The sequence below is a fragment of the Sus scrofa genome, unplaced genomic scaffold, assembly GCF_000003025.6.
Source record: "Sus scrofa isolate TJ Tabasco breed Duroc unplaced genomic scaffold, Sscrofa11.1 Contig1263, whole genome shotgun sequence".
Lineage (NCBI taxonomy): Eukaryota > Metazoa > Chordata > Mammalia > Artiodactyla > Suidae > Sus > Sus scrofa.
This window is the reverse complement of record NW_018084850.1, coordinates 66,941-139,029: the sequence shown is the minus strand read 5'-3', so window position 1 is coordinate 139,029 and position 72,089 is coordinate 66,941. Positions and strand designations below refer to the sequence as shown.

The 72,089-nt window shown below is 40.4% G+C and overlaps 4 protein-coding genes across 4 annotated transcripts; 1 reads left to right on the top strand and 3 right to left on the bottom strand.

Annotated features, from left to right (window-relative positions):
* The first annotated feature begins 15,786 nt into the window (after positions 1–15,786).
* Positions 15,787–16,815, top strand: LOC110258115 (olfactory receptor 14J1-like). The gene has a single exon (XM_021081271.1). It carries the CDS (start codon positions 15,851–15,853, stop codon positions 16,811–16,813), a length of 963 nt encoding a protein of 320 aa, XP_020936930.1. The 5' UTR covers positions 15,787–15,850; the 3' UTR covers positions 16,814–16,815.
* Positions 16,816–40,151: 23,336 nt separating this feature from the next.
* LOC110258113 (olfactory receptor 5V1-like) lies at positions 40,152–41,454 on the bottom strand. The gene has a single exon (XM_021081269.1). The coding sequence runs from the start codon at positions 41,223–41,225 to the stop codon at positions 40,272–40,274; it is 954 nt and encodes a 317-aa protein (XP_020936928.1). The 5' UTR covers positions 41,226–41,454; the 3' UTR covers positions 40,152–40,271.
* Positions 41,455–56,471: 15,017 nt separating this feature from the next.
* Positions 56,472–60,679, bottom strand: LOC110258112 (olfactory receptor 5V1-like). Its single transcript, XM_021081266.1, has one exon. The coding sequence runs from the start codon at positions 59,691–59,693 to the stop codon at positions 58,737–58,739; it is 957 nt and encodes a 318-aa protein (XP_020936925.1). The 5' UTR covers positions 59,694–60,679; the 3' UTR covers positions 56,472–58,736.
* Positions 60,680–64,786: 4,107 nt separating this feature from the next.
* LOC110258114 (olfactory receptor 12D3-like) lies at positions 64,787–68,733 on the bottom strand. Its single transcript, XM_021081270.1, has 2 exons — positions 68,635–68,733; positions 64,787–67,223 (listed from the first exon to the last, which is right to left on the bottom strand). The coding sequence occupies exon 2, from the start codon at positions 67,076–67,078 to the stop codon at positions 66,140–66,142; it is 939 nt and encodes a 312-aa protein (XP_020936929.1). The 5' UTR covers positions 67,079–67,223; positions 68,635–68,733; the 3' UTR covers positions 64,787–66,139.
* Positions 68,734–72,089: the final 3,356 nt, after the last annotated feature.

Here is a 72,089-nt window from a genome sequence, read left to right as displayed (position 1 = left end):
TAAGTAAATATGCTACTATATTTTGTTTGTTCATTCATAGGTTCATGGGCACTTGTGCTGTTTGCAGTTTGGAGTTGTAAGTAAAGCTTTTAAAAATATTTGTTTACAAGTCTCTTTGGGGTCTTATTTGTATTAGCGTTATTGTGTTCATTTGTTACTATTGTGTAAGTAGTATTTTATTACAATTGTATTGAATTTCTTATATTTTCATTTTCACTCACACAATGATTTTAAGAGCCAACATGTTGTAATGTTTTTAATCTAGCCCACTGTTTATAACCATTGCATGGTTTTCAATGATACATCCTCAATATTTTGCATGTTCACCCTCCCATTGACAGTGTGGTATTTAAAATAAAAATTGGGTATCATTCTATGAATATAGTTTCACATTTTTTTTCTACGGTTTCAATGAACCTTGGGCATTTTAGCATATCCAAATAAATTAAATCACTAAAATTCATGAAAGGATTCAGGAAACCTAGTTGGCTTGTATTGCTCAAACCCAGCACATTCCAGAAACGGCCTGTATTCAGCCTTGATGGGATACTGGGAGACTTAGCTCTAGTCTTTCGGAATATCCTGTCTGGTAAGAGCTGTTTGTGGTTTTTTTTAAATGCCTGCGGCCTTGGGCCACATTCCATCAGGTTTGATCAGGTAGTCTATGCCAACAAGGTGACTTACAGTGAACACCTACTTTGACACTAGAGGGCTGGAGTCTGAGTAGCTGAGGTCAGCCACACACACAGGTGCTGCATGCCCACATGACTGACCTCCAGTAAAAACTCTGAGCATCAATGCTCAGGTGCTTCTGGGTTAACAATGCTTTGTACATGTCACACATCTTTGCTGGAAAAATTAATCACATCTATGTGACTCCACTGAAAGAGGACATCTGGACACCTGGAAGCTTGTGCCTAGTTTTTCCTGAACTTCCCCAATGAGCCTTTTTCCTTTGCTGATTTTTGTTTGTTTGGGGGGGGGGCTTTTGGCTACATCCACTGCATGGGGAAGTTCCTTGGCTTGGGATCTAACCCACGCCAGAGCAGCAATCCTAGCTGCTGCAGTGACAACACCGAATCCTTACCCTACTGCACCATAAGAGAACTCCATCCTTTGCTGTTTTTAATATGAGGAATTTTCAGTACAACTCCATTTTGATTGAAAAAAGGAAAGGAATATATGAGTAAAATACTATAAAAATAGTGCAGTTAGGAGGTCCCATTGGAAGGGCCTAATGAATAGGAACTTGTGGGTCTATTCATTATTTCCTTCTTTTTCCCAGCTTTCTGAGGTACTGTTGACAAATAAAATTGTAATATATTTAAAGTATATAACATGATTTGCTATACATATACATTGTGAAAGGAGCTCCACATTCTTAACTCATTCGTCCCTTTTTATAGTTACCTTTATTTATTTACTGGTTAAGAATGCATAATATCTCATCTCTTAGCAAAATTCAATTTCACGATAGAGTATTATCAACTATAGTCCCTATGCTATACATTAGATCCTCAGAAATTATTCACTTTATAAATGAAAGTTGGTATTCTCTCTCTCCTTGCCCCATCCCAACTGGTAATAATTATTCTACTCTCCCTTCCTGAGTTTGATTGTTTTTTTAGATTCACATATAAATGACACCATGCAGTATTTGTGTTTATCTGTCTGGATTATTTCACTTTAGCATAACAACCTCCAGATTCATCATTATTGTTGCAAATAGCAGAATTTCCTTTCTTTTTTTAAGGCTGAATTTTATATATATAGCCAAGCTAAATATATATACACACACACATAAACATATATATATATTTAGCTTGGCTTATCATATATGACCTTTATTATGTTGAGGTACCTTCTTTCTATGCCTAGTCTCTTGAGAGTTTTTCTTATAATAAAAAGATGTTAATTTTGTCAGATGATTTTTCTGAATTGAGTTGATCATATGATTTTTATCCTTCATTCTGTATACACTGTGTATCACATTGATTAATTTGTCTTGAAACATCCAAGCATCCCAGGAATAAATGCCACTTGATCATCCTGTATATTCTTTTCAATGTGCTATTGAATTTTGTTGCCAATATTATACTGAGGATTTTGTATCTATATTCATCAGGGATATTGGCTGTAAGTTGCTTTTCTTGTAGTGTACTTGTCTGGCTTTGGTATCTGGGTATAGCTGATCTTATAAAATGAGTTTGAAAGTGTTCCCTTGTCCTCTATGTCCTCTATTTTTGGGAAACATTTGAGAAGAGTTAATATTAATTCTTTAGTTTTTTAGTAGAATTCACCATTGAAACCATTTGGTTCTTGACTTTGTTGGGAGGTTTTAAATTAGTAAACGAAAAGTATTTTAAGTAGAATGCTATGCAGCCTTTAAAATATAGTATAGGGAGTTCCTGTCATGGCTCAGTGGTTAACAAATCCTACTAGGAATCATGAGGTTGTGGGTTCGATCCCTGGCCTTGCTCAGTGGGTTAAGGATCCGGCGTTGCCATGAGCTGCGGTGTAGGTCGCAGACGTGGCTCGAATCCTGTGTTGCTGTGGCTCTGGCTACAGCTCCGATTGGACTCCTAGCCTGGGAACCTCCGTATGTGCGGGAGCGGCCCAAGAAATGGCAAAAAAAAAAAAAAGACAAAAAAATAAAAAATAAAAAAAATAAAATATAGTATATATTTTACTGAACCCTCTTTAGAGGTTCAGAGGAAATCTCTGCTATATAAATTTAATAACTTTGTGGTCATATTATTATTACTAAAAGTTTATTAATAGTGTATATAAAAGATGGTAAGAGAACTCAGAAGTTACAAAACAATGTTGTGGGTTTACATTCATTTCAAAGTACTTATAAAGTAGTTGCAAAGATTTAAATAATAAATTCTAGTGGTCTGACCCTCTTTATTAAATTCTGTTACTGTTGCTAAATTTGTTTTAGGATTTTTTTTTTTTTTTTTTTTTTTTTGGCTATGCCTGAGGCATATGGAAGTTCCAGGCCAGGGATGGAACCCACACCACAGCAGTGACCTGAGCAATGACAACACCAGATCCTTAACTTGCTGCACCACAAGAGAACTCCTAGGATCTTTTAGAAGATAGTTTTATGTTTTAAAGGTCATAATGGATGACCAAAACAGCTGTTTCAAATCTGAGAGGCAATGCAGAGATCTCAATTTATAACACAAAAATAACCATCAACTCGACTTCCAGTTTTTGAAGACACCTGACATTAAAAGATTCATTTCTTTTAATGTTTAAAATCTTGTTTGCCTTTCTGGAATACAGGATTTAGCTCTCACAGTAGTTCTCCAAATGTGGCACTCAGATCAGCAGCATCACCTGAGAGCTGGTTAGGCATTCGTATTCAGGATGTCACCTCAGTCCTCCTGAATCCGAGTTACTGAGTGTGGGGCATTGGTAGCTATGCTAAAGTTGGAGAACCACTGAGCGAGGGACACAAAACTCAGAGTTTACTGAACCACTTCCCCTCTGTGTGAAAACTTCAAAGGCTCCAAGTTGCAGGTGACAGAGAGACAGAGAAAATGAAATATTTTTACCATTCAGTTCAGGCTTCCATTATCAAAGAGGCAAAAACAAAACAACACCCACCACCACCACCAAAAAAAAAAAAAACAAAACCTCTGGGTTCTCACGGGAAACAACATTTAAAAAGATGTCATTATAGGTGAGAAAGGTGAGAATTTCATGATCAGTTTTGACAACTACACACACACCAGAGCAGCTGTGGTAAGTTTTCCAATCTTGAATGAGGAACAAGAAAATCTTATGTAAACTGACAGAACGTTATGTTCTTCAAATTGAGTTTGAAAAAGCAAGACTATTCATTCAATGAGGAAAATAAACAGATTGACAAAGACCATGTATTTAATTCCTGTTAATATATTACAAAATGAGTAATTTAAGGAAAACCAGTAAATTGGGAAGGGTAGTAATTTTTTTTAATTTTTTTTTGGGGGGGGTTTTGGCTTCTCTAGGGCCGCTCCCACAGCATATGGAGGTTCCCAGGCTAGGGGTCTAATCGGAGCTGTAGCCGCCGGACTATGCCAGAGCCACAGCAACTTGGGATCTGAGCCGCATCTGCAACCTACACCACTGCTCACGGCAACGCCGGATCCTTAACCCACTGAGCAAGGCCAAGGATCGAACCCGCAACGTCACGGTTCCTAGTCGGATTTGTTAACCACTGAGCCACGACGGGAATTCCACAGGAAGGGTTAATGTTTTATGTGTTTATGTAAATATTCAGTAAAGTAACTATACTGCAACATGGTTCTTCAGAGAGTCTCCAATGTCACTGTGAAAGACAAGGCCTTGCAGAGATAAACCTTCAGTATAATTTTGGCTTTTTCCTCCCAGTGTTTCCTCATGTCTTTCATAAATACTTATAGATTCAGATGTAAGGCTATGGTATGAATTACAAAGGAAAATTTTGGTATTCAGACCCAATTCTGTTACTTAAGTATTTTTCTGAATCTTTTTTTTTTCTTTTAAAAATAGATATTAAAATGCTTAGGCCTGCCCTAAAAAGCAAAATTAAAAAAAAAAAAATTAAAAAAAAAAAAAAGCTTAGGCCTGGAGTTTTCTGGTGGCACAGCAGGTTAAGGATCTGGCATTGCTGCTGCTGCAGTGTGGGTTCTGTCCCTGGCCTGGGAACTTTCACATGCCATAGGCACAGCCAAAAAAAAAAAAAAAAACCTTAGTCCACAGCAGATTTTTTAAAAATCCACCAAATTGTGTGGATTAAATGAGGCATATTTTATGACAAACTCTATCATGGTGTCTATCTCATGAAAATCCTCAAAATTGTTGTTTTTAAATTTCCCTGTTAATAATTTCTGGTGTATGGGAATTCCCATGGTGGTGCAGCAGAAACAAATCCGACTAGTATCAATGCGGATGTGGGTTCAATCCCTGGCCTTGCTCAGTGGTGGGGAATCCGGTGTTGCCGTGAGAGACGCTGCTCAGATCCCGCGTTGCTGTGGCTTGGCTCTGGCCAGCATCGGTAGCTGTGGTTCGACCCCTAGCCTGGAACTTCCATATACTGTAAGTGCGGCCCTAAAAAAAATTTACTGGTATAATTTTGTCACCTTAAAACATTTAATGTACCAAAATCAAAATTAATTGTGAACAATAATGTGGTTTATTATTTTATCAGTTTAAGGAAAAGGGGGACAAAAAACAAAACACAGAAAGGGAGAAATTACGTTGAAATTATATCCTTAATCTTTATTAACTTCCTATTTTTTATTAGCTGTGCGAGGCTTTAATAAAAATGTATTAAGTTGGGGATATTCTAGGTAGATTAACCTCAAGATTCACATTCACAGAGAAAGAGAAAGGGGGCTTTTAAATTTGGTAGACAAAACAAAATTTAAAAATTTTAAATTTAATATGGATTTTTATTATAAACCTAAAACTCCTGACCCCTGCCAGACAGTACAGTGTGGAAGGGCGAGGAGGCAAATGTCAAGATTATTCTTCATGGAAGGGACAAGAGGGAGATAGAATAACCCTGAACTGTGAACAGGAGATGGACATTAGAGAAGAGAAAAAAATAAAGAGAATGAGGGAGGCCACTGAACGGCCTAACAAAAGCCTCTCAGACTGAGAGGTGGGGAGGGGGCGTTGATCTAAAGATTTAAGATTCTTCCAGATATCAGTTCTAAGAACCTGAGTTAATGAGAGCCACAAAAACTCTGGTGAAATTTCACATGGTTTAGAATAAAGCCCAAAGAGACGGTCTCACTCGGCAGTTTTTTCCCAGTTGTTGCCCAGAACTCACAGAGGAAGGAAAAAAATGCAGGAATATGAGACACTCCTAAGTGACCCATCAGCCCTCATATACTGATGTACATTTTAACAAAGAGAGAACTTTTATTTATTTCCACCCCGCAAAGCCCCAAACACGGGATGGGATGATGAACTCAAACTTGACTTCTCTCTTCTCTGAATTGTAGGTCACTTTATACCTCTTCAGATTCCCTTTCTGAAGTTTAGATTGGCTATTGGAATGTTTTCCTTCCACATTTAAAACCACCTCAGAGCAATCACACTGACTCCTCTTCTTTGCAAGTGCCTTTGTATGTAGTAAAAGGTGAATAAACATTTAATGATTTTAAATATTTCAAAGAGAAATTTGTTACATACTAGGAGAAGCTCTATAAAATCATAGTAAACAGTATGTTTGAGTGAAGTAGAAGTATCCCCTTCATAAATTTTTTTGCCCTTGATTTCAATGAGATGTTTATTGAATAAAATCTTAACAGGAAAGGCAATAACGCTACATAATTTGGCCCTTGGCTCCATAATTACAGGGGCTTTCCCTATAACGGAATTGTTGGTTAGGAAAGAACCTTAGGTATCACCCATCTAACCATATTTCCTCCAAAAGGCCACTCAATCTTCTAAAATACAACAATGTACTATACACAAATAAAATCCATCCAGTTTTAAGAAACCTCTAACCAAGAGCTGATCACTGAGTTTTTGCTTTTTTTCTTTCTTTCCTTTTTTTTTTTTTTTTTTTTTAACGGAAGTACCCAGGCCAGGGATCAAATCTAAGCTGCATTTGTGACCTACATCCAGCTTTGGCAAGGCTGGATCCTTAACCCACTACACCACAGCAGGAACGCCCCTGACTTTCTGTTCTTGACTTAAAGCAAAGCAATTGGTTTCACTTGTGGAAATGGAATAGCGTTTTTTAGTGGTGCAAATGCATCTGTTTTTCTATGACAGGACCAGTGATGTAACCACACTTTGCACCTAGCTGTAACTACTGGTTTACTAGTGTTTCTGAAAGTGCTATGAACACAAGAAACATACATATATTTGTCTTTGGATTCCCACCATCTAGGGCACAACTGATGAATAACAGGTGCTTAAAAATAAATTGTGGAAAGAAGCAGCGATGAATAAATGAATAATTTATTTTTTTTTTTTTTTTTTTTTTTTTAAATTAAATTTTATTTTCCCACTGTACAGCAAGGGGGTCAGGTTATCCTTACATGTATAAATTACAATTACAGTTTTTCCCCCACCATTTCTTCTGTTGCAACATGAGTATCTAGACATAGTTCTCAATGCTATTCAGCGGGATCTCCTTGTAAATCTATTCTACGTTGTGACTGATAAGCCCAAGCTCCCGATCCCTCCCACTCCCTCCCCCTCCCATCAGGCAACCACAAGTCTCTTCTCCAAGTCCATGATTGATTTTCTTTTCTGAGGAGATGTTCATTTGTGCTGGATATTAGATTCCAGTTATAAGTGATGTCATATGGTATTTGTCTTTGTCTTTCTGGCTCATTTCACTCAGTATGAGATTCTCTAGTTCCATCCATGTTGCTGCAAATGGCATGATGTCATCCTTTTTTATGGCTGAGTAGTATTCCATCGTGTATATATACCACATCTTCCGAATCCAATCCTCTGTCGATGGACATTTGGATTGTTTCCATGTCCTGGCTATTGTGAATAGTGCTGCAATGAACATGCGGGTGCATGTGTCTCTTTTAAGTAGAGCTTTGTCCGGATAGATGCCCAAGAGTGGGATTGCAGGGTCATATGGAAGTTCTATGTATAGATTTCTAAGGTATCTCCAAACTGTTCTCCATAGTGGCTGTACCAGTTTACATTCCCACCAACAGTGCAGGAGGGTTCCCTTTTCTCCACAGCCCCTCCAGCACTTGTTATTTGTGGATTTATTAATGATGGCCATTCTGACTGGTGTGAGGTGGTATCTCATGGTAGTTTTGATTTGCATTTCTCTTATAATCAGCGATGTTGAGCATTTTTTCATGTGTTTGTTGGCCATCTGTATATCTTCCTTGGAGAAATGTCTATTCAGGTCTTTTGCCCATTTTTCCATTGATTGATTGGTTTTTTTGCTGTTGAGTTGTATAAGTTGCTTGTATATTCTAGAGATTAAGCCCTTGTCAGTTGCATCATTTGAAACTATTTTCTCCCATTCTGTAAGTTGTCTTTTTGTTTTCTTTTTGGTTTCCTTTGCTGTGCAAAAGCTTTTCAGTTTGATGAGGTCCCATGGGTTTATTTTTGCTCTAGTTTCTATTGCTTTGGGAGACTGACCTGAGAAAATATTCATGATGTTGATGTCAGAGAGTGTTTTGCCTATGTTTTCTTCTAGGAGTTTGATGGTGTCCTGTCGTATATTTAAGTCTTTCAGCCATTTGGAGTTTATTTTTGTGCATGGTGTGAGGGTGTGTTCTAGTTTCATTGCTTTGCATACAGCTGTCCAGGTTTCCCAGCAATGCTTGCTGAATAGACTTTCCTTTTCCCATTTGATGTTCTTGCCTCCCTTGTCAAAGATTAATTGACCATAGGTGTCAGGGTTAATTTCCAGATTCTCTATTCTGTTCCATTGGTCTGTCTGTCTGTTTTGATACCAGTACCACACTGTTTTGATGACTGTGGCTTTGTAGTATTTCTTGAAGTCTGGGAGAGTGATGCCTCCTGCTTGGTTTTTGTTTCTCAGGATTGCTTTGGCGATTCTGGGTCTTTTGTTGTTCCATATAAATGTTTGGATTGTTTGTTCTAGTTCTGTGAAAAATGTCATGGGTAATTTGATAGGGATTGCATTGAATCTGTAGATTGCTTTGGGTAGGATGGCCATTTTCACAATATTGATTTTTCCAATCCATGAACATGGAATATCTTTCCATTTTTTTACATCTTCTTTGATTTCTTTGATTAAGGTTTTATAGTTCTCGGCATATAGGTCCTTTACCTCTTTGGTTAGGTGTATTCCGAGGTATTTGATTTTGTGAGGTACAATTTTAAAAGGTATCGTATTTTTGTATTCCTTTTCTAATGCTTCATTGCTGGTATACAGAAATGCAACTGACTTCTGAATGTTAATCTTATATCCTGCCACTTTGCTGAATTTATTAATCAGTTCAAGGAGTTTTGGGGTTGAGTCCTTAGGGTTTTCTAGGTATAGAATCATGTCATCTGCATACAGTGACAGTTTGATCTCTTCTCTTCCTATATGGATGCCTTTGATTTCTTTTGTTTGTCTAATTGCTGTGGCTAAGACTTCCAAAACTATGTTGAAGAGCAGTGGTGAGAGTGGGCATCCCTGTCTTGTTCCAGATTTGAGTGAGAAGGCTTTCAGTTTTTCCCCATTGAGGATTATATTTGCTATGGGTTTATCATAAATGGCTTTGATTATATTCAGGAATGTTCCCTCTATACCCACTTTGGCGAGGGTCTTGATCATGAATGGATGTTGAACTTTGTCAAATGCTTTTTCTGCATCTATTGAGATGATCATATGATTTTTGACTTTTTTTTTGTTAATGTGGTGTATGATGTTGATTGATTTGCGTATGTTGAACCATCCTTGTGAACCTGGGATGAACCCAACCTGGTCATGGTGTATAATTTTTTTGATATGTTGTTGGATTCGGTTGGCTAAGATTTTGTTGAGAAGTTTTGCATCTATATTCATCAATGATATTGGGCGATAGTTTTCTTTTTTGGTGGTATCTCTGCCTGGTTTTGGAATGAGGGTGATGGTGGCCTCATAGAATGTCTTTGGGAGTATTCCTTCTTCTTCAACCTTTTGAAAGAGTTTAAGGAGGATGGGCACCAATTCCTCTTTATATGTTTGATAGAATTCACCTGTGAAGCCATCTGGTCCTGGGCTTTTATTTGTAGGGAGTGATTTTATGACCTCTTCAATTTCATTTCTAGTGATTGGTCTGTTCAGTTGGTCTGTTTCTGCTTGATTCAGTTTTGGCAGGCTGTAAGATTCTAGAAAATTGTCCATTTCTTCCAGATTGTCAAACTTATTGCCATATAGTTGTTCATAGTATTCTCTTATGGTTTTTTGTATTTCTGCTGTATCCGTTGTGATTTCTCCTTTTTCATTTATAATTTTGGTGATTTGGGTTCTTTCTCTCCTCTTTTTAGTGAGTCTGGCCAGGGGTTTATCAATTTTGTTCACCTTTTCAAAGAACCAGCTCTTGGTTTTATTAATTTTCTCTATTGTTTTTTGAGTCTCTATTTTATTGATTTCTTCTTTGATCTTTACAATTTCCTTCCTTCTGCTGACTTTAGGACTTCTTTGCTCTTCTTTTTCTAATTCATTTAGGTGGAGGGTTAAGTTGTCAATTTGGGATCTTTCTTCTTTTTTGAGAAAGGCCTGGATTGCTATAAATTTCCCTCTGAGCACTGCTTTCGCAGCATCCCATAGATTTTGAGAGGTTGTGTCTTCATTATCATTTGTTTCAAGATAGTTTTTAATTTCCTTCTTGATTTCCTCATTGACCCATTGGTTTTTTAGTAGCATGTTGTTTAGTCTCCATGCAGTAGGTTTTTTCTCTTTGCTTTTCCCATGGTTGATTTCTAATTTCATGGCATTGTGGTCAGAGAAGATACTTGAGATAATTTCTATGCTCCTAAATTTATTGAGATTCGCTTTATGTCCCAATATGTGGTCGATTCTTGAGAATGTTCCATGAGCATTTGAGAAGAATGTGTATTCTGCTTTTTTTGGATGTAGTGTCCTGAAGATATCAATTAAGTCTAACTTTTCTATTGTTTCCTTTAGGATCTCTGTTGCTTTATTGGTTTTCTGTCTAGAGGATCTGTCCATTGATGTGAGGGGGGTATTTAGGTCTCCTACTATGATTGTATTCTCATCAATATCTCCCTTTATGTCTGTTAATATTTGTTGTATGTATCTGGGTGCTCCTATGTTTGGGGCATATATGTTGATGATAGTAACATCCTCTCCTTGGATGGATCCCTTAATCATTAAATAGTGTCCTTCTTTGTCTTTCTTTATGTCTTTTGTTTTAAAGTCTATTTTGTCTGATATGAGCGTTGCAACTCCTGCTTTTCTGTCATGTCTATTGGCATGAAATACTTTTCCCCAGCCTTTCACTTTCAATCTATATGTATCTTTTGTCCTAAGGTGAGTTTCTTGTAGGCAGCATATTGAAGGTTTTTGCCGTTTTATCCACTCAGCCATTCTGTGTCTTTTGATTGGGGCATTCAGTCCATTGACATTTAAGGTGATAATTGATAGATGATTATTTATTGCCATTTGATCCTCGTGTTCCAGTTGATTCTATGGTTCTCCATTCTTCTTTTTTTTTTTTTTTTTTTTTTTTTTTTTGGTTGGATGGTCTCCTGTTATTATCTGCTTGAGTGTATTTTTTTTTTTCATTTTTTGCACATGCAATATTTGGTTTTGGCTTGTGGTTGCCCTGTTTTTTAAGTATGCTAACCCCTTCCCATAATTGTGTGTTTTAGCCTGATGGTCCTGTAAGTTCAAACACTTCATTATTATATTAAAATTAAGAAGAGAGACATACATACAAACAAAAAGGATTATTTACCTCCTAACATCCCTTGCCCACATTTTATGGTTTTGATGACTCTTTTATTTTTTTCTTTTTAATTTTATTTTGTTTGAAGCATGTTCATGATTAAATCTGTATGCTGGCTTATTTGAGTGACTGCTCTCTGATTGTATCTTCCTCAGTCCTAGTTCTTCCTCTTCTTCTTCTTCTTCTTTTTTTTTTTTTTCTTTTCTTTTTTCTTCCCTTTCCTTCCTTTCTTTTTGGTTTAGAGAAGCCCTTTCAATATTTCCTTTAACCTGGGTTTTGTGTTGCTGTATTCTTTAAGTTTTTGTTTGTTGGGAAAAATTTTTATTTCCCCTTCTATTTTAAATGATATTCTTGCTGGATAAAGTATTCTAGGTTGCATATTTTTTCCTTTGAGCACTTTAAATATCTCTTGCCATTCCCTCCTGGCCTGTAGTGTTTCTGCAGAGAAATCAGCTGATATTCTTATGGGGTTCCCTTGTAGGTAACATTCTGTTTTTCTCTTGCTGCCTTTAGGATCCTCTCTTTATCACTAACTTTTGCCATTTTTATTATGATGTGTCTTGGTGTGGGTCTGTTTGGGTTCAGTTTGTTTGGGGCCCTCTGTGCTTCTTGTATCTTGAATCCAGTATCCTTTAGATTTGGGAAGTTTCCAGCGATAATTTCTTCAAATATATTTTCCATTCCTTTATCTTTTCTACTCCTTCTGGAATTCCTATTATGCGTAGATTGGCCCGTTTTATATTATCCCATAGGTCTCTTATATTGCTTTCCAGTTTTTTGATTCGGTTTTCTGTCTGTTGACCAGATTGAGTGATTTCCATTATTCTATCTTCCATATCACTGATTCGTTCTTCTGCATTATTCATTCTGGTTTTTACTGCCCCTAGTTCAGTTTGCATCTCTGCAAATGAATGTTCTAGTTTTTCTTGGCTCCTCCTTATATTTTCTAGCTCCTTTCTGAGGGTATCTGCATTGCTGTTCATATCTTCTCTTAATTCCTTCAGTATTTTCACTATTTCTCTTTTGAACTCCAGGTCTGTCAGACTGCAGAGATCAGTTTCATTGTTGACTGTTTTAGGTGAGTTCTCCTGTTGGTTTGACTGGGGGTGGTTTCTCAGCTTCTTCATCTTGCTTGTTGTCTTCTTTCTCCTGAGGGAGTTGTACTCTCCGTTATCGGGTAGTGCTTGCCTTGTCACTGCCCTGGAATATTTCCTGAGGGCTGTCGTTGTTGGTCAATCTTTTTTTTGAGACAGTGTGGCTTTTCTGGAGTGTTGATGGGACTAACAGTGTTTCTTTGAAGCAAAGGAGGACTTCCTGAGGGCAGACAGGACTGGGAGGTCCACCCCACGATGGTAGCAGATTTCACTTGGTTCTCAGCACCCCCTGGGGTCTTGGGCGGGTAGCAGGGCCTTTGGAGACTCAAGAGGCTCCTCCCCAGAACAGCCCGACTCAGAAAGACCGTCTGAGATCTTTTCCCAAGTCGGCCAGGCTTGTTGCAGCTTTTCTGGGCTGCAGGGGGTCCTGCCTGGAGCTGGCAGTCCTATGCAGCTGGTCCACTAGGTCTCAGCACCCCCTGGGGTCTTGGGCGGGTAGCAGGGCCCTTGGAGACTCAAGAGGCTCCTCCCCAGGACAGCCTGACTCAGAAAGACCGTCTGAGATCTTTTCCCAAGTCGGCCAGGCTTGTTGCAGCTTTTCTGGGCTGCAGGGCGTCCTGCCTGGAGCTGGCAGTCCTATGCAGCTGGTCCACTAGGTCTCAGCACCCCTTGGGGTCTTGGGCGGGTAGCAGGGCCCTTGGAGGCTCAAGAGGCTCCTCCCCAGGGCAGCCCGATTCAGAACGACCGTTTGAGATCTTTTCTCGATTCGGCCAGGCTTGTTGCAGGTTTTCTGGGCTGCAGGGGGTCCTGCCTGGAGCTGGCAGTCCTATGCAGCTGGTCCACTAGGTCTCAGCACCCCCTGGGGTCTTGGGCGGGTAGCAGGGCCCTTGGAGGCTCAAGAGGCTCCTCCCCAGGACAGCCCGACTCAGAAAGACCGTCTGAGATCTTTTCCCGATTCGGCCAGGCTTGTTGCAGCTTTTCTGGGCTGCAGGGGGTCCTGCCTGGAGCTGGCAGTCCTATGCAGCTGGTCCACTAGGTCTCAGCACCCCTTGGGGTCTTGGGCGGGTAGCAGGGCCTTTGGAGGCTCAAGAGGCTCCTCCCCAGAACAGCCCGACTCAGAAAGACCGTCTGAGATCTTTTCCCAAGTCGGCCAGGCTTGTTGCAGCTTTTCTGGGCTGCAGGGGGTCCTGCCTGGAGCTGGCAGTCCTATGCAGCTGGTCCACTAGGTCTCAGCACCCCCTGGGGTCTTGGGCGGGTAGCAGGGCCCTTGGAGACTCAAGAGGCTCCTCCCCAGGACAGCCTGACTCAGAAAGACCGTCTGAGATCTTTTCCCAAGTCGGCCAGGCTTGTTGCAGCTTTTCTGGGCTGCAGGGGGTCCTGCCTGGAGCTGGCAGTCCTATGCAGCTGGTCCACTAGGTCTCAGCACCCCTTGGGGTCTTGGGCGGGTAGCAGGGCCCTTGGAGGCTCAAGAGGCTCCTCCCCAGGGCAGCCCGATTCAGAACGACCGTTTGAGATCTTTTCTCGATTCGGCCAGGCTTGTTGCAGGTTTTCTGGGCTGCAGGGGGTCCTGCCTGGAGCTGGCAGTCCTATGCAGCTGGTCCACTAGGTCTCAGCACCCCCTGGGGTCTTGGGCGGGTAGCAGGGCCCTTGGAGGCTCAAGAGGCTCCTCCCCAGGACAGCCTGACTCAGAAAGACCGTCTGAGATCTTTTCCCAAGTCGGCCAGGCTTGTTGCAGCTTTTCTGGGCTGCAGGGGGTCCTGCCTGGAGCTGGCAGTCCTATGCAGCTGGTCCACTAGGTCTCAGCACCCCCTGGGGTCTTGGGCGGGTAGCAGGGCCCTTGGAGGCTCAAGAGGCTCCTCCCCAGGACAGCCCGACTCAGAAAGATCGTCTGAGATCTTTTCCCGATTCGGCCAGGCTTGTTGCAGCTTTTCTGGTCTGCAGGGGGTCCTGCCTGGAGCTGGCAGTCCTATGCAGCTGGTCCACTAGGTCTTAGCACCCCCTGGGGTCTTGGGCGTGTAGCAAGGCCCTTGGAGACTCAAGAGGCTCCTCCCCGGGGGAGCCCGTCTCAGAAAAACCGTCGGAGAATTAGGTCGATCTATTCACGGCCTGGCTAGGCTTGTTCTAGCTTTTCTGGGCTGCAGGCCTTTTTTAGGGGCTGGTGGTGTTTGGTGCTGCTCTGTGGAAGTGTAGCCCCTCCAAAGGGCAAGCAGGCCTGTGCAGGGAGAGCCCCTGCGGTGGTAGGCTTCAGGCAATTGTTGAGGCCAGCCCTCCTGGATGGCAGGCAGCCCCAGGTTCGGCGAGAGCGTAGGGGGTGGCGGGGGTGGGGGGAGGGAATGCACTGGGAAGCACAGCTTTCTGCTAGCTAGCGGGCCTGTAAGCTTGTTGTGGCGTGGGGGGTATTCTATGGGGACCCACCCCTTCTTCTCTCCCCTCCCCAGCACGGGCGCAGACCAGGCTCTTCTCCCAGGTTCCCTCTGAGGCGGCTTTCCACTTCCCCGCCCCTAGAGTATTGCTCCCTTCCTCTGCGACAGCTTTGTTTTCTAGTCTCCCAGGCAGTCTCTGCCCCGTCAAATGGTTTAGAGACCTCCCAAGCAGTTTCCGCTCTTCCCCGCCCCCCTAGCCCGGGGACTAATCTCTGGAGCCGAGGTCTCGGTGCCCAGCCCCCACCCCCAGGCGTCCCCCGGCCCTTTCTTGGGGACTAACCTTCGGAGGCGAGGTCTCGGTGCCCAGCCCCAACCCAGGTGTCCCCCGGCCCCCTCTCGGGGACCAACCTTCAGAGCTGAGGTCTCGGTGCCCAGCCCCCACCCAGGCGTCCCCCGGCCCTTTCCCGGGGACTAACCTCTGGAGCCGAGGATTCGGTGCCCAGCCCCCACCCAGGCGTCTCAATTTTTGGTGACTGTGCCCGTAGTTCAGATGGTCCGTTGGGTTCTTGATCGTTTTTCCGTACTCCGACTTACTGCTACACTCTTCTCTGCATCTGGAGATTCCTCCGGTTGGTTTGATCTTTCCCCGGTAGGAGACTTTCCAGGGTGCGGGATCCCTTTCTCCTCCGCAGTTCCCTTTCGGGAGCGCCGGTCCCGCTCGGATTCACCTTCTCTCACTCTCCTCTTTTCTCCCGTTCTGCCCAATAATGTCACGAATTTCTTGCCGTTATTGGAGTTTAGGTTCCTCTGCCAGCGATTGGTTGTTGTTCTGTGCGAGTCATTTCTTCTGTAGATGTGTTTTTTTTTTTGTTGTGTTTGTGGGAGAGGGCGAGCGTGTCCCCCTACTCCTCCGCCATCTTGTCCTCTTTGCTGAATAATTTATTTTAACATTTCTCTACTGCATGTCCCCTATCCTCTTTATCTTCCAGTTGCCAACCCAATTTGTATCTTCAACATGGTTATGGCAAATGTAACCACAACGTGCGGATTCCTCCTCATGGGATTTTCCAACACTCGTGAGCTGCAGATCTTACCTGCATTGCTTTTCTTGCTGATGTACCTGTCAGCCTTAGCAGGTAACGTCATCATTATTGCCGTCACAACGCTGGACCAACATCTCCAATCCCCAATGTATTACTTCTTGAAGCATCTTTCCTTCCTGGACCTCGCCTTCATTTCTGTCACGGTCCCGCAGTCCATTGACACTTCACTGACAGGCAATGGCTGTATCAGCCACGGTCAGTGCATGCTGCAGGTCTTCTTCTTCACGTCTTTGGCCTGGGCTGAGGTGGCCATTCTCACAGTGATGTCTTATGACCGCTATGCAGCCATCTGCCTCCCACTGCACTACGAGGCCATCATGGATCCCAGAGCCTGCGAGTGGGCTGTGATAGCTGTCTGGCTGAGTGGAGGCACCTCTGGGATCCTGTACACAGCTGCCACGTTCTCCATCACCTTCTGGAGGGCCAAAGTCATCCATCAGTTCTTCTGTGATATCCCCCAGTTGCTGAAGCTCTCCTGCTCCAAGGATTACCTGGGAGTGATTGGAGTGGCGGCCTTCATGACGGTGCTGGCACTCATCTGCTTCATCTCCATTGCCCACTCCTACATCCACATCTTTTCCACAGTTCTAAGAATTCCCTCTGCCGAGGGCCGCTCCAAAGCCTTCTCCACCTGCCTGCCCCACCTCTTTGTTGTGTCATTTTTTCTCTCCATGGGCATCTTTGAGTTTCTAAAATCAACTTCAGATTCTCCAACTGCTTTTGATATTATGATATCTCTCTTTTATACAGTAGTGCCCCCAACACAGAATCCTATTATCTACAGCTTGAGGAATAAGACCATGAGGGAAGCTTTAAGAAAATTACTGTTGGATGGTGAATTCACCAAGAAAAAGACATTTTTGTCCTATTGTTGATGGCTGGCCAATATTACACCCAAGGAACCTTTTTAATAATTGGAATTTATTCTATATATATATATAGAATATATATTTGTAATAAATGTTCAGTAATGTTGAGGAAAAGTAACACTTTTTTTCCTATTGATAAATCATGCACTGTAAGTATCATCACTACAGAAACTCTTCATCTGATATCTTCATTTTATTAGTCGTTGAAACCAATTTTTTGTTATTCTTTCAAATTAAAAGATAATTATATATAATCTTTTCATTTTTCTTTTCATATAGGCCCACTGCTTTCCCTTTCCCTCCAATACACAAAGACACACAGGTACATACACATACACAGATATACCCAACACACATAGCACACTTTTTGAAAAGCTCTGCATACACAATATGACAATAATGGTAGTAAAAAGTGGCAATTTATCCACAATTCCATTAACCACTCATTTAATTTCAAATGTCTATTTTAATTTTTGTCTTTATAAATACCAATTTTGCATATTGGTGCAAACTTATATACAATTATTACATAAACCTACATAGTTTTACCATTATAATTTTCTTCTTTCACTGAATGCACAATATTCAGTGGAATTCATATAATACATTTAATGCATTCACCTATTTTGTATAACAAGTAACCTATTTTATTTCCAATTTTATTTTATAAGTTATGCTAAAAATTGAATTTCTGCTCTTCAAAATTCCATGGAATGGGGTTGCTGAGTCAAAGTGTATACATGTTAAAACTATTTTGAATATATGACTATATTGTTTACAAAAATATTAAATCACTTTACATGGCTATTAGCAACATGTAGCCATGTCAATTCTATGTCTCTCATGATTTATAAATTCATTCAACAAATATTTATAGAGATTCTGTTAGGTGGTTAAAACCATAACAAGTGCTTGCAACACAAAAGTACATAAAATATACACAGCATTGGATATTGTGGGGATTTTTCATTTTTAATTTTTATAGCTACAATATTTTACCTTTACTTATTTTTAATGTGGTAGATTAAGAGGTTAAACATGTTTACAATTTTTATTTATTTTTCATATTATCCACTTTAATTTAAAAATTTTTATTCTTCATTATGTGAAAAGATTTTAAATACTAGAAATCTGTGTTTTATAGTGGCAAAGCCATTTTCTCATCCCTCTTTGATTCTTTTTTTTTTTTTTGCTTTTTAGGGAGGCACCTGAGGCATATGGAGGTTCCCAGGCTAGGGGTCGAACCAGAGTTACAGCTGCTGGCCTACACCATAGCCATAGCAACTCGGGATCCAAGCTGCATCTGCCACCTACACCACAGCTCACAGCAATGCCAGATCCTTAACCCACTGAGCGAGGCCAGGGATCAAACCCGCAACCTCGTGGTTCCTAGTGGGATTTGTTTTCACTGTGCCACGACAGGATCTTTTGATTCTGCTTTTTCAAAGTATTTTTTTCTACACAATCTTATATCAAATAAGTCAAATATGAGTTTTTAAAGGTTGTAGCCACAAAGCTTAACAGGTATAAATTACTAAGGGATAGTGTTTTTTGTTGTTTAAATTTTATGGCCATACCCACCCATGGCATATGGAAGTTCCTGAGCCAGGTATTGAATCCTGGTCAGGGACTGAATCTGAGCCACAGCTGCAACCTATGTCACAACTGCGGCAATAGGGATCCTTTAATCGACTGAGCTGGGCGGAGAATGCAACCTGCACCTGCACTGAGCTGCTGTAGTCAGATTCTTAACCCAGTGTGCCACTGTGGGAACTCCACCAAGCAATAGTCTTAAATGACTGGTAATCAGATCTTTTTTCCTCATCAGTTATTAGACTGTTCAATCCATCTGCAATAATGGGTAAATTATATTTTTTCCTAAGTTGCACATCAATGAAATATGTTAACACAATTTATGAAATATTTATTTTATTGACCTATTATGTAATGAGCCTGCTGAATTACAAAGAGAAAGCATGTCAATTTTCATCTCTATTTCTATGCCTTCAGGTTTTTTATTAATCTGTATTTTTATATATTTAAGCTAATTAAGTAATATTGTATTGTCTACTGTAGCGACAGGTAAAGAACCATTCTTTGATCTATATAATATTTTTATTGCCTTGTATTCTTATTTTGAACCTTTTCATTTATTTCAATAAATACTGTGTTTGTTCTTGAGAGCATTCAATCCTTCAAAATTGATCAATTAACTTCAAAAATGTGCTCTGTTACATAGTATCTTTTTACCAAGAAATACTAAAAATTTTGTTGTTTATGCTAAATCACATTTTGCTAATTCTCTTTACAAAAGTAACTCACATTTTTCAATAGACTTTATGATTTCATGCATGCGTGATTACTATAAACCTGACTCACTTTCTATTCGTTAAACATGCATTGCACATACTGAGTATCTCTGAACAATGTTATAGAGGGTAGGAATTCCCGCACTACTCCTACTACTATCTCCCAAGACAGAGTAAAACTCCCTTTCCTGGTATCCCTTATGGCTAGAATGCAGGCATGGGACCTTGGTTCTGAGATTAGATTTTCCAGCCTGAGACTTCGACTTAAAGAAAAGCAATGTGAGAGGCAGGAACCAAGTGGTATCCATTTCTAACGAAGCTGGTGGTAGAGGCATTCAGCTTTGGGGAGCAGAAGTAGTGGAGTCTGGAATCTAGTCCTGCACTTCCACAGGAGGAAATGCAGAGTCTGTGTCCAGCACTGTCAGCAGTGCGCTCTGTGCTAGGTCAGTTTCACTGCCCTGGGCTCATATCTTCCAAACTTTATTATCATGCCTTCCAAGAGAACCTGTGGTGTAGCTAAATACAGCTAGGATTGGCTCTATGTGTTGCAACTAAGAAATTTGAGAACTGCAACTGTTAAGAAGGAATACTGCACTAATTCTTATATTTTAAACTTAAATTTAGCCACTATTAATTTCTAATAATTCTCAGTAATTTTTGTGTTTTCTATATGAATTCCATTATAACATGAAAGTACACAATCAGATGAGTTATTTATTTTTAAATTCATAAACAGAATAATCCATCATTCAAACATATAATTCTTTTTTTGTTGTTGTTGCATGTTCCGCATGTGGAAGTTCCAGGGATCAAACCCACACCACAGCTGGGACCTGAGCCACAGTGCCAACAGTGGTCTTTGACCCGCTGAACCAGCAGGGAGCTCCACAGACATGTAATTTTTACACAGAAGATTATTCAAGGATTCATTTAAAGCCATGTGTTCAGGATCTGTCTTATGCCAGGCCTTCTCCTGGTTGATACAGAATAAGACCAATGTGGACTAAGAGTATCTCAAACTCGGGTGCATTAAACAATTTTGTAATCGTTAACTCTACTTTCCACTAGCAAGGTAGATCTGGACTTCTCTGCTGCAAATAAAGTGTGTGTCTGTGTGAGGTGATATTTTTAAAGTTTTAATGTGTTTTACTCTTTTTTACCTGAGAATAAATTATTTTTCCTTGAGAGTATTATAGATGTTAAAAGACTTGAGTGAGATTGCCAAGGCTTCCCTACTTTCTGGTTATATCACTATTAATGGTTTTTTAATCTCTCTGCCTTAGTCTTTTTACCTGTAAAATAGGGTTAGTAATAGTAATTTATAGTATTGTGAAGCTTGCTGGATGTTAACACACGTAAGACACTTAAAATACTATTTGATATTTAATAAGCTCTTAATAAATAGGAGCTCTTTTCGCTCTTAATCTTTCTACACATCCATATAGTTGTTGTGGTGATAGAACTTTTAATAGAGAAAGAAAGGATAAAAAACTGAATCATGAAGCAAAACGACAGTCTCTTTTTTTTTGTCTTTTGTCTTTTTAGGGCCACACCTGCAGCATATGGGGGTCCCCAGGCTAGGGGCCTAATTGGTGCTATAGCTGCTGGCCTGCACCACAGCCACAGCAATGCAAGATGGGAGCCGCGTCTTTGACCTACACCACAGCTCACAGCAATGCCAGATCGTTAACCCATTGAGCGAGGCCAGGGATTGAACCTGCAACCATATGGTTCCTAGTCAGATTCATTTCCACTTTTGGAAAATCAACAACCGCGCTGGTAGTAGTCAACAGATGAGGTTCTCCTCATGCCCAGAGAGATTATTGCACATACTAAGGCTTAGCTGAGTTCCGAAACATAACAGGAAAAGTTAGAGAAATGTCTTCCTCATTTTTTAGTGCAAGATATAACTAACTAAAAAAGGAAATGAGATGAGTAAAGATAGCAGCATGATTATCCACATTTTTCTGATGTCCCCTTTCTGGAATAATCTAAAGAGGGAAAGGTTGGATAAATTGAGGATATTATTGAGAGAAGAATTTATGTCCATTTAGGGAGAAGCCAGGGACCTCTGGGGTTTAGTTGCCTGAGCTGCCCTTAAACACCAAACAACACTGGTCTTGAGTTGATTGCTAACTGGCCCACCATGGTGCCTGAAATTGAAAGGAAAATCTGGAGATGGACCATTCTGGCCTCATAACAGGGTCTGAAGATAAAACACTGAACAAGTAAGCTTGAAAGAGATATGGCAGACAGAAAATTCTGCAGGCAGGAAGGAGATGCAAAGATGAGGGTTAGTCACCCAATGAGTATCACCGTCAAGGTATAAATTGCACTGGACAAAGGAAAAGGGATGGAAGACATTATTCAAGGCTACTGCAATAGAGGAGAAAAGACAGAACTCAGTCTAAGCTCAGCTTTGCTGAAAAAAAGGGTTGGAGAGTTTTGAAGAGCTGAGGCAGAGGGACTGAAGGCCAGCTGTGTTTGCTAGTTGGTTCTACCCAAAACAAAAGTAATCTCTTTGTATCTTCTTGACAGGAGGCAGTTTTAGAACTTGGAGCAAAGCAACTGTGGAGGTTAGACTCCCCCTCCCACAGAGACCAGATGAGAGCAAAGGTATCTTCTTGGAGGATTACATTTCAAAGGAGTGACTTGCTGGTTGAGAAAGACATTCCTAGGTCATAAAACTGGAAGGAAGATTTTAAAAATATTTATGACTTAAAGGGGAGAGAGGAGTTCCTGTCGTGGCTCAACAGAAACGAATCTGACTAGCATCCATGAGGACACAGGTTTGATCCCTGCCTCAACTCATTGGGTTAAGGATCCAGTGTTGCTGTGAGCTGTGGTGTATTCGCAGATGTGACTCAGATCTGGCATTGCTGTGACTGTGGTATAGGCCAGTGGCTACAGCTCTGATTCGAGCCCTAGCCTGAGAACCTCCATATGCTGTGGGTGTGGCCCTAAAAAGACTTTAGAGTTACAAATTTTCTTTTTTCCTTTTTTGGTCTTTTGAGGGCCGCAGTTGCGGCATATGGAGGTTCCCAGGCTAGGGTCAAATCGGAGCTACAGCTGCTGGCCTATGCCACAGCCATAGCAACACCAGATCTGAGCCGTGTCTTCCACCTACACCACATCTCACGGCAATGCCTGATCCTTAACCCACTGATCGAGGCCAGGAATCGAACCCACGTCCTCATGGATATTAGTTGGATTCATTAACCACTGAGCCACGATGGGAACTCCTTTCTAATGTGAAAATGATAAAGAAAGTCAGGGGCTAGAGTCAGGAAGAAACCTGTCTAAACTCCAGTCAAGTTGAGGGAATATTAAGACTATTGGTCACCAGTGTGGTCTGATCAAGCCAAGAGTTGTAAATTTGTGAATTATCCCAGAAGCAGATATCATCTGTCAATCCCAACAGGTCAAGCAGCAACAAGGTTTTCAAAAGACAGTGTTTTAAAGCCATTGTTTTAAAGGATTCCACTTCCAAAATGAGGCTTTACCCTTGAAATGATTCAAAAGGAAGCATTTCAATTCAGAGTAAAACTGACAGTGACAAATAAGAAAGGAGGGATAGGAGTTCCCGTCTTGGCTCAGTGGTTGACCAGCCTAACTAGTATTCATAAGGATGCGTGTTCTATCCCTGGCCTCGCTCAGTGGGTTAAGGATCCAGTGTTGCCGTGAGCTGTGGTGTAAGTTGCAGGCACAGCTTGGATCCTGCGTTGCCGTGGCCATGGCCAGCAGCTACAGCTCCAATTCAGCCCCTAGCCTGGGAACCTCCATATGCCACATGTGCCACCCTAAAAAGACAAATAGACTGGAAAAAAAAAAAAGGTGGGAGAATTGGAAGTGAAAAAAAAATGTCATGCCTGTTTTCATCTTTGTATAGAACGTTCACAAATGAAAACACTTGTTCATCATCCTGAAATATACATTTTGGTCCTAGAGAAAAGAATTTGTTTTTTCAAAGATGTACTCATCTTTTGGGCTGAATATACAACAATAAAAACTCTTTACTCGTGAACAGCACCTGGAAGGATATGACAAATTTCAGAATGACTCTGGTAAGTAAGAGAAGCATGTAGTCTCACTTGGGTTTACATAATAGACTTTTGGAAAGCAGTGTATTAACTATTTACATGCCAAGTCATGGTTGCCAGGCACTGCAGTACTACTGCTTATTAAAAATATCCCTTTGGAAATCATTTAACTAAATGAAAAAGGAGAACATATTAGGTGCTTCCTGAATTTAACAGAGAAAATGGAATCATTTTCCCCTAAGGTATATTTGACATAATCATAAAAATAATTTTCACCCAAGAAGTACTAAAGGATGAATACCCGGCAGGATGAAATTAAAGTTAGATCACTAGAACTTGTGTTGCATAGTAATATAATTATTCCAAAATGAGGTTTAATCTGAGGTTTTCTACAAGAGACAACCTTTGAACAGGCAAGACAGAAACATTATGGTTACATGACCTGGTATTTTGAATATCTTCTCTCAAATTTCATTTAATCATATTTTCAAACTAAAAATTGCAATGCCTTACTCTATCACATTGTTTGAAAGTGCAGAGGTTACGTGGCTCCAGAATCATGCTCGCTGTATTCATGATCCCATGTTTTCACCTGATACATATTTTCATCTGATATGAATTTGCAGTTGGACCTGGGTGAAGCTAGAATGAGACAATCATGGGAATGGGTTGCAAAGAAAAAAGCAGTTTTTGCTTTAAGTAAAAAAAATAGTTTCCGGGATTTCCTGTTGTGGCTCAGCAGTAACGAATCTGGTGAGCATCCATGAGGATGCAGGTTCAATCCCTGGCCTTTCTCAGTGGGTTAAGGGTCCGGCATTGCTGTGAGCTGTGGTGTAGGTCGAAGATGCAGGCTCGGATCTCCAGTTGATATGGCTGTGGCCTAGGCCAGCAGCTACAGCTCCATTTCAACCCATAGCCTGGGAACTTCCATACGCCACAGGCGCGACCCTAAAAAGACAGAAAAAAAAGTTTCCCAGTCGGTCATTAAGCAGAATATAACTCTTAGTCATTATCAGTGTGTGTGTGTGTGTGTGTGTGTGTGTGTGTGTGTGTGTGTGTAATACATATACACAAATACTCAAATATAATATATATATTTTTACACATATACATATACACATATATATATAAACTTGAAACTGACAGTATTAATGGCCCGAACCAGATTGGGACTTGAACCCAGGTGCCAGGACTCGAACCCAGGTGCCAGGACTCGAACCCAGCCTAAAACCCAGATTGGGACTTAAACCCACAGTTTTAAATTAGAATCATTCACCCTGTGTCTGGACTCACTGAGGTTCAGGTTCTTCATGTCTCCGTGCAGAAGGAATTCAGCGAGAGACAAATTGATAGGCAAGAAATAGATTTATTAGGATAGGACACTTATGAGAGATCCAAGCAGGCAGGCACGGACGCTCTGACCTGAGGATCCGCTGGGCTACAGTTCTATCATTCAAGGGGAGTGGGGGGTCAAAAAAGACCACTTCTTCTTTTCTGGAAGTAGTGGTTCTCCTCCTTGGTGTCCAGTAAGGTGTGTATTCAAATCAGCAAAAGGGTGGTCCTCAAACTCCTGCCCTTGGTCTGAATCTGAATGCAGGCCTCATCCCATCCCTGACCCAATGATCCGAGGCAATTCTTGTACCTCCACTAGTCAAGCAAGCCTGCCTTGTTCTGCTGGCTTTTCTGGAGCAACTTACTACCTTACAGTGATCTCCCCAAAGTCCCCTAGATTTCCCTCTCTATCCATGATCCTGTACTGGGACTTCTACAACAACCTGTGTCTTCTCCATCCCTATCACACTTACTCAAATATATTAATAAAAATCAGTAAGATATTTACTGTTTTGTTTGTTCAGGTTAATTTTAAATTTGTTTATATCTTAAAGTATACACCAAGAGACTAGCGGGGAAAGACAGTGGTCAGTTAGACATTAAGAATTTGATTTATGATTCTTGTTAGGATGGCGAAGTTGAAGGAGACAAAGACTGGAGCACTGAGATGGCAAACAGGTTTGCTGACCAACAGAGCGGCCTGAAGCACTGAGCAGAGAGAACTCAGGCCTCCTGCTACTGCAGCAAGGGCTTTTTTATAGTTAGGGTTTCATATGCTAAGTCACGAAGTCTCATGGAGAAGGGGGAAGGGGGCTTGGGAACCAGGGAAGGAGGATTTAGGTCATTAAGTGTGAATTTTAACAATCCTTTTGGCTCTGTTTATTTTGAGGTTCAACAGCTCCTTAAAAGATCTTGGTCCTGGGGCCTTCATCTGTGCTGGAGTCTGTTTCCTATTTGTTGCATCAGCTGAAATCATGTCTGGAGCCTGGGTGGGATCTTGAAGACATGGTTGTTTTACGTCCTCCACTTGGTATTCTCCCTCCAGATTATAGATACCACCTAACCATTCTTAAACTAAATCAAATTAAAATTAAGAAAGCAGGAGTTCCCTTCGTGGCTCAGTGGTTAATGAATCTGACTAAAAACCATGAGGTTTCGGGTTCGATCCCTGGCCTTGCTTAGTGGGTTAAGGATCTGGTGTTGCCATGAGCTGTGGTGTAGGTCGCAGACGTGGCTTGGATCCCGTGTTGCTGTGGCTGTGGTGTAGTCCGGCAGCTACAGCTTCAATTCAACCCCTAGCCCGGGAACTCCATATGCCACATGTTTGGCCCTGGAAAAGACAAAAAAAAAGGAAAGCAGATAATTTCCATTTGAATTAAATGAGATGATGTTAACACCATCTTAAAATGTGCTCTCTGCCATTCTGAAAGGGATAAAAAAATATGTCCTGTGCCAATTAATAACATGAGAATACCCTTGCATAATATACTTCTTTCTTCCATGCAATCACTTATTTAATAATGGCTGTAAGGAGTCTCCATTGTGGTACAGAGTAAACGAATCAGACTAGGAACCATGAGGTTGTGGGTTCGATCCCTGGCCTTGCTCGGTGGGTTAAGGATACGGCGTTGCTGTGAGCTGTGGTGTAGGTCACAGATGTGGCTTGGATCCCGTGTTGCTGTGGCTGTGGTGTAGGCCGGCAGCTACAGCTCCGACTAGACCCCTAGCCTGGGAACCTCCATATGCTCCAGGTGTGGCCCTAAAAAGCAAAAAAAATTATGGATGTAGTTTAGTATCATTGAATAGATGATACTTTGATACTTTCACATATTTAGAAAATAAAACACATGAAAGATATGATGAAATATATTCCTCTTATCCCTTTACCACATCCATCCATTTCCTCCAAATAAGCACTATTGTTGATTTAATACACACCAAAAAAACCAGAGGACCTGGGGGAAGAGAATAGTGTTGGTTAATTTATTTCTAATGTAATCAGAGCAGAAGTTCTAGAACAAGGCAACTTAATTATGAGTTCAGAATGAAAAGATGCAGCTATAGAGGTAAGAGATGATTTCTCACAGAATTATTATGACTGTTTTTACCTAAAGTTATTCTTCCTTAGCTTAGAATCCACTTTTTGTAAATGCTTAAGTGTGATAATACATGTTTCACAAGCTGGTATAATCTAATGAAATACTCCAAGTATGCAATTTTATTACATGTATTTAATTGTGTGTATGTTTGTAATCTGTACATAGCCTTATGTATTTATAATACGCATATAGCTTTCAAAGCTAGATAAAAATTGTAAGGCGAGCGCGGAGAAAAAGAGAACAAGCTGGGTGTTTAGGCAAAGAGAAGAAAATTTACTAGAGTGGAAGGGGAGAGGGTGACGGTGAAAGACCAGTAAAAGAACAATCCCCCTCGTCCGGGCTCGGAAGAGGCGACACCCCAAATCACTCACGAGAAGCGGTCTTGATGCAAACAGCAAGAGGATTTTTATTCCAAGCGCGCTGGGGCCCACAGTCGTACACCACGCAGGGGTAGAGGACTGCGGCCCCGAGTGCGGAATCGGGACAGCTTTTATGGGGTTCACAACAAAACCTGTGCGTCACAAACCAATCATTTGAAAATATCGAGAGCCCGCGCTCCGTGGACCAATCATTTTAAAATAGCTCCGGAGGTCCGCATCTGCGTGGGCTCCTGGGCAGAGTGACAGATTGCAGTTGAGATAGGTCACTAGGGCTGTCAATGTGTAATCAATTCTTCTATGGTGCCAGTCAGTTTTACAGAATCCAGATAAGCGATTAGTCAACTCATTTCCTGTTATCTTACTTAGGCCAGGATAGCAGGCCCTGGAACAATAGGAAGTGTGACCTTCTACCTATTTACTGGCAGCCAGCAGGGTCTGGAATTCGGGGGCATTTAGAGCTTTTTATTAACTTCCTGGGTTCTGGGAGGGTTAGGTTGCATTTTCATCCTTTCAACGGACCCTTGAGAAGAGCCAGCCTGCCCCCCCCCCCCATGCCCTTCTTATACCCCGCGGGTGGGAAATGGGATTCCCTGAGGCGGAGGGAGTTCAGTCGATCTTTCGCCTGCACCTGAACTCTGGTGGTCACCTAGTCATGAGAAAGTCAGAGGTGTCTCACGGTAGGGTGGTCTCCTAATCCTGAGAAAGCTGGAGGTGTGTGGTGTCCCATGGTGAAGGGGGGAAGGGTCTCGCAGCCTTGGGAAAGTCCGCAGGAGCGGCGAAAACAGGATGTCGCCTGAGCAAGGCGGTCCCTCTCCTGGGTCAGCATGAAGAGCCATTGCAACAATGAGCCCCCATGTGGCCCCTAACAAAAATAATTTGTAGACAATCTGATAACAAACATCAGGCCTAAGACTGTAATCTCAACAGTAAATTGTGTCCAGATGTGAAAAATCTATACACTGATTCATGAAGAGCAGTAAACTATAGAAAACATTGCAAAATTAAACAAAATTATTTAAAATGCTACAATTAAATATCAAGTGGAAAAAACTTTCCATGTTACAAAATAAGCCACCTTCCTCATTTATATGTTACCTGAATTATTACTGTTTGGTTTAATGAGAACTTTGAATATAGAAAGGCACTAAAACAATGATCTAGGTTATCAAAATAATTGAATGAAATGAGTAAATAAGTGAATGAATGGCTGCATGAATCTATAAAGGGTTGATATTAACAAGGTCCATTTCCCATTCATTCTGAAGTTAGTGGCTCTTGGAGAAAATAAAACACCCTTGAGGCCTTTCCTCAAATGTCTTCCTTTTTCAATAGTAATGACTTTACTTTGCAGTTGAGTGGTGTGTTGTTTGCAGTTGCCCACCTTTTTCCCTGGTAAGGGATTAAACTTTGAAGTGTATTTTAATGTTCTTTGTTGAGCAACCTGCTCCCAGAGGCCTCCTGCAGAAGTCAAACTGTGAAATTGCTAAAACCAGGAGGCAAAATTGAGCTGGAAGCAGCAGGGACTGCCTAACAAAGCTGGGCCCTCTGGAGACAACCTTGAAAGTATTTGGTTTTCTCACCCCAATAAATCATCTTGCTCTTTGGGGAAAATAGTTTTGAGGCACTTAAAACAATTATGTTCCTACTGACTTTGTGAAAACATTCATAACATTTTAATAATATAATTATCTGAAGTTTTCTAATGAGGCCCCTGGTGACCTTGATAGAACAAAACCCCGCATGACAACAGCCGATTACCAAGGAGACAGTTTTTAACTGCTTTAAGCAGCTGCTGCTCCATGTGAAATGAATGGATTGTTTCTTAGTACAAGGTGGAGAGCACATATATTTAGTACAGATTAGTGACTGTCACGATCTAGAGTCTCAGAGAGAAAAGAAGTACTGTAGGGGCCTCTAAAGTTATTCTAGTGACCTATTCACTATATTAGAAGAAGGAATCCAAATTCCAAAATTTAAGATTCTCTTTTGTTTTGTAGTGAAATGAGCTGGAATAATCGAATGGTATATTCCAAATAGACTGATTCAGTCCTCATTCTTTTTAACGATTCCATGAAAATAATAAAACATGCTGCTCATTCTCAATGTAGTATATACAGCAGTTAAGAACATAGCTTTTAGAATCAGAGTACCTGAGTGTGAACAATAACCCACCCGTTGGTAAACATGCGACCTTAGGAAAGCTAGTTAGCAATGTTGTGGGTCAGCTGTTTATCTGTAAAAAAGATAATAATAGTACCTCTCTCATGAGACTGTAATGAATATCAAACAGGTTAATGTATACTAATCGCATTAAACAGTATCACACACAATAAGCATGCAAGAGATGTTATCTCTCATATTCTGCCACCCAAATAACAATGGGTCATTTTCTACAGTTACTTATTTCAAAAATTACATTTGTGTTTTTAAAAATTATGCATTCATGTTTTTAAAACTCATGTTCATTTTACAGAAAAGAAAATTGAAATTAAGGAATAATAGCCTTAACTCAGATTGCACTGGTATTTAACAGTAATGTCCAGCTTCAAACTCAAGACTACTGATTGCAAGCTGGTGGTGCTTCCACCACCTCACAGCTATTCCTACACCCACCAACAGTCGCTGTTATAGTTCCAACTCCCTCCTATACTGACAGAGGTGAAAACAATATGGAAAACTAACAATCTGGAGGAAATAAGCCTTGACTATTTTGTTTAACTGAATGTCAATCAAATTTCAAAATACAGATTCTAGTTTCCTGGATGATGGTGTAAACACACTCACTTTATCTCTTCTACTAAATGCAGCTATAAAACATGAACAGAATGCAAGGAGAAGCTATTCGAGCTCTGAAAAAGTAAATATTAGCAGGTGGATTGGGGAAGAATACTAGAATTCATACTGTCACCAAACTGGCAATATTTACCACTTTTCCCCTCCACAGTACCCCAGCCCAAGCTTAACACAATCAGAAGCACAAAAGTAACACGGCTAACTTCATACCACAGTCACAGTGAGCTCTGGGAAAAGCCCTCTGAGAGTCTCTGGCTCAAGGAGCATGAAAATGAATTCCTATTGCTTGGAATGAGGAATACCAAAGTCTGTATTAGTCTAGATTCTCTAGAGAACAGAACTAAAAGGAAGTGTATCTATTGAGAGATTTAGTTAAGAAATTGGGTTTATGTGATTATGGAAGCTGGTAAGTCCAAAACCTGCAGGTGGGTTGGCAGGCTGGGGATCCAGGGAGAGCTGGTGCTGCTGTTCAAGGCTTAAGGCTCTCTGGCTAAAGACCCACATAAGAGCTGATGTTACAGATCAATTCCGGTTATTTTTTTTCTCTTTTCTCTTTTATTTCATATCTAGCTCATGTCCACAGCAGTGGGAATAGAACCTTCCTCTCCTGGAAGGGAACCCAACTCTCCATTCTGGGGATCTGCAGTTTCATGAAAAAGAAACCAACCCCACTGATTTTTCTCTTTCGTCTGCCTGCTTCTTCTCTATAGACTGAGGGCAATTAAGAAAGTGCATGGCAGAGCAGGGTAGCTAGAGCTCTGCCGAGACAAGCTCAGAGGATGGGGCTGAAGAACGGGTACTGTGAAACTTAAGGAAAATCGTTAACATAAAACAAGACACAGAGATATTTATCTTAAGTAAAGGTGGGAACCGGGGGACTCAAGGTCTCAGGGACCAAGAGCACTGCCTCAAGAAACCACACTGCTTTTATTGTGCTCTGGAGGATTACTCAAGTGAGGAGGGGGTTGTAGGTGCAGGACATAGGGTTTTTAAACTTATTTTAAAAATCACGTAACCTGGTTGGTGATTAAGCTTTTATTCTGACCTTTAGGCACTTAACAATCATTAGCATTTGAGGAAGCTTGGCTTCAGCTATCTATGCATAGCATCTAGAGAATCACCACTGTGCTTCTGCAGACAGCATACCTAGATTTGCACCTCAGTTCTCCTTGCTAATGCATATCCTGCTAAGGACTCCTCATAAACCCCTTGGGGCCATGAGGCTCCTCTTTCTCTTATTCTTAAGAGGACATATCATGCTGTGCAAATGGCTTGCCAATCTGCACAGGTCCTGCGTGCCTAGACCAAAGCATTATGTCCTCATTCAGCCCACCCTATGAATAACTTATGCCTTTAGGTCTTTGTTCTTAAGCTTAAGTCATTCACCAGCACTGCGACTGTTTTTAAAGCAGGAAGATGGGGTAAAGTAAAGCAAGACAAGATGGAGTTTTCAGCAAAGAGGCTAAGAAAATATTGTAGAAACATGTCCTGCGACAGAGCTCTAGGTTCTAGATAGAGGACCATAAAACCAGGTACTACTAGGGAGATAAGAGTGAGAGAGCAAGTTTCATATGTGTGAATTCAATATTAAGCAGCATAGCAAAAACTTCAAAAACTGAACTTCCAGGTTCCAAACTGACTACTGAACAGGATAATCAGTGAGACAGATCTCAAGAACTGCAAAAAGCTTTGAAACTTGAACTAACATTGCAGCTGCAATCCACAAGAGGTAGGTTGGAACCTGATGCTCAAACTCAAGTTAATTGCTGACCAAAACAAAGGCAATGACTCCATAGGATCTAAACAAGACCCAGAGTCTCATACTGTAACATTAAAAACAATTATGATGCAATCCAAAAATACTGAGTGTGCAAAGAATAACAAAATTTTCAAACATATAAGAAAAAATAAACAAGCCAACACTGAGAAAACACGATGTCGGATTATCTGGCAAAAGAATTTAAAGCATTTATAAAAACAAACTTGAACAAGCAATTCAAAATACTCATAAAATGTAGAAAGTCTTAGCAAAGAAATAGAATTACAAAGAAAAAGCAGAAGTTCCTGTTGTGGCACAGCAGAAACGAATCCAAATAGTATCCGTGAGGATGCAGGTTCGATCCCTGGCCTTGCTCAGTGGGTTGGGGATCTGGTGTTGCCATGAGCTGTGGTGTAGGTCACAGGTGCAGCTCAGATCCCATGACGCTGTGGCTGTAGTGTAAACCAGCAGCTACAGCTCCAGTTTGACCCCTAGCATGAGAACTTTCATATGCCATGAGTGTGGTCCTAAAAAGCAAAAACAACAAAAACAAAAACAACCCAAAAAGCAAATGAGAATTTTAGAGCTGAAATACAATCATCAAAATATGGATGGGAGTTCTCTTGTGGCATGGCAGGTTAAGGATCCAGTGTTATCACTGCAGTGGCTTGGGTCACTGCTGTGGTGCAGGTTCCATCCCTAGCCCAGGAACTTCCACATGCAGTGAGCTCACCACCCCCCAAGAAAAACTATTAGATGGACTCAGTAGCAGAATGGAGACAGCAAAGCAAAGAGCATAAATTTGAATGTAGGTTAGCAAAATATTTCCAATCTAAGAAACAGAGAAAAAATTATTGGAAAAAAAAAAACAAAACAGAACCTTGGGACTCTATAAGATAATAACAAAAGCCTAAGATTTCTGTCAGGAGAGTCCCCATAGGAAAAAGAAAATGTGTAATATTAAAAAATGGAAGAAATAATGATGAGAAACTTCCCAAGTCTGGTAAAAATTATGTCTACAGGTTCAAGGAGCTGAGAGAGAACCCCAAAGATTAACACCCCCCCCAAATATCTACAACCAGATAAGTAAAATAATGAAAACTAAAGAGAAAATTTTGAAAACCGGCCAAACAAAAACAATATATTAACAATAGACCAGTGATTTGAATAGCTGGCTGGTTACTCATTAGAATTATGGAGGCCAGAAGAAAGTGAAACAGCATCTGCATAGTGCTGAAAAAAATCAATGTCCAGTGAAAATATCCTTCAGGAATGATGTAAGATAAAAATATTCTCGGAGTTCCCTTTGTGGTACAGTGGAAATGAATCTGACCAGTATCCATGAGGTTGTAGGTTCGATCCCAGGTCTTGCTCAGTGGGTTGGGGATCCGGTATTGCTGTGAGTTGTGGTGTAGGTTGCAGATGAGGCTTGGATCCCCCATTGCTGTGGTTGTGGAGTAGGCCGGCAGCTGTAACTCTGATTGGACCCCTAGCTTGGGAACCTCCATATGCCTCAGGTGCGTCCCTAAGAGGCAATAAATAAATATTCATATGATATCACTCATATCTGGTATCTAATATACAGCACAAATGAACCTTTCCACAGAAAAGAAAATCACAGACTTGGAGAATAGACTTGTGGTTGCCAAGGGAAGTGGGAGGGAGTGGAAGGGATTGGGAGCTTGGGGTCAAGGGATGCAAACAATTGCTCTTGGCATGGATTTACAATGAGATCCTGCTGTGCAGCACTGAGAACTATGTCTAGATACTTACAATGCAGCACGACAATGGGAGAAAAAATTATGTATACATGTATGGGTAACTGGGTCCCCAAGCTGTACAGTGGGAAAAAAAAGTGTGTTGGGGAAATAACAATAAAAAATAAATTAAAAATAAATAAATAAATAAATAAATATCTCAGGTGAGGAAAAACTAAGAGAAGTGGCAACCAGAAGAATTTTGCTAAACAATTCATATGCAGAATATAAAAATAAATATGTAAATACCAACACAGACACATACATAAATGCATAATAAATAACCAAACCAAATAAAACCAAACACATAAATAGAGAGAACAGAGTCACAATGACCAAAGGGAAAGGGAGGTGGAAGGAGGTCAACATGGCTAAAGGGGTCAACAGTGTGGGGGTGGACTGGTGGTGAGAACACTGCAGTGTACACAGCAGTTGAAATATCATGTCACATACATGAAATTTCTATAATGTTATAATTCAATGTTACCTCAATTTTTTTTTAAATTGCTAAATGAAATTCTTCAGAAAGAAAGGAAATAGTAACAGGGGAAACTGTAAAATCAGGAATGAAGATAGAGTAACAAATAATAATATCTATGTAATGATAATAGATTATCTTTCTCCTCCTAAGTTTATAGAACTGCACTGATCAAAGACAAAGTCTCAAAGGAAATTAATACATATTTAAATGGAATCAAAATATAACATATTAAGACACATGAAATGTGGCTAAAGTAGTGACTCAATGTTCCAATTAGAATATAAGAAAGTTCTCATACTGATAAATTCAATTTCAACCTTAATAAGATAGAAAAAGAATAGGAAAGGAACCCAAATTATGTAGTTAAATGAGAATAAAGGACAGTAATCAAGGAAACTGAAAATAAAAAACCAATATAGATAAAAATTAATTATTTGAAAAAAAATAATAAGCTTTTAGCAATACTGACAAAGAAAATCAGAGGGAAGATACAAACTGGAAACATTAAGAAAGAATATTCAGCTTTTGTCATTCACATTCAACATTTTACTGAAGGTCTTAGTGCAAAAAAGCAAGTAAAAAAGAGAGACAAAAAGACTGGAAAGGCAAGGGTAAAACTCTCTTTATTCTGACAAATATAATGTTTCTATAAAAAATATCTTGAGAATCTAAAACAAAAACAAAAAAAACCTGCTTGAAAGGCACTAGTAAGAAACATTAACAAGATTTTGCAGTATATAAGATTATCACACAAAATCATTTGTCTTTCTTTCTTCCTTTCTTTTTTCTTTCCTTCCTTCCTTCCTTTCTTCCTTCTTCTCTTTTGCCTTTTTAGGGCTGCACCCGTGGCATATAGAGGTTCCCAGGTAGGGGTCAAATTGGAGCTGCAGCTGCCGGCTTACTCCACAGCCACAGTAACGCCAGATCTGAGCCTCATCTGAGACCTACACCACAGCTCACAACAACGCCAGATCCTTAACCCACCCAGCAAGGCCAGCGATTGAACCCACAACTTCATGGATACTAGTCAGGTTCGTTAACCACTAGGCCATGACGGGAACTCCTGTATTTCTACACAGTAGCAAAAAACACTTGGGAAATCAAATTTTAAAAGAGTACCATACCGTGTGCAAGAGCATAAAAACAAGCCATAAAATATTTTGGAATAACTTTCACCAAAAACTGTGAAGGAGCTTTACTCTGAAAACTGCAAAACATTGCTGAGAGAAATTTTTAAAAACAGATAAAGGGAGAAATAGAACATATAAATCTACACCAAGTAAACCTCAACAGGATGATATTGCTCCAAAGAGGGTGCAAATTGGTTTTCAGGGTACCAAAAAATCTTAGATATTACAATGATTCACATTCCTCCAAAGGCCGTAGTCCAAAGTGTATATATTGGATGTCTGGGGTATTAAAATTTTGTAGGGATAGGATGATTTTTTTAAAAAGTGTCAAAAAGCTCCTTAGAGGGATGATAATTTTAAAAGATTGGGAAACATTGATCTATGCAAATTCTCCCCATATTGATCTATACTTTCAGCGCCATCCGTATGAAAACCCAGCAGTCTTTCCAGTGGAAACTGAGGTTGATTTTAAAATTTATTTGTAAATGCAAAGATAGAATAATTGAAAATTTTTTGGAAAAGGACCCATCTGAGTATTTAAATAACTTTACTTCAAGTCTTACCCTAGATCTATAATAAACCTGACAGTGTGGTATTGGTAGATGAATAGATCACAGAACCAAAAAAGTAAAAACTTTTGAGAGAAATAGTGAAAATGAGTTTGAACTGATAAAGCAGAACAGCAGCCTTGCCATTATTCATGCTGGAAGAAAAGACACAGATAAAGCAGCTACAAAGTTAACTGAGGCATATAAGAGCACTTTGGGTGCCTGCTGGGTCGAACCTATCCTGCAGTGGCAGCCAGCGCTATCGCTGCAGCAACACCGGATCCTTAACTCTGTGCCACAAGGAACTTCCAACTGCTGCTTTCTTATAGGTAATATTCCCAGCTTTTGCTTATAGTGAATGGTGGGATGTAGCCACGTTTCAATGCATTTGCCATGACGTACAGTATAACCTCCAAAATGTCAGTGCTGGGCCTCTCATGGGTCTTCAAACAGACCCATATATGATATTGAACTCTGAAGAGCTCAGGCGTGGGAGTTCCAGCTCCAGTGTTCTGCTGCCAAGATAACTGTATTATTTTATAAAATCAGACACTTGTGCAGAGCAGAGAGCAGAGAGCACTGTGGTGGTTTGCAAACTTGGGACTTCCTTGGGTGAAATCTAAAACGGAGGGCAGGGAGAGATGGAAGAAAGAGGCAGACGATTCCAGATGGTAGGCAGAAGTAAAAAAGTAAGCAAGGATGGAGTTCCCATGGGGGCTCAGAGGTAATAAACCCGATTAGTATCCATGAGGACACGGGTTCAATCCCTGGCATTGCTCAGTGGGTAAGGATCCAGGGTTGCCATGAGCTGTGGTGTAGGTCACAGACGGGGCTGGGATCCTGCGTTGCTATGGCTGTGGCATAGGTCAGCAGCTGCAGCTCCAATTCGACCCCTAGCCTGAGAACTTCCATATGCTGAGGGTGAGGCCCTAAAAAGACCAAAAAAAAAAAAAAAAAAAAAAGGTAAGCAAGGAACTTAGAAAATTTCTCTTGGGAGCCCAGAAAATGAGAAGATCCCTGTCCCTGCCCACCAGAATCTTAAATGATTACTGGGTCACTTTGCTATATAGTAGAAATTGATAGAACATTGTAAATCAACTATAATTAAAAAATTAAAAATTAAAAAAATTAAATTTATACAGAGGCCTTAGTTGGGTTCGATCATGTGTGCCATCCCAATTTCTCAGCAATACATTGCTCTCTCAGAGCTGCAGCCTTCAAATATGGCTCCCACTGTGAGAACCGTGGGCAGAATGGATGTTCCAAGGAGTGGGGTAAGGAGCCTCTGACTGCCCTGGTCCAGCCTGAGAGTCATCTAGTGCTCACCTCATTTCAATTACCTCCTTCAATGACTAGGCAGAAACTCCTCCAGACTCCACTGAGCCCTGAGGCCCAAATGTCACTTAGATATGCTCATCAGCTCCATCTTCTTGGTTTCCCTAAACAGCCATTTAGAACCAGACACTCCAAGAGCCAGACCTGACTCAATAAGATCAAGTCAGACAAAGCCCAAGACCTTTTTTACAATGCTTGTGAGAATGGAGAGGGGGAGGGCTCCAACATTATCCATGGAAATAGAAGGAGCCTGTAACCCTGAATGCTGCTGGAAGGGAGCCTGAAAATGAAGCTCCATGGATGGGAGCAGATGTGAGAGAATCACAAACAAATCAGGCCACAGCCCTGATGAAACTGTACTTGAAGCCCTTCTCCTCTGGACTTCTGTTACATGAGCCAATTAATGTTTGTGGCTTAAAAATAACTGACAATATCAAGTGCATTGGCAAAGACATGGAGCGACTAGAACTCATATACTGCTGGTGAGAGAATAAATTGAAACAACTACATTGGAATATTTATTGCCATTTTCTAGCAAAGTTAAATATATTATTTATGACTCAGCCATTTCACCTCTACCTAATTTATTCAAGACAAATGGACACATATCTGTCAAGGGATTCCTACATTAATTTTCATAAAAATTTTATTTGTATAGCCAAAACTATAAACAGCCCAAATATCTATTGACTGTTGAAAGATAAATCACAGTAAATTCATATAATGGAATACCACTTGGCAATAAAATAGAACAAACTACTGATATGCTCAAAATCATGGAAGAATCTTAGAAGTATTATGTTAATCAAAATAAACTAGGCACAAAATAGCACATATCATATGATTTCATTTATATCAAACTCTAGAACAGACCAAATTAAGACAGGACAATACAAATCTGAAGAGTGACTTCTGGAGTGGGTGGGAGAATTGACTGGGACAGGGCATGGAGGAAATTTTCTGGAGTGATTCGATAGCATCAGTCAAATCTTCTCTAAATGTACAATTGTGTTTTATATATTTTATGGCATAAATACTAAATCCCAATTAAAAATTAATGGTGACATTACAGGTTTTAAAAAGATTTTAAGTAGATAATTTTTTCTTACATTACAAAGTGAAACAAACCATCGATCAGGAACTCCAACGCTTTTTGGCCTCCAAATACATGGATCTCCTCTTTCCTTCCTATCACAGAGATAAGCCCTTGCACCGTGTCGTAGCCACTCCCATTTGCTCAGGTATATAATATCACTGATTATTGGCTCTCTTTTCTCTTCATTCTCACTCTCCACAGTTCTTACTCTCCTTCCTATTTTGTTGTGAGAAGAAACATCTCAGATGGCTTGTGAACCTCTCCAGTGTTATGCCAGGAAATTTGTTTTGGGATTTACTTCCATAGGTTTTATTATGTGCATTTAATTTTTCTTCTTTTTAATATTACTTTACTTATTTTCTTTAGTACATTGAAAATCATCAGCCACAGCTTTACTGAAATGCTGTTTTTGTTCAGAGCTCTGAACTAATTACCGGAAGAGCATCAGGAAGGGAAGAAAGATAATGAGATAGAAACTAGATGTGGGATTTGTAGTGGCATTGATTTTTTTTTTTAAAGAATGAAAAATGATTTTGACAAGAGCATTGAGTTTGAATTAAAACAATAAACTTGGGCTTATGAGACTTGACTGAATTAAGGATAGAAGTAAAGGCTGTACATTTACAAAATGAGGAGCCGTGGCATAGGATTATAATTAATCAGTATAACAGTATTGTTAATTATAGTAACAATGCTGTACAGCAGATCTACATATTACTTTGCATCACCAAAACTGCATATCCTTTGAACAACTCCCCACACTATTGTGTGCTTAAAAATTTGTTAAGAAGGTAAATCTTTTTTTAATTTAATTTTATTTTTATTACTCAATGAATCTATTACATTTATAGTTGTACAATGATCATCACAATCCAATTTTATAGGATTTCCATCCCACAACCCCAGTGCATTCTCTCTACCCCCTGAGCTGTCTCCTTTGGAAACCATTAAGTTTTTCAAAGTCTGTGAGTTGGTATCTGCTCTGCAAAGGAGTTCATTGTGTCCTTTTTTCAGATTCCACATGTCAGTGATAGCATTTGATGTTGGTGTCTCATTGTCTGACTAACTTCACTTAGCATGATAATTTCTAGCTCCATCCATGTTGCTAAAAATACCGGTATTTCATTCCTTTTAATGGCTGAGTAATATTCCATTGTGTATATGTACTGCATCTTCTTTATCCAGAAGGTAAATCTCACGTTAAGTGTTTTTACCACAATAATATTTTCATTTATTTATTTTTTTAATTTATTTTTTTTTTACTTTTTAGGAGCTGCAGCCACGACATAGGGAAGTTCCCAGGCTAGGGGTCAAATTGGAGCTGTAGCTGCCAGCCTATACCACAACCACAGCAATGCAAGGTCAGAGCCACGTCCTTGACCTACACCACAGCTCACAGCAATGCCAGATCCTTAATCCATGGAGTGAGGCCGGGGATCAAAACTTCGTCCTCATGGATCCTAGTCAAGTTTGTTACTGCTGAACCACGACAGGGACCCCAAAATTTTTAAATAATAATTGTTTTAAGATTAAAAAAGGCTTATTGAGGTAAATAATTAGAAGAAACGAAAGGAAGGAAGGAAAGAAGAAGGGAAGGAAGGAAAGGAATGGGAAGAGAGAGAGGAAAGAAACAGAAAGAACGAAAAGAAGAAAGGAAGGCAGATGAAAGAGGCAGACCACATTGAGATTGAAGAGCATATGATCAAAGATTAAATGTTGGCTGTTTCCCATTTTTGCAATATTTGATGAGGAACAAATGCTGACACAGGAAGACTAAAATTATCTGATCAAGTGATGAACAAATGGGAATAGAGAAGTTTACTTAAACTTTATAACCAATTTTGCATGGAAAAGGGGCACCATCTTTGGGATGAAGAATTCAGAAATGGACAGTATCAACAAGAGGACATATCTAAAAAGAGTAACATTAACAGCTTTGCACAGGACTAACAAAAGCTCCAGAATATGTACACTTAGGGTTGAGTGTGCCAACTCTTCATTATCTGTCCATACATTGCAATTGACTTAAAAACTGAGTGTCACTGGGAAGTTCACCTCATGGCTCAGTGGTTAATGAACCCAACTAGTATCCATGAGGACTCAGGTTCGATCACTGGCCTCACTCAATGGGTTAAGGATCTGGCGTTGGCGTGAGCTGCATTGTAGGTCACAACACAGCCTGGATCTGGCGTTGCTGTGGCTGTGGTGTAGGTCAGCAGCTGCAGCTCCAATTTGATCCCTAGACTGGGAACCTCCATATGCCTCAGGTGCAGCCCTAAAAAAAAAAAACACAAAAAAAGACACACACACACACACACACAATTGAGTGTCACTAAAAACAGCTAGCTGGTGAAAAAGCCACAGTTGATATATGGTTAAAATAATTGACAGCAGATAAGTGAAGGTTACACATCGAAAGAAAGAAGTGGCAGCTGCCACTTTCTCCCCACAGCTTTCATAGCTTCTTTGATGTCTTTATTCCTCAGTGTGTAAATTATAGGGTTTAGCATGGGAGTGACAACACTATACAATACTGAGATGAGTCTGTCTTTCTCCAGTGAGTAAGATGAGATGGGCCGTACGTATGTGAAGATGGCGCTGCCGTAATAGAGAAGGACAATGGTCAGGTGGGAGGCACAGGTGGAAAAGGCCTTTTGTCTCCCCTTGGAGGATCGGATCCTCAAGATGGTGGAGATAATATAGAGGTAGGAAAGGACAATACACAGGAAAGGAGTCCAACCAATGACCACCCCAATGGATAGTAGTGCCAATTCATTGACAGAAGTGTCCCCGCAAGACAAGACCAACAAAGGAGGTATATCACAGAAGAAATAATTAATCTGGTTGTTGCCACAGAAGGGCAGTCGGAATGTCAGTACTGTGTGTACCGCTGAATTGAGGAAACCACCAGACCAGCAGGAGGCTGCTAACTGGCTATACAGAACCTTGTTCATAATAACTGAATACCTTAAGGGCTTACAGATTGCAGTGTAGTGATCATATGCCATTGCTGCCAGGAGGAGACACTCTGATCCCACAAAGAAAATAAATGCAAAAAGTTGAGCCATGCATCCCCCATAAGAAATGCTCTTCTTCTCTGACAGAAGATGCGCCATCATCTGGGGGACGTTGGTGGTGGTATAGCAGATGTCAAGAAAGGCCAGGTTCCCTAGGAAATGGTACATGGGTGTATGTAGACGTGGATCAACCACAGTCACCAAGATAATGAATGTATTTCCTCCTAAAGTACAGATATAGGTCAGGAAGAAGATGGTGAAGAGTAAAAACTGCAGTTGGTTTAGATTGGAGAATCCCAAAATGATGAATTCAGACAGAGCTGTTTGATTCTTTCCATCCATGATATTACCTGGTTTTCTTTTGCGAATTGGGCAAAGAGAAGCACAGATTAAAATAATCACATGCACAGTAGCAATGGTCTTCAAAACAAGAAAATGAAAGTGTTAAAAATAAAAATTATTGCCCTCTATATGAGATATCAACCCTGAGAAGCAGCAACCCTTTGCAAATCATAACTCAAACTTAACACAGAACACAGTTGTAAGCACATTCAGGAATTCCCTTGTAAATAAAAATCTCTAAAATTGTACACCACAGACAGTGTTTCATTAGAAAGAAATGGGCAAAAGGGCATGATACACCTTAATAATGGCTGGGTCCAGCAATCCCACTCTTGGGCATATATCCAGACAAAACTTTCCTTAAAAAAGACACATGTACCACATGTTCATTGCAGCACTATTCACAATAGTCACAACATGGAAACAATGTAAATGTCCATTGACAAATGATTGGATTAAGATGTGGTATATATACATAATGGGATACTGCTAGCCATAAAAAGGAAAACATAATGCCATTTGCATCAACATAGATGGCACTAGAGACTCTCATACTAAGTGAAGTAAGTCAGAAAGAGAAAGACAAATACTAATGATATCACTTATATCTATAATCTATAATACAGCAAAAATGAACCTTTCCACAAAAAGAAAATCATGGACATGGACACCAGGCTTGTGGTAGCCGAGGGAAAGGGGGAGGGGGAGGGAGTGGGATGGATTGGGAATTTGGGTTTAATTGATGCAAACTATTGCCTTTGGAATGGATAAGCAATGAGATCCTGTTTTATAGCACTAGGAACTATATTTAGTCACTTATGATGGAGCATGATAATGTGACAAAAAAAATGTATACATGTATGTGAAACTGGGTCACCTTACTGTATGGTAGAAAATTGGAGAGAGGACAAGATGGCGGAGGAGTAGGGGGACACGCTCGCCCTCTCCCACAAACACAACAAAAAAAGCACATCTACAGAAGAAATGACTCGCACAGAACAGCAACCAATCGCTGGCAGAGGAACCTAAACTCCAATAATGGCAAGAAGTTCGTGATATTATTGGGCAGAACGGGAGAAAAGAGGAGAGTGAGAGAAGGTGAATCCGAGCGGGACGGGCGCTCCTGAAAGGGAACTGCGGAGGAGAAAGGGATCCTGCACCCTGGAAAGTCTCCTACCGGGCGAAAGATCAAACGAACCGGAGGAATCCCCAGATGCAGAGAAGAGTGTAGCAGTAAGTCGGAGTACGGAAAAACGGATCAAGAACCCAACGGACCATCTGAACTACGGGCACAGTCACCAAAAATTGAGACACCTGGGTGGGGGCTGGGCACCGAATCCTCGGCTCCAGAGGTTAGTCCCCAGGAAAGGGCCGGGGGACGCCTGGGTGGGGGCTGGGCACCGAGACCTCGGCTCCAGAGATTAGTCCCCGGGCTAGGGGGGCGGGGCAGAGCGGAAACTGCTTGGGAGGTCTCTAAACCATTTGACGGGGCAGAGACTGCCTGGGAGACTAGAAAACAAAGCTGTCGCAGAGGAAGGGAGCAATACTCTAGGGGCGGGGAAGTGGAAAGCCGCCTCAGAGGGAACCTGGGAGAAGAGCCTGGTCTGCGCCCGTGCTGGGGAGCGGAGAGAAGAAGGGGTGGGTTCCCACAGAATAACCCCCACGCCACAGCAAGCTTACAGGCCCGCTAGCTAGCAGAAAGCTGTGCTTCCCAGTGCATTCCCTCCCCCTACCCCCGCCACCCCCTACGCTCTCGCGGAACCTGGGGCTGCCTGCCATCCAGGAGGGCTGGCCTCAACAATTGCCTGAAGCCTACCACCGCAGGGGCTCTCCCTGCACAGGCCTGCTTGCCCTTTGGAGGAGCTATACTTCCACAGAGCAGCACCAAACACCACCAGCCCCCTAGAAAAGGCCTGCAGCCCAGAAAAGCTAGAACAAGCCTAGCCAGGCCGTGAATAGATCGACCTAATTCTCCGACGGTTTTTCTGAGACGGGCTCCCCCGGGGAGGAGCCTCTTGGGTCTCCAAGGGCCTTGCTACCCGCCCAAGACCCCAAGGGGTGCTACGACCTAGTGGACCAGCTGCATAGGACTGCCAGCTCCAGGCAGGACCCCCTGCAGCCCAGAAAAGCTGCAACAAGCCTGGCCGACTTAGGAAAAGATCTCCGACGGTCTTTCTGAGTCGGGCTGCCCTGGGGAGGAGCCTCTTGAGTCTCCAAGGGCCCTGCTACCCGCCCAAGACCCCAAGGGGTGCTGAGACCTAGTGGACCAGCTGCATAGGACTGCCAGCTCCAGGCAGGACCCCCTGCAGCCCAGAAAAGCTGCAACAAGCCTGGCCGAGTCGGGAAAAGATCTCAGACGGTCTTTCTGAGTCGGGCTGCCCTGGGGAGGAGCCTCTTGAGTCTCCAAGGGCCCTGCTACCCGCCCAAGACCCCAGGGGGTGCTGAGAACCAACTGAAATCTGCTACCATCGTGGGGTGGACCTCCCAGTCCTGTCTGCCCTCAGGAAGCCCTCCTTTGCTTCAAAGAAACACTGTTAGTTCCATCAACACTCCAGAAAAGCCACACTGCCTCAAAAAAGATTGACCAACAACGACAGCCCTCAGGAAATATTCCACGGCAGTGACAAGGCAAACACTACCTGATAACGGAGAGTACAACTCCCTCAGGAGAAAGAAGACAACAAGCAAGATGAAGAAGCTGAGAAACCACCCCCAGTCAAACCAACAGGAGAACTCACCTAAAACAGTCAACAATGAAACAGATCTCTGCAGTCAGACAGACCTAGAATTCAAAAGAGAAATACTGAAAATACTGAAGGAATTAAGAGAAGATATGAACAGTAATGCAGATACCCTCAGAAAGGAACTAGAAAATATAAGGAGGAGCCAAGAAAAACTAGAACATTCATTTGCAGAGATGCAAACTGAACTAGGGGCAGTAAAAACCAGAATGAATAATGCAGAAGAACGAATCAGTGATGTGGAAGATAGAATAATGGAAATCACTCAATCTGGTCAACAGACAGAAAACCGAATCAAAAAACTGGAAAGCAATATAAGAGACCTATGGGATAATATAAAGCGGGCCAATCTACGCATAATAGGAATTCCAGAAGGAGTAGAAAAAGATAAGGGAATGGAAAATATATTTGAAGAAATTATCGCTGGAAACTTCCCAAATCTAAAGGATACTGGATTCAAGATACAAGAAGCACAGAGGGCCCCAAACAAACTGAACCCAAACAGACCCACACCAAGACACATCATAATAAAAATGGCAAAAGTTAGTGATAAAGAGAGGATCCTAAAGGCAGCAAGAGAAAAACAGAATGTGACCTACAAGGGAACCCCCATAAGAATATCAGCTGATTTCTCTACAGAAACACTACAGGCCAGGAGGGAATGGCAAGAGATATTTAAAGTGCTCAAAGGAAAAAATATGCAACCTAGAATACTCTATCCAGCAAGAATATCATTTAAAATAGAAGGGGAAATAAAAAGGTTTCCCAACAAACAAAAACTTAAAGAATACAGCAACACAAAACCCAGGTTAAAGGAAATATTGAAAGGGCTTCTCTAAACCAAAAAGAAAGGAAGGAAAGGGAAGAAAAAAGAAAAGAAAAAAAAAAAAGAAGAAGAAGAAGAAGAGGAAGAACTAGGACTGAGGAAACCGTAATCAGAGAGCAGTCACTCAAATAAGCCAGCATACAGATTTAATCATGAACATGCTTCAAACAAAATAAAATTAAAAAGAAAAAAATAAAAGAGTCATCAAAACCATAAAACGTGGGCAAGGGATGTTAGGAGGTAAATAATCCTTTTTGTTTGTATGTATGTCTCTCTTCTTAATTTTAATATAATAATGAAGTGTTTGAACTTACAGGACCATCAGGCTAAAACACACAATTATGGGAAGGGGTTAGCATACTTAAAAAACAGGGCAACCACAAGCCAAAACCAAATATTGCATTTGCAAAAAATGAAAAAAAAATACACTCAAGCAGATAATAACAGGAGACCATCCAACCAAAAAAAAAAAAAAAAAAAAAAAAAGAAGAATGGAAAACCATAGAATCAACTGGAACACGAGGATCAAATGGCAATAAATAATCATCTATCAATTATCACCTTAAATGTCAATGGACTGAATGCCCCAATCAAAAGACACAGAATGGCTGAGTGGATAAAAAGGCAAAAACCTTCAATATGCTGCCTACAAGAAACTCACCTTAGGACAAAAGATACATATAGATTGAAAATGAAAGGCTGGGGAAAAGTATTTCATGCCAATAGACATGACAGAAAAGCAGGAGTCGCAACGCTCATATCAGACAAAATAGACTTTAAAACAAAAGGCATAAAGAAAGACAAAGAAGGACACTATTTAATGATTAAGGGATCCATCCAAGGAGAGGATGTTACTATCATCAACATATATGCCCCAAACATAGGAGCACCCAGATACATACAACAAATATTAACAGACATAAAGGGAGATATTGATGAGAATACAATCATAGTAGGAGACCTAAATACCCCCCTCACATCAATGGACAGATCCTCCAGACAGAAAACCAATAAAGCAACAGAGATCCTAAAGGAAACAATAGAAAAGTTAGACTTAATTGATATCTTCAGGACACTACATCTAAAAAAAGCAGAATACACATTCTTCTCAAATGCTCATGGAACATTCTCAAGAATCGACCACATATTGGGACACAAAGCGAATCTCAATAAATTTAGGAGCATAGAAATTATCTCAAGTATCTTCTCTGACCACAATGCCATGAAATTAGAAATCAACCATGGGAAAAGCAAAGAGAAAAAACCTACTCCATGGAGACTCAACAACATGCTACTAAAAAACCAATGGGTCAATGAGGAAATCAAGAAGGAAATTAAAAACTACCTTGAAACAAATGATAATGAAGACACAACCTCTCAAAATCTATGGGATGCTGCGAAAACAGTGCTCAGAGGGAAATTTATAGCAATCCAGGCCTTTCTCAAAAAAGAAGAAAGATCCCAAATTGACAACTTAACCCTCCACCTAAATGAATTAGAAAAAGAAGAACAAAAAGTCCTAAAGTCAGCAGAAGGAAGGAAATTATAAAGATCAAAGAAGAAATCAATAAAATAGAGACTCAAAAAACAACAGAGAAAATTAATAAAACCAAGAGCTGGTTCTTTGAAAAGGTGAACAAAATTGATAAACCCCTGGCCAGACTCACTAAAAAGAGGAGAGAAAGAACCCAAATCACCAAAATTATAAATGAAAAAGGAGAAATCACAACGGATACAGCAGAAATACAAAAAACCATAAGAGAATACTATGAACAACTATATGGCAATAAGTTTGACAATCTGGAAGAAATGGACAATTTTCTAGAATCTTACAGCCTGCCAAAACTGAATCAAGCAGAAACAGACCAACTGAACAGACCGATCACTAGAAATGAAATTGAAGAGGTCATAAAATCACTCCCTACAAATAAAAGTCCAGGACCAGATGAATTCACAGGTGAATTCTATCAAACATATAAAGAGGAATTGGTGCCCATCCTCCTTAAACTCTTTCAAAAGGGTGAAGAAGAAGGAATACTCCCAAAGACATTCTATGAGGCCACCATCACCCTCATTCCAAAACCAGGCAGAGATACCACCAAAAAAGAAAACTATCGCCCAATATCATTGATGAATATAGATGCAAAAATTCTCAACAAAATCTTAGCCAACCGAATCCAACAACATATCAAAAAAATTATACACCATGACCAGGTTGGGTTCATCCCAGGTTCACAAGGATGGTTCAACATACGCAAATCAATCAACATCATACACATTAACAAAAAAAAAGTCAAAAATCATATGATCATCTCAATAGATGCAGAAAAAGCATTTGACAAAGTTCAACATCCATTCATGATCAAGACCCTCGCCAAAGTGGGTATAGAGGGAACATTCCTGAATATAATCAAAGCCATTTATGATAAACCCACAGCAAATATAATCCTCAATGGGGAAAAACTGAAAGCCTTCTCACTCAAATCTGGAACAAGACAGGGATGCCCACTCTCACCACTGCTCTTCAACATCGTTTTGGAAGTCTTAGCCACAGCAATTAGACAAACAAAAGAAATCAAAGGCATCCATATAGGAAGAGAAGAGATCAAACTGTCACTGTATGCAGATGACATGATTCTATACCTAGAAAACCCTAAGGACTCAACCCCAAAACTCCTTGAACTGATTAATAAATTCAGCAAAGGGGCAGGATATAAGATTAACATTCAGAAGTCAGTTGCATTTCTGTATACCAGCAATGAAACATTAGAAAAGGAATACAAAAATACGATACCTTTTAAAATTGTACCACACAAAATCAAATACCTCGGAATACACCTGACCAAAGAGGTAAAGGACCTATATGCCGAGAACTATAAAACCTTAATCAAAGAAATCAAAGAAGATGTAAAGAAATGGAAAGATATTCCATGTTCCTGGATTGGAAAAATCAATATTGTGAAAATGGCCATCCTACCCAAAGCAATCTACAGATTCAATGCAATCCCTATCAAATTACCCATGACATTGTTCACAGAACTAGAACAAACAATCCAAACATTTATATGGAACAACAAAAGACCCAGAATCGCCAAAGCAATCCTGAGAAACAAAAACCAAGCAGGAGGCATAACTCTCCCAGACTTCAAGAAATACTACAAAGCCACAGTCATCAAAACAGTGTGGTACTGGTATCAAAACAGACAGACAGACCAATGGAACAGAATAGAGAATCCGGAAATAAACCCTGACACTTATGGTCAATTAATCTTTGACAAGGGAGGCAAGAACATCAAATGGGAAAAGGAAAGTCTATTCAGCAAGCATTGCTGGGAAACCTGGACAGCTGCATGCAAAGCAATGAAACTAGAACACACCCTCACACCATGCACAAAAATAAACTCCAAATGGCTGAAAGACTTAAATACACGACAGGACACCATCAAACTCCTAGAAGAAAACATAGGCAAAACACTCTCTGACATCAACATCATGAATATTTTCTCAGGTCAGTCTCCCAAAGCAATAGAAATTAGAGCAAAAATAAACCCATGGGACCTCATCAAACTGAAAAGCTTTTGCACAGCAAAGGAAACCCAAAAGAAAACAAAAAGACAACTTACAGAATGGGAGAAAATAGTTTCAAATGATGCAACTGACAAGGGCTTAATCTCTAGAATATATAAGCAACTTATACAACTCAACAGCAAAAAAACCAATCAATCAATGGAAAAATGGGCAAAAGACCTGAATAGACATTTCTCCAAAGAAGATATACAGATGGCCAACAAACACATGAAAAAATGCTCCACATCGCTGATTATAAGAGAAATGCAAATCAAAACTACCATGAGATACCACCTCACACCAGTCAGAATGGCCATCATTAATAAATCCACAAATAACAAGTGCTGGAGGGGCTGTGGAGAAAAGGGAACCCTCCTGCACTGTTGGTGGGAATGTAAACTGGTACAGCCACTATGGAGAACAGTTTGGAGATACCTTAGAAATCTATACATAGACCTTCCATATGACCCTGCAATCCCACTCTTGGGCATCTATCCGGACAAAGCTCTACTTACAAGAGACACATGCACCCGCATGTTCATTGCAGCCCTATTCACAATAGCCAGGACATGGAAACAATCCAAATGTCCATCGACAGAGGATTGGATTCGGAAGATGTGGTATATATACACGATCGAATACTACTCAGCCATAAAAAAGGATGACATCATGCCATTTGCAGCAACATGGATGGAACTAGAGAATCTCATACTGACCGAAATGAGCCAGAAAGACAAAGACAAATACCATATGATATCACTTATAACTGGAATCTAATATCCAGCACAAATGAACATCTCCTCAGAAGAGAAAATCATGGACTTGGAGAAGAGACTTGTGGTTGCCTGATGGGAGGGGGAGGGAGTGGGAGGGATCCGGAGCTTGGGCTTATCAGTCACAACCTAGAATAGATTTACAAGGAGATCCCGCTGAATAGCATTGAGAACTATGTCTAGATACTCATGTTGCAACAGAAGAAATGGTGGGGGAAAAACTGTAATTGCAATGTATACATGTAAGGATAACCTGACCCCCTTGCTGTACAGTGGGAAAATAAAATTTAAAAAAAAAAAGAAAATTGACAGAACACTGTTAATCAGCCATAATGGAAAAAATAAAAATCATTGTAAAAAAATAATGGCTGGGTCCAGGTCCACCTGCATTTTCTTGGTGATGTTGTGAATGTGTGCTGCGGAATAGTTGGTAGGTGAAACTCTGGGATTCATTCTTTAAAGTCATTCCTGCTCCCTTTTTCCATACTTGAATGCTGATATAAAATTTAATTTGTTTTATTTTATAGAAGTTGAAGAGGACATATGAGCAATAAACAGGCACCAAAAGGCTTTTCTATCTCTTTTTGCCAGGTCAATCAAATGAGGAAATGGTTTTCGTGTCCTGGCGCAAATACCATATGGTTCCTATCTGTGAGACCAGAAAAAAAACAGGTATTAGAAATGGATCCTAGCTTATTGTGACCTCTCCTAAGTACAGAGAATTTTTTAGACTAAAGGGAACATATTAGCTTTCTGGATGTTACACTTTGCGGTAAGATACATCACATACTTTCTGACCTTTCCTTTTCTCGATGGTCTTATCCTCATTTTGCAGATGATGTTTTTCAAGTTCAGAGAGGTTAAGCAGTATATTTAAGATCACACAGTAAGCAGTAGAGAGGAACAGAACCTAGTTATGTCTGAATCCATGTCTCCAGCTTTTTTTGTACCTAGAATGGCAAGCAGGTCTCATTTCCCAGGCCACTTCTTTTGCAGAAGACCGCTTTGCAAATAAGATCCCATCTAACTCAGAAAAATGTTTCCTGATCTTTAGCAATTTCAGCTGTGAATCAAGGAAATGATAGTGACATCATGTATTCCTTCTACTTGTCAATCTTACTTAAAACTATGTGTTTTGCTTTCAGAGATGCCTTTCCAGGAGCATGTTTTTGGAAAACTTTCCAGAATTCTCTCGTTCCCTCCCTCCTTCATTCCCTCTTTCATTCCCTCCTTCCTTCCTCTCTCCTTCCTCCACCATCCTATACAACACTTTGTCCTCTCTCCTCTTCCCCAGGCTAGTGATCAAATTGGAGCTACAGCTGCTGGCCTACACCACAGCCACAGAAACGTGGGATCCGAGATGTGTCTGTGATCTACACCACAGCTCACGGCAGCACCAGATCCTTAACCCACTGAGCAAGACCAGGGATCGAACCCACATCCTCATGGATACTAGTTGGATTCATTTCTGCTGTGCCACAATGGGAACTCCCTTCCCTACAGCTTTGTGAAACAGTTTCACACAAGGCAGCTTTGCACTTTGCATGATGAGGTATTAGCTATATATTCCTCTGATACCTATCTTCTTGCTCTGAACTCTGAGATTTCCAGGCTTTCCTGCCATCTTTCTATTCAATCATGAAGACTGAGAAGAACCAATGTTGGTGCCCAGTCCAACAACCCTTAGTCATTTCACTTCAGTAACATTTATCAACATCTTATTAATGTTTTCACCAAGACATCTCTAAACTTTCTTAATAAGTTAAATGCCAAAGAGTTGAGAGCATAGAGGAGTGTCATAAGCTTAACATTATCTGGTATCTCGACTACAGTAATACCTAAGTTGAAGTTTGCATTTAAATTCCTGGTTTATTCTTTTTTTTTTTTCTTTTTTTTTTTTTTTGTCTTTTGTCTTTTTAGGGCACATCTGCAGCATGTGGAGGTTCCTGGGCTAGGGGTCCAACCAGAGCCACAGCCAGAGCCCATGCCATATCTGAGCCATGTCTGGGACCTACACCACAGCTCACGGCAACTGCCTGCCAGATCCTTAACCCACTGAGTGAGACCAGGGATCAAACCCACAACCTCATAGTTCCTAATTGGATTAATTTCTGCTGTGCCATGATGGGAACTCCTTGGTTTATTCTTTATTAGTGAATTTTCCAGTCCTTAAATTGCTAGACAAATCATCATTCAAGGAGAATTTTTTTTCATACTGTAGAGTGCTTTAGCGTAGAATTATTTTAAAAGACATATACAGAACATGCCCAATGTTTAACCTTTAGATAGGGTTTTCTGACATTTTCTTCTATTTTTCCTATTAAAATTTTAATAGAAAAATTTCTAACAGAAGACATAAAGATGTCTTCTATATTTTCTGATTAAAATTAATATCTTTGTTTTAGAATATTTATAAACTAGAGAAAAATAAAATAATTAAAATCCTTAATAGCTCCATTTGAGAAAACCTCTACTAATGGTTTGGCATATGTTCTGCTAATCAATTTTCCATGCATAAAATATTCAAAATGGGCATCAGAAAGTATGTGTTTTAATCTACTTTTTCCTTAAGCAACATATTATGATAATTTCTCACAGCAATAGATATTCTCCTGAAACATGTTTGAATTTCTACAAGTCTTCATATGAATGCAGCAAACATTTTATATATTCATCCTTATTAATGGATAGTTATGCTTATTTATTTTTGTTATGACAGATTTCAATAATAAGCATGTTAAATTAAATTTCCTGAATTTGGGATTAATTTTCCTGTGTTTTAATAAACTTTTTTTTTTTTTTTTGTCTTTTTGCCATTTCTTGGGCTGCTCCCGCGGCATATGGGAGGTTCCCAGGCTAGGGGTCTAATTGGAGCTGTAGCTGCCAGCCTATGCCAGAGCCACAGCAACTCGGGATCCGAGCCGCGTCTGCGACCTACAACACACAGCTCACGGCAACGCCGGATTGTTAACCCACTGAGCAAGGGCAGGGATCAAACCCTCAACCTCATGGTTCCTAGTCGGATTCGTTAACCACTGCGCCACGACGGGAACTCCCTTAATAAATTTTAAAGAGACTCATCATTGGATTCATTCGCTGGTGCTAGTCATCAGTCTGGAAAATTCAAGAGCCATTTGGCTAATGTAGTATTCAGTGTCTGTGTGGACAAATTTTTGTTAAGTTCTGTGTACAGAAGGGCACTCAAAATCTCTAAGCACTTTCTACCCAGCATCTAATTTACTCTTTACATAAAGCCTCTGAGATAAGTAATGCTATCATTCCCATTTTCCAGACAAAAACACTGAGTCTCAACAAAATAAACATTGGGAACCACAGTTATGAAGCCATCAGGTGAAAAAAAAAGAGTCAAGTTTTATCTCTTCCAAACTAAAACAGTTTCAGTTGAGTGGCTAAAAGTTGAACTTAATTGATGACAATAGAAAGCACTTTAAAAATACTTTTAGTACAACTTAAATTCACACAGTTGGATTATTTAAATTAATTTCAAACTCTGATAGCTTGTATTTTTGACTTCTTTTTTTTCTTTCTTTTTTAGTTAAATGTTAAATCTAATTGTTAAATCTAATTTAATTGTTAGTTAAATTAGATAGTTAAATCTAAATCTTATGAAACATCTGATTTTTAATTGAATATTTTTTGGACGATTGCTTCCCAGTATAATTGTTTATTTTCTGGCCTTGCTATAGATTAAATGTTCATGTTTGTGTTATTAGAGGATACTGCTCTAGGGTTTGGTTTAGGTCAATTAATAAAAATGCCAAATAAAATTAAAGTGATAATACAGGAATCCCTTAGTTTAAAATGTTCAAGTTATAAGTCATGGAGAAAAAGTGATTTCGTAGTTTGATGCAAAGTACAGAAGCTAAAGAGATAAATTAAACATGACTTTCTAAAAATAAAGGTGAATATTATATATGAATGAAAATCATATACTTCATAGATTGCCCTGACTGGTACACAAATATATATTTGAATTCTAAATTTGAAAGGATGTTTATTTGTGTTTTTGTTTTAATTGGTGTCTTTTCCTCCTGTGATCTACTGTGGATATTTTCAGTAGAAGGAGCAAATAAGTTGGATAAAGGGTTAAATTCCTGTAATGTAATATTTCACATTATCAGAACCAAAGAGTTATCTAGTGCGAATTTCATTCTGTCATCAGAGGAACCCCAAATCCTGCTCTGTAATCCGTATTTTCTATCACCACTAATCTCTATCTCTACTTTTTTAAAAACCTCTCCTTCCTACTTTTGAGGAAGAATTAGACAAATTTACCAGGCTAATCCATGCTGCTCACTATATTTGACAAATATATTTTGAAAACATTATCTTTGCCAGGCATGGGGGTTTGTGCTAGAAATAAAATGATGAATAAAACACAATTTGACTTATAAGTCACCTTTACCATACTTTTTTTTTTTTTTTTTTTTGCTTTTTAGGGCCGCACTGATGGCATATGGAAATTCCCAGGCTAGAGGTCAAATCAGAGCTGCAGCTGCCAGCCTACACCACAGTCACAGCAATTCATCTGCAACTTACACCACAGCTCATGGCAACACCAGATCCTTAACTCACTGAGTGAGTCCAGGGATCAAACTGACATCCTCATGGATACTAGTCGGGTTCATAACCTGCTGAGCCACAACGGGAACTCCCTGTTCTTTATTTAATAATAAAGAATCAGTAAGCCAGCAGAGGGCCATTCTGAGTGATACTGAAATACCCGAAATTACGGAAGCTCCCTGGTTCACACATACTAAGCCTGTCGCCCACAGGACAGGACAGACAATTCAATTACCCCTTCCCTTGAAACCTCCCAGGTCATTACACCTCACTGTCCCACTCACTTGGTCTCTCATCCAAAGAGTAAGGCATAGAAAAGTAATCTCTAAGAGAGGTAGAGCTATAGCTAAGCAATTAACAAATACTACTTACCTATGAACAAAAGTATACCCAAAGAGCAGAGATCATCATTCAGACTCATACAGCCTAATGTAGGGCTGCTTTTATGAACACAGGGAAGTGACAGCTATTAACTGACCCTGGAAAGGCTGCTGATAGAGTGTCTGAATTCAGGGTCTTCTCCCTGAAGGCCAGGAGTCTCATCAGTTCCTGAAGGCCAGTGCAAGGGACAAGAGTGGGCAAGGACAATGCTCCCTAGATGCAGAAGGTCCCCACATTTTGTGGCCTCTTCTAAGGACCTTGGAGACAAACCTCTGGGACATCTGAGCACAGGTCCTGAGACTGCCTCCTTCTGCGTCCTGGCTCAGTCCCTAAGCATCTGGTTGTCCTCCAGTGGCTCTGTTGCCATTACAGCTTCTGCTTCCAGAAGTCTCCTGTGGAATCAAAACGGTTCCAGGTGGACTCCTACCTGTAGGCCCAGGTGGACTCCTACCTGTAGGCCCACTGCTGACCAAGAGCAACATCTTGCATCCTTTCCCCATCATCAGAGGAAAAGCAGTTTTCTAGTTTCTTGTTCCTCAGCCACATCAGAGTATATGAGTCCTTGGACTCTAAAATTCCAGGGCTCTTTAACTTGTTATTTTTTTTTTCTCTCTCTCTCAGCTTAAGTTAAGGGGAAGCACCCTCATTTCCTTCTGGAGTTGAGTGAGGCTTACTTAGCACACCAGTTCTTACCAAAGAAATCCCCTCAGTCACTGAATCAATTCTCTACATAGGCACTTATTTAGTGACCTAGAACTTTGCTTTTGGATAGATTTGCTGGTAGCCTTTGAGGTATCAACCAAAATGGAGACATAATATATTATTGGGGGCCACACCTGTGACATGTGGAAATTTCTGGGCCAGGGATCAAACCCATGCCACAGCAGCAGCCTGAGCCACAGAGGTGACTATGCCAGATCCTTAATTCCCTGAGCCACCAGGGAATTCCTAGACATAATATTTTAACATAACTGTAAGACACGCAATGTATTGATGTGTGGGTACTAAAAAGTTGGGTTTTTTGTTGGTGGTAGTGGTTTTGGGTTTTTTGTTTTTTGTTTTTCCTTTTTAGGGCTGCACCTGCGGCACATGGAAGTTCTCAGGTCTGGGGGTCTAATCGGAACTGTAGCCGCCAGCCTACACCACAGCCACAGCCATGCAGGATCTGAACCACATCTGTGACCTACACCACAGCTCATGGCAATGCTGGATCCTTAACCCACTGAGAGAGGCCAGGGATCAAACCCTCATCCTCATGGATCCTAGTCGGGTTTGTTAACTGCTGAGCCATAAAGGGAATTCTCTAAACAGTTGTTTTTAATGAAACTGATTCAGGAACAAAAAAATGTTTGAAGACCACATCTCTCATCACCACCAACATACTCTCCCTACTTACCCACATGTTATGATCTTAAGTTGTATTCAAACAGTTTAATTCCTAATGCCACCGTGATGATTTCGGAATGTAATTCCATCATCCATCATTCATTCCACATTATGTACTGGAAAGTTCATCCCTCTAGGAAGCTAAAGACAATGCTAATATTTTTATGACTATCTACTGGCCTGGAAGTGCCTCAGAATCAGAGGGGACTTCTCCAAAAACAAACTAAAGTTGGGGCAAAGCAAAATGAATTTTCCATAAATTTTAAATTAACAAAGTTGATCTTCAAAATTCTGTCATTTTGCCCAATTGTACCTGTACCATTCACAGTGGCACATGAGGGTTTCTTACATTGCTTGGCATTATCTAGCTTTGTAATTTTTGTCAGCATATGGGAATGAGGTGGTGGCTCCTTATTGTTCAAATCTGCATAACTCAGATTACTAGCAATTCTGAACATCTCCTCTATGAGGGGATTTTTTTTTTGTCAATCATTCGGGTTTCCTCTTCTACTAATCTGCCTAGGTTTGTTCTTCGCACATATTCTTAAGTTTCTTGTTTTTTTCTTATTCTTTATGAGTTCCTTATTTATGTAAGACATCATTAGTCACTTCCAAATTTTAGTTTTCACAAGTAACTTCTAGTAATCTGACATCTGTGATTAACTTTATGATGTCATTCATTGAAAGGAAATCCTTAAATTTTTTATGATTAAATCCGTAATTTCTCAGGTTATATAGGTTGTGCATTTTGAGGTTTAGGTTTTTCACCACAAATATATTCTCATACTTTTTTTTTTTTTTTTTTTTTTTTTTTTTGCTTTTTAGGGCTGATATGGAGGTTCCCAGGCTAGGGGTCTAATTGGGCTACAGCTGATGGCCTACACCACAGCTACAGCAATGCCAGGACCAAGCTGTGTCTGTGACCTATACCACATTTCATGGCAACGCCGGATCCTTAACCCACTGAGCAAGGCCAGGGATCAAACCCCCAACCTCATGGTTCCTAGTTTGATTTGTTTCCACTGTGCCATGATGGGAATTCCCTATTCTCTTACTTTAATATCAACTTTACAGTTTTTAAATTTCAAATTTTCCTCCTTAATCCACTTAAAGTTCATCTTTCACAAAGTGAAAGTTAGAAATCTAATTTATTTTTCTTTACTTAGTGATCTGATTTCTCCAAACTATTACTAAATTTCCATCATTTATTGGAGTGCCATACATATTATATATTAGGTTACCATACAAATATTTGGGTCTGTCTCTAAGACCTCTATCCTATGATAATCTTGTCTGCTTTTGGACCACGAACTTGACCTTCCACTAGTAGGTCTCATAATAGGTTTTTTTTTTTTTTTTTTAGGCCACACCTGCGGCATATGGAAGTTCCTGGGCTAGGGGTCAAATCAGAGCTGCAGCTGCCAGCAAAGCCAGGGAACAAACCTGCATTCTCATGGATACAAGTTGGGTTCTTAACCCTCTGAACCACAATAGGAACTCCAATAGGTCTTAAAATAAGTCTTAATGTCAGATTGAACAATTCTAGCTGCTTTTTTCCCCAAAATTAACCTAGAAATTGTGAAAATAATAGTTTCATGCAATTGTTAGGTGTTTAATTTCATTGAAAGAATAAAGCATTTGTGGGCATATTCATACCATGAAATTCTATACAGCAATGAAAACTGAATGAGCTACAGGTATAAGCAACAGTATGGAGGACTATGACAGCCTTTACTGTCAATGGAGAGGAGAAAGAGAAGTCCACGAAGAGGGCTAATACACAGATCACTTGATAGCAAAAGGGACTGAGACAAGAGAAATTTATTACTTTCTAATATACAGTTAATAACAATGTAAAGCACCTTTCCTCTCCCTCTGCTTCATTCATTTTTATCAAATATGTGTTTTGAAATTAATTCAGACATAATGTACAGGATTTAGTAAAGTAGGGTGAAGGAGGGGAGGGGAGGCCAGCAAGAGGCTATACCATTAGTCAAGAAAATTCAAAGAAAAAAAATCAATGCCTGAGTAAGAGTGACTTTAGTGAGGGTGAAAAGGAATATATTAATATTTTTAAATTTTCAATTCCCTTCTGGCTTCTAAAACTTTGCCTTTATTTGTCACTTATTCAACTTATCTCATTTCGTCGTCCACAGTGACTATTCCCTGCAAACCTGGGTCAACCCCCACCCACCGTGATCATCAACCACATAGCAAGCGCCTTAGCCACGTAGGGCCAGGCTGAACAAAAGCTGTGGGCTCCATCCAAGAGGCCGTGTTCTCCAGCCCATTGCCTTTGGACTTGGGGACCACTGTCCTTCCTGCCAGAGGTGCTAAGCAGAGGCAGTGGTGGGGGTGGCATCAGGTCTCTGCTCCAGATCGGGTCTGACAAGACCACGTGTGATACGGTGGTAGCCTTTATCACTTTCTAAAAGTCTTATTGTTCTTTTACACACTAAGGTATACAGTACCCTAGAATTGATTTTTGTATAACATTTAAGGCTAGGAGCATATGCCCTTTTGCCTTTTTATTGAAAACATTGTCCTTATTCAACTTTTCTTTCATGCCTCTTCTGGCCTCTTCTATCATGTAATCAAATAAATATGTTTATTCAGGGGACTTTTTCTGGATTCTCTAGTTTATTCCAATGATCAGTTTATCACTGAACCATTAACATACTGTTGTTTTTATTTTGCAATTGGTTGTGATATCTCTTAAAGCAAAGTTGCCCATCTAATACTTCTTCTTTCAGAGAAGCACTGTCTATTAACGGCAAGGAAAGAACTGTTCTATGGATGCATGGTCCAATATGGTAGTCACTAGGCACGTAAGTTATTGATAAGTTTACCGGATAAAATAGAGGATAATTGTTGTTTCAATTAACTAGCTCAAGACTCCATTTTTAGCTCTCTAATCTTACAAGGATGTCAAAACACAATTCAGAACCTCAAACACTTCTTCAAGATTATCAGAAGTCCTCATAAGAGAGGGTCGCTAATGCCAATTTCACATCTTTGTATTTTCAACTCTGTTCAATATTAGATTTGTGATTCCTCACTATCTTTTACATTAACTGATCTCTCTGAAAAAATTTAAATATTTCATATAGTATTTTTAGCGAGAGTGTTTCTGAAAGTGCTGGATGTGAAAATTTGCATTGACTTTTACTTTTGTTTGAGAGTAATTAGCCAAAATCAGCTCTATAAGTAAAATGGCCAGTTTTGTAATGTCATCTTCTTAGAAAAGAAAAACTTACACATCAAAAGAGAGGGAGCTTGAAGCCTTCCACTTTCTCCCCATAACTTGCATAGCCTCTTGAATATCCTTATTCCTCAAGGAGTAGATTATAGGATTTAGCATGGGGGTAACAATACTATACAATACTGAGATCAGCCTGTCTTTCTCCAGTGAATATGTTGAGATGGGTCGTCCATATGTGAAGATGGCGCTGCCATAATAGAGAAGGACAATGGTCAGGTGGGAGGCACAGGTGGAAAAGGCCTTTTGTCTCCCCTTGGAGGATCGGATCCTCAAGATGGTGGAGATAATATAGAGGTAGGAAAGGACAATAGACAGGAAAGGAGTCCAACCAATGACCACCCCAATGGATAGTAGTGCCACTTCATTGACAGAAGTGTCCCCGCAAGACAAGACCAACAAAGGAGGTATATCACAGAAGAAATAATTAATCTGATTGTTGCCACAGAAGGGCAGGCGGAATGCCAGTACTGTGTGCACCGCTGAATTGAGGAAACCACCAGACCAGCAGGAGGCTGCTAACTGGCTATACAGAACCTTGTTCATAATAACTGAATACCTCAAGGGCTTACAGATTGCAATGTAGCGATCATATGCCATTGCTGCCAGGAGCAGGGACTCTGATCCCACAAAAAAAATAAATGCAAAAAGTTGTGCCATGCAACCTAAATAGGAAATGCTTTTTTTCTCTGACAGAAGATGCGCCATCATCTGGGGAACATTGGTGGTGGTGTAGCAGATGTCAAGAAAAGCTAAGTTTTCCAGAAAAAAATACATAGGCGTGTGCAGGTGCAGATTAGTCATGGTTACCAAAATTATGAAGCTATTTCCTCCCAAAGTACAGATATAAGTTACAAGGAAGATGGTGAAAAGTAAAAATTGTAACTCTTTTAAGTTGGAGAATCTCAAGATGATAAACTCAAACAGAACTGTTTGGTTTTCTCCTTCCATAATATAATTCGGGTTTTCCTTCGCAATTGGGAACAAAGGATTTCTGTAATCTGTACTGCTCCAGAAACAGGCTACAAAACAAGAAAATAAAAAACTTCACAGGTGAAAAGGTAATATAACTAATCAAAAACCATTAGATATACCTGTAAAAATGCACAATCCCACAACAAATAAATTCTATGCATTATCACTCAGCATAAGTAGAAACATTATCAGCCTTTCATCTGTCAGTCAAATCTTTTAAAATCGACACATAAGCAGTTTTGAATATTTAAGTAAAACATGAATGGCCACATGCACCATAAAGCCTAATGAAAGGAAGGAATGCCCTCATCTACTTTTTCATCCTAAGTTACAGTAATTTGGAGGCTTATTGAGACAGTTGTCATTAGTGGGCCAATCAACTATGGTGACCTGCACACTTTTGGAGGCTGACATTTGTAGATTTCATGTAGAATTAGTCACATTTTATATATTATGGAGGATGAGGAGGACAGAAAAGGACATAGTGGTACCAGAGATGATAGTATATTTGGAGGGATGCTCCATAAAATACAGAGGAAATTCATGATTAATCATAGCAGACATATCCTAGAGTTCACTCACTTAATCAAGGGCAGACTCCAGCAAGGCCATTGTCTCCTCATACTTCTCTTTCTTTCTCTACTGAAGCATTCTCTTTAGCAAAGGAACAGGCTATTATTTCTCCTATTATAAAACATTTAAAATGTCTTCCTTTATCACTATTTTTCTTCACTAGTGTCACCCCATTTTTCTGATATTTACATCAAAACTTCTCACAAACAATGTCAAAATTGACATTCTCCATTCCTACTCTTTCCAGTGTCTCTTCAACCTACTTCATTAGGTCTTTACCTCAATATTCCCTTGATTCAAAGTGGTTGGGTCAATTATGAAATGTTGACCCATATGCACAGAATCTCATATTCTAACATTGCTCAATTATGGTCTACTTTGAATTAACACATTTTTTTTTTCTTTTTGGCCACACCCACAGTGTGTGGAAGTTCCCAGGCCAGGGCTTAAACCTACACCACTGCAGCAACTGGAGCTGCAAGAGTGACAATGTCAGGTCCTTAACCTGCTGAGCCACAAGGGAACTCCCTATGGTCTACTTTCAATATAGCAGCCAATTATATGTAAGTCACTTTCCACTATTAGGCCTCTACTCATAACCCTCCTACTATACTCCAGCTCAGACTGTAAATTCAAATTCTTATGAAAGGCTACAAGCTCTGTAAAACCTTTTTCTTTTTACTTCTCCAACCTAATTTCCTCTTTTTGCCCCTTAACTCCTTCAGTCAATTCACGCTGGCCTCTTTGATGTTCCCCTTTGCCTTGGTTCTTCCCCAGGACTGTCCATCTGACAAAAGTCCTAACTTCATTTTAGTCTGATCTCAAATGGTATAAATCAATGAGTGTCACCTCAACCAGCCTCTCTGTGCTCTCCTACACTCTGTTTCCCCTGCACATGCATCTTCCATTGCCCCAAGACACATAGCACCTTGTGAGAGCCCATATAATTTATCTATTTGGTATGCTTATTGTGTATTGCCTGCTGCCCTAGTAGAATATACTGAGTTTTACAAAGCAATGTGCTGAGTGTTAATGTTGCATTCTAAGCATTGAGCACAGGCTCTGGCACATAATACATGTGTGTTCAATGATAAACTTCTGGGTTTCCTTTCAATTAACTCACAAGGCTGACTTCTCTGGGCAGAAGACTCACAGGGAAGTCTCTTTGTTTTTTCAAGATAATTTATTTTAGCCCCACTTACCCAGTTTGGTTTAGTTTGATTTGCTGTGGTAATGGTTCAACCAGGGGTTGTTGTGGAGAAAAATATTACCCTTACAAAGAGAGAATAGCCTCTTCATATTCTTATGTGAACAGGAAGGACATTCTCCTCTGCAGGACTACCATCTCTGCCACTTATGTTTGGAACCACCCGAAGGGTAGCAGGAAATGGCTACAACCTCTCCTCTCTTCCAACTCGCATGTCCAACAACAGGAGCTCTCTTCTTTCCTCCTATTTATATGATTTCTTTAATAAAGCACACACTGTGTAGTGAAAATCTAATTACTTTTCTCCAAATAGCAATGATGAAGACTTTGGGGACTTTGGGTCTTAATTAAGATGTATGATAAAATGGTCTGGGGTGGCAAATTTTAAGAAAATAATACTGCTCTTATCATTTTACACACACACACACACACACACACACACACACAATAGTATCACCATTGTAATTCTCCATGATATTAGATCCTCAATACAGAAGCTAAAATAGCTTCTCTAGAAATAAAGTAGTCCTAATTGGTACTTAGGTGCAGTTTAGAAACATGGAATTTGCAGTTAAGTAAGACTTCTAGATAACAAAAGAAACAAAAAAAGAGCTAACTCACACAGAGCTGGCATAGGGTTACAAGATTTCCCAGTTAACTGTAAAAATGATTTTAAAAAGCAGGCAATCAGGTAAGATGGTGGAGTAGAAGGACGTGAGCTCACCCCCTCTCATGAAAACGTCAAAATCACAACTAACTGCTAAACCACCACCAACAGAAAAGACTGGAACCTACCAAAAAAGATATTCTACATTCAAAGACAAAAAAGAAGCCATAAAATTAGATCCTCAATATTGGATATAGCTGAAATTTATCATTATTGCTCTTATTTTTATCATTGTATTTTAAATGATGTTAATGTGAATTTCATTATATAATTACATAAATTTAAACAGCACACAATTACAGAAATTTAAATTTTAAATATATACTTTTTTCCTTATTGGCTGCACCCACTGCATGTGGAAGATCCTGAGCCAGGGACTGAACCTGTGCCATAGCAGAGACCCAAACCACTGCAGTGACAAAGCTGGATCCTTAACCAGGTGTACCACAAGGTAAGTCCAAAACTGTACTTTTATACTATTTGTCTCCTTTGAGACACATAACTACTTTTAAGATGGGTATGTGTGGGGATGGAAATCCTGTGAAATTGGATTGTGATGATCATTATACATCTACAGATATGATAAATTCATTGAGTAATTTAAAAAAAGCTCTTATAAATTTGGAGTTCACAATGGTTCAGTGGGTTAAGAACCCTACATTGCCAGCTTTGTTTTGTACTGATATATAAGATGGATGGGACTTCCCATTGTGAACGCTGCTTGTGAAGCTAGTAAAGTCATGTCTGACTTAAAAAAAAAAAAAAAAAAAAAAAAAAAAAGACGGGTGTGTGTGGCAGGCAAAAGTCCACAATAACACTTAATGAACCTGACTTGTGTATAATCTCCCTTTGAGTTTTGGCAGAATATATGAACATAATGAGATATCACTCCCATAACTATATTATTATATTATACAGATGTGTGTGTGTATATATATGTATTGCAGATGTAATGAGATCCTCAAGTCAGTTGACCATAAAATAGGGGAACTTTTCCAGGTGGGCCCTTCAAGTCTGGGTCAAAGGGTCAGAGGTAAATCAGAAAAGGAAAAATCTTTTTTTGTTGTCTTTTTGCCATTTCTTGGGCCACTTCTGAGGCATATGGAGGTTCCCAGGGTAGGGGTTGAATTGGAGCTGTAGCTGCCAGCCTACGCCTGAGCCACAGCAACGCAGGATCCGAGCTGCGTCTGCAACCTACACCACAGCTCACGGCAACACCAGATTGTCAACCCACTGAGCAAGGGCAGGGATCGAACCCTGCAACCTCATGGTTCCTAGTCGGATTCGTTAACCACTGCACCACGATGGTAACTCTGGAAAAATCTTTTTGAAGGCATCAGAGAGCTAACAAGGCAGTGAGGATTTTTGTAGGATCAAGGTCTGGAAGAGGAGAGCAGTATAGAATGGAGAGTCCAGCACTTTTCACCCTTTTTCTCCTTGGGGTAAGGCATACCTTGATTTATGATGTTTCACTTTACTGCCCTCCACAGATACTGTGATTTTTACACATTGAAGCTCTGTGGCAGTCCTGCATCGAGCAAGCCTATCAGCGCCAATTTCCTAACAGCTTTTGGCCACTTTGAATCTCATGTCACATTTTGGTAGTCTCCCAAAACCTCAAACTTTTTCAGTATTATGATACTGGTTATGGTGATCTGTGATCAGTGATCTTTGATGCTACTACTACAACTCACTGAAGGCTCAGGTGATGGTTTGCATTTTTCAGCAAGAAAATATGTTTAATTAAGGTGTATACATTGTTTTTTAGACACAGTGCTATTGTACACTTAAGAGATTAAGTAGAGTATAAACATCTTTTCTATGCGCTGGGAAACCAAGTATTCTTGTGACTCACTTTTTTGTTCTATCCAATTTATGGCAGTGGTCTGAAAACAAGCCCACAATATCTCTGAGGTATACCTGTATTGGCATCTTTGGAAAAGAAATCAAAAGAAAATTTTTGAGAATTTTTCACTTATCCTAACATTAATGATTATTTTTACATCACTAATATCTTATGAACCAACACACAAACTGTTACAACTTTGTGGTAACTTTATCATATATCAAATAAAATATGGCTTCTACTTTATTACACATATACTTTCTACTCATCCTAGCTTTTACCTACAGTTAAACTTGCCCCACACCCTGCCTTCGCCGCATCCCAGGCATGCAAAGGTTCCTGGACCAGGGATCAAACCCACACCACAGCAGTACCAGTAAGCCAATTCCCTTTAGAATGTCTTCTTCAGCTGCCATATTCTGCATTATTTGGTTGTTTAAATACATACCTAATTCCTCTTAGCAATGTATAAATGCTCTAACACTGAACCTATGTTCCATTTCTTATTGCTTTTATTACCAGAAAAATTGAATTAAATAATTCCTAGAGAGAAAAAATTGTCATATATGAAATTGTCTTTGATAGTAAAACTTTCATTCTGATCTTAAGATTATGTTTTTACTTATTTTTTATTTTTTATCTTGTTGTAGACATGTCTATAGCATGCAGAAGTTCTGGGCCAGGATTGAACCTGTACCACTAGAGTAACCAGAGCCACAGCAGTGACAACACCAGATCCTTAATTCACTGAGCCACAAGGCAACTTCAGATTTTTATCTTTTTAATTAACTTTATTGACGTATAGTTGATTTACAAAGTTGTGTTAATTTCTGCTCTACAACAAAGTGATTCAGTTATACATATATATATGTGTGTGTGTGTGTGTGCTTTTTCCTATTCTTTTCCTTCATAGTCCACTTGTGTCATAGTTCAGATTCCACACATAAATAATATCATATGGCATTTATCTTTGTCTTTAAGATTAGGTTTTCAAAATACACTGTACTTTGCATAAAGAGGATTAATTAGTAGGAAGGAGAACTCAAGTCAAAACATTTCTATTATGAGAAAAGCAAATCAAAACCTACTTCACACCTTGCTCTGTTCGTCGCCTAAACTCACTGTACTTCAGGCATTTCTGGGCACTAACATAGACATTGAAAATTAATCATCATCTGGGATACCTCTCATCTTCCTACTGCGCATCGAAGCTATCGGCAAATACTGAAAGTTGAGTGTTCGAAATACATCCAGAATCTCGATGCTCCTCCAGTCGCCACCACCATTACCCTGGCCTAGGCTGCCCTCGATTCTCATCCAAAGGATGATAAGGGATCCTAACTAATTCCATCTTGGTTCCTCTACTCTCTGTTCTCAAGAGAGTAACACTGTGATTCTTTCACCACAGAAGTTGTAGGAAGTCACTTCCTTGCTCAAGGGCCCCGTTATCAGGCTCATTACCCAGAGTAAGTGTGGAGAACCTTCAGCTGACCAACTGGATGCCAAGACCTGACTACCATCGCTTTTCTGCCCTCATCTCCTGCCCCTCTCTTCACTACCCACTGAGTTCCAGGCACGTGGGACACGCTGTATTCCTCCCGTAAAATACCAACACTCTACACCATTGTTCCTCCATTCACTGTCATTTCTGCATCAGGATAAACTATCACATACCCGCATGACTCACTCCACTATTTCCTTCCACGTTCTGTCAAGTGGTGTTTATGAAACAGGCTTTCACTGACCCAACCCTGCAAAAGAGTGCCCACCAGGGCATGCTGATTCTGCCTTTTACTCCACGCATTTTACTTTCGGAAAGAGACACGCAGTTACTTCTTCAGCTTTTGTTTGCCCAGCTTCTCAGCTGAAAAAAGATCCATGTCCTCATGTCATAAACATAGGGATCGTTTCCACTGCAAAGTGAACATTCCCTGTTGAAAAAATACTTTGCGTGAGCGACTAAAGGATAATTGGAATCGTGTGTGTGAAGACCATGCCTACACGTGGCACAAATTTCTGAAATGAAAACAGAATTCAAGAAATGGATCCAAGTTAGTCTAGATGAGAAAATAAATGTCATCAAGAGAGCACACAGTTCTCATTTCCTCTGGTGTTGCCAGTGATTTTCTTTAGACAGACAGCTTCCATTTCCTCCCAAAGACTCTCCTCAGAGCCAACTTCACTTCCTTATTCCTAAGGGTGTATATCAGTGGATTCAGCACCGAAGTCACAGTGGTGTGTATGACAGCCACGTACTTCTCTTGTATCACAGATGTGGCAGAGGCAGGGGGGATGTATGTGAGCCCCACAGTTCCATAGAAGAGAGACACCACCATGAAATGGGAGGCACAAGTGGACAGAGCCTTGTGGAGCATGTGGCAGGACTGGTGCTTGAGGAGAAGAAAGGTGATGATGTAGAAGTAGGAGAGGAGAGTGAGAAAACACGCTGCCATAGATAAGCTGCCCGTGACAATAAAAATGAGCCATCGATTGAGCCGAATGTCACCACAGGCCAACTCTAAGAGGGGCTTCACATCACAGAAGAAGTAGCTGAGTTTCAGAGAGTGGCAAAAGTTCAGGCGTGCGGTCATGACGGAATGCATCAGAGCATAAAAGAAGCTGGTGATCCAGGCCACAGCTGCCAAGAGAATACACACCCAGAGGTTCATGATCACAGTGTAGCGAAGCGGGTAGCAGATGGCCACGAATCGGTCAAAGCCCATCACGGCCAGCAAAAGGGCCTCGGTGCCGCCCAGAAAGTGGAAGAAGTGGAGCTGACTGATGCAGCCTAGGAAGGATATGGCCTTGTGAGTGGAGAAGAGGTTTGCCATTAGCATGGGCAGTGTCACTGAAGAATAGCAGATATCCAGACAAGAAAGATTTCCCAGGAAAAAATACATGGGAGAGTAGAGTCTTGGCTCTGAGGTGACGACCACTAATATGGACCCATTTCCAAACAGATCTATAATGTACACAACCAAGAGGGTCATGAAGATGATCGGTTGCAGCTCCTGATTGGAAGTCAGTTCCAGCAGAAGAAACTCATCCACTGTGGTGACATTCTCCATTGCCTTGAGAAGGCTAACAACGGTGACGATTAGTAAACCTGTTCCAGTAGACTGTACAGGCTAAATGCAGCAAGTTCCTCACCGGGAAATACAGGAGGGTGATCCATGCTGAGCAAAGGGGTTGGAGATGCTCGAGTTAAATTCACTTGCAACGTCATTTAGGAACCAGAATATGGGATCAGTTCAGAGACCCTGTGATCTATACGCTGCATAGAACTAAGAAGCATACATAGAATGCTGAGTTAAACCTATAAAGCAGATCACATAGAAGAAAGCAGATAGGCAGTGAATACAGTAAGAGAACAGGACTCCATTTTAGCCCCATCGTAGCACTAAAACTAATGTAGCTAGTAAGAGTCGTGTCAGATGTATTTGTAAACATTTAAACATTTATAAATGGATGTGATAGGCAATGTTCTCCTTTCTGGGTACGGGTAGAAGCTCAGCAATAGTCTTAAATCGCCTCTAAAAAAAAAAAAAAAAAAAACAAAAACCAAAAAACAACTAAAAAACAGAGTACCTTCCCTATAGCCTGAACTTCTCCAGGAAACTAGAAGACATTTCTTAAAATCCACAAACTTCTTATAATGTGTAGGCAGAGGGAACACTAATCAGCAGAATTGGTGTCTGCAGTCACAGAGGGCACCACAGCAGCAGGGCTATTTATGCAGAACGAAAACCCCCACCCCACCCCCACCCCCACCCCCAATGCTAAGAAGTTTCAGTAACAAGAGAATTTTGGAAACAGGAGAAAATAATCAGTCCTAGAAAGAGAGTGCCTCACACTGAGAGAAAGTAAAACTGTTGCAACAGAGAAGGGGACCAATGAGTTAAAAATCTGGGAAAAAGGTCCTATCCCCTTCCCATATAAACATCCTACTAATAACGTGCCCCCCAAATGCAACTTATTCATAGACAAACAATAAATAGAAAAAAAGTCTGCATCCACGTGAAAGCAGAGTTAAAAAAAACAGAAAAATAGAAAATCCTGATTTCTCATGATTTCTCAAGCGGCTATAGCTCACTTGAAAAAATATTTGGAGTGAAACAGAAAAACTGCCGTGCAACATTCCCACCTGAAGCAACGAAAACTGTAACATAATTTTTATTGAGAAAAATACACAAATATCCAAAACAGAAATCCAAATTCAAAGTAAAATACAATCTGTTATTCTGACAAAGATCAAAACATTTAAGACAATGTATCTATCAAAGATGCAAAAACACACACAGACGGAGGTGTCGGTTGATTTAACCTCTAACAGACATGTAGCACTGACTCTCACTTACAAACATCTCAAAGACTCTACGTTAGCCATTCCACTTCCTAGACTGCCATTCAGATGTGTTGGCAAATGTCAAAAATCATGGATTTGCCATGGTATTTATTGAAGCATTGCCATACCAGAGATGGCAAACAAACTCAATGACCATATTGGACTAGTTAAATAATTTTCATTGCAGAAGAAGCAGTAAAAGAAACAAGGCAACTCTTTACATAGGGCATTTGGTCACTTGCAAACAAACAAACAAACAAAAAACACTCCAAAGGATACATGTAAAAATGCATACATGCGTCCATATCGACTTTAAACAAAAGTTCCATGACTCAACAGATTAAGTCAGAGCTTTCCAGCTAAGAACTTGGGCCAGAAGTCCACTGCCCCAGATCCTGTCATTTCCACAGCTTAAATTCAGATTCCCCAGTTACTCTCACTCAGCCCTTCCAATGGTCTCAATCCCCTTCTGTAAAAAAAAAAACAAAAAAACAAAACAACAACAACAAGAACGCTTCTCCATCGAATGGAAAGTCATCTGTTCTACCTACTGTCTGTGCCCATTCATCCTATCCTTCACTCCTTTGTGTACCTACCCGGAATAAATACATGGTTTTGGTGCATGAGGAAATCCAAAAATCAGAGCTGTGAGGATTTGAATAAAATGAACAGAAAGCTTTTAGCTGCTCAGAGTCTTATATGACAAACATCGTACACCTAAGTGTAGGAAGGAACCACAGAACACTTGGCCTTCACCCCTATTCCCACCACAAATAAACAAGATGAATCCCCTCTGACTCTCCCTGGAGATGTTCTCAGCATAGATGTCTTGGGATCTCGTCTCAAAAGGTTATTCTCTCTATTTGTCTCTTTTAGTAATTAATCATCTGATCAATTGGTGTCCTTTTGAGAACTTTTTTTTTACCTTCAACGAGGGAGAAAAGTAGTATTCAGAGCCAGTTTTTCACTAAAAGACTGAAGAAAAGAATAAGTATAGTAATTTTAAAAAGATACAGTTGGAAACTCTACCAGTGGAAACTCTTAACAGTGTGTGAATACAATAGATGTCATTATCTAGAGAAATATATATTAAGGATAAACAATGAAATCCTGCTGTATAGCACTAGGAACTATATTCAGTCACTTCTAACGGAGCATGATGTAGAATAATGTGAGAAAAAGCATGTATATAGTTATGTGTGACTGGGTCTCTTTGCTGTACTGTAGAAAACTGACGGAACACTGTAGACCAGCGATAATGGAAAAAATAAATATCATTTAAAGAAGAATTAAAAAATGATAAAGTTTAAACTGAAACATTTTGGCAAAAGAAGGTAAATTATTTAACTTGAGAAATGTCATACAAAAAGAAAACCACCATAAAATAGGAGCTTTATATCTACCAAAAATGAAAGATGCATTATCTTCTTGGACTCAAAATAGATCCTGGCTGTGAATGGAGGAAAAATTGACAGAGAGTTTTCTTAAAATCTGCCTTAGCCAAAAAGTTCTTTATAATTATTAGTTTATAGATGCAAACAATGAAACTCACAGACTCTGGAGTAAGATCCCCTGGAGTTTGAATCCCGGCTCTGCTAGCAGTGTGACTTTGGTTATGTTACTTATCCTTTCTGGGCCCCAATTTTCCTCATCTGTAAACAGATGACAATGATGAAAGCAATCTTACTGACTGATTACACACACAGATAATCATGGCTAAAAAGAATTCTGAATAAGGGTTATGAAGCCCTTTTGCAAGAAGCAGAAAGCTTGCGATGTTGAGAATCATGGTCTGGGGAGTTCCTGTTTTGGCACAGAGGAAACGAATCTGACTAATATCCTTGGGGATATGGGTTTGATTCCTGGCCTCGCTCAATGGGTTGGGGATCCAGCGTTGCTGTGAGCTGTGGTGTAATCTGCAGGCATGGCTCAGATCCCGCTTTGCTGTGGTGCTACATAGGCCAGCAACTGCAGCCCTGATTCCACCCCTAGCCTGGAAACTTAAAGGTGCCACAGGTGTGGCCCTAAAAAGTAAAAAGAAAAAAAGAATCATCGTCTGGAAACCTCAGTCCCATATCTAGAATTTTTCCAGCTCTATTGCAGATGACACTTGCAAAAAGATTACTTTTTATCAAATTCAAAATATGTTTTCTCTCGTGGATACTGACAAGCTGATTCTAAATTAACAAAAAACGAATAGGGGAAGATCTGGTTCAAGATGGCAAAGTTGGAGGGTCCTCAACTCACTTCCTGCCGTGGACACACCTAATCTATAGCTACAGAGGGAAAAATTCCCTCTAAAAGAAAGCCAGGTTATTTCATTCTTATTTTATGGCCAAGTAGTATTCCACTGTACAGCAGAAATTGGCACAACACTGTAAATCAACTATACTTTCATAAAAAGAAAAATGAAAACCAGATTATTTTCCCAGCAGAAAGCTGGCCATGAATGGAGCCAGGCTCCTTGGGCATCAAAGGGATCACACTCTCTCCAGGTGCCCCAACCCCAGCTGCTCGCCTCACACAGGTACCTCCTCTAAGGATGGACTCGCCTCCCTTTGATCATCACATGGCCTGAAGACCTGCAATTGCTGATGGCAGCTGCCCACCCTCTGCCCAGCTCAGCCTCCCTCAGGAATGCCCTGAGACCCAATGCCAAGCCAGTGCCACACATCAGACGGACCCTGTCGACTCCCACAGTCCTTTCCTGGCCCCTCTTCTCCCCTCTTCTGTCCTACACAGCAGTCAGAAGCAAGAAGCCCACCTCATAATTATCTGCTCTTCTTGAAAAAGAAAAAGAAAAAGAAAAAGAAACCCAGGAACTAGCTGAACAGCTCCTACACATCAGATGAATGAGGCCAATCCCACATTGAATCAGGTAGAGAGGCTGAGACACAGTCTGGCCAGACACTCCACCTCCTCAGGATGGCAACTCACAAGCAGGAGGGGACTCACCACTCCCAGCCCTCATGAGGAGTGAAGAGTTTGGATGCCACATCTGGCACCCAGTTCTAAAGAGTTCCCCTTGAGGAGCAGGGCCCCAAACATTTAGCTTTGAAAACCAACAGGGCTTGCATCCATGAGACCCACAAGGCTATAAAGAAGTAAGAGTCAGTTCTCTTAAAAGGCTCATATGAACTCACTGTGGCTATTGACCCCTCCCCAAAGAGGGCTCAGCACAGACAGCAGACTGAAATGTCTCCAGTTGTTTTTTTGTTTTGTTTTTTGTTTTTGTTTTTTAGGGCTGCACCTGCAACATATGGAAGTTCTTAATCCCCTGAGTAAGGCCAGGGATTGAACCCAAAGCCTCGCAGAGGCTATGTCAGGTTCTTAACCCACTGAGACACAACAGGAACTCTACATGTCCAGTCTTTACCTAAAAGAGGCATATTTGCTTATTTTAAAAGTTTGACTGAAGGGCAGTCCTTTTTTTTTTTTTTTTTTTTGGCCATGCCTGCAGCATGTGGAATTTCCTGGGCAAGGGATCATACCCTTGCCACAGCAGTGACTCTGAGCCGCCAGAGTGAGAACACCAGATCCTCAATCCCCTGCACCTCAAGAGAACTCCTAAATGGCAGTCTTCTAATTTAATACACATCTAGGGACCAAATGCCACACTCTCCATAGATGGGGGGCCTGGCAGACACTATCTTTGGGTTCTCTCTCCACTTCATTCAGTTTGCCAGCATATCCCACCATCCAGGGAACATTCCTTCATTGTCATGCTCTGGTGA

Excerpts from the sequence above, each read along its gene's own strand:
- LOC110258115 (XM_021081271.1), top strand. The coding sequence starts at position 15,851 with ATGGTTATGGCAAATGTAACCACAACGTGCGGATTCCTCCTCATGGGA.
- LOC110258113 (XM_021081269.1), bottom strand. The coding sequence starts at position 41,225 with ATGGATGGAAAGAATCAAACAGCTCTGTCTGAATTCATCATTTTGGGA.
- LOC110258112 (XM_021081266.1), bottom strand. The coding sequence starts at position 59,693 with ATGGAAGGAGAAAACCAAACAGTTCTGTTTGAGTTTATCATCTTGAGA.
- LOC110258114 (XM_021081270.1), bottom strand. The coding sequence starts at position 67,078 with ATGGAGAATGTCACCACAGTGGATGAGTTTCTTCTGCTGGAACTGACT.